The sequence below is a fragment of the Oncorhynchus mykiss genome, chromosome 7 (assembly GCF_013265735.2).
Source record: "Oncorhynchus mykiss isolate Arlee chromosome 7, USDA_OmykA_1.1, whole genome shotgun sequence".
Lineage (NCBI taxonomy): Eukaryota > Metazoa > Chordata > Actinopteri > Salmoniformes > Salmonidae > Oncorhynchus > Oncorhynchus mykiss.
In genome coordinates this window covers 24,837,067-24,909,155 of record NC_048571.1, presented here as the reverse complement: position 1 = coordinate 24,909,155, position 72,089 = coordinate 24,837,067, and the positions used below count along the sequence as shown (strand labels likewise).

Here is a 72,089-nt window from a genome sequence, read left to right as displayed (position 1 = left end):
GGGGATAAATCTAGCTAGCTAAGTCAGCCATTGGCTAGACCATCAGACACCTGATAGAAGGCATCTGCCATTCAACTGTATTATGGCAAAACACTCGGAGTGACAGTGGAATCAACCAATCACATTGACTTGTAATGGGTGGAACTTCTGCCTTCTCAAAGGCCATCAGGCCACTGTGCAATAGTGAACTGTAGTTACACTGCAAAACTACTGCAGTAAAAAAAAAACGGTGTTTGCAGAATACTCACTTATACTGCACTATAACTGCAGTTATACTGAACTCTGATTGCAATATTTTTTTGTAAGGGAACAGTGCATGATGACTGAATAGCACATTGCAAATAGCCTATATAAATAGCCTATATATAAATATAATATAGCCTATATATAAATATAATATAGCCTATATAAATATAATATATTTCACGTGCTTTGCGATTGTGTAGGCTACATTGTGCATGATTTCTCTATTGTACTACATAAGTAATACGTCGTATACCTCCACTATACTTTGATACGCAATAGTAGGGATTAAGGAGAGTATAGGCAATGCCCACTGAAAAGAAAACTGGGTATGGGTACAGTATACCAGGCAGAGCCCCACAAAAAAATATAAATAACTGGGCTTGCCTGTTTTGCAAGTTATTTTGGCATTAATACTTGTCACATATCAGTTTGCAAACAATGTAAAAAATAATATATATCATTGAGTTAATAAAGTTGCATACAATCATGGTCTCTTTTTTGATTTCTTGAGTAAGGCGGCTCCAAAATGCAGGTGTTTCAGCCTAGCTCAGTGTTTTATGTGGTGGTGGGGCAAGCCAGCAAAAAATACAGAGCATCTACTGGCAAGTCCTTTTTAATCCTTGTCATATGAAGAGAAATTATAGATAAAACGTATCGGTGCTCATCGGCCATAAACATTACACAACAAGTTGGAAATCGCAAATTCAACGAGTGGTTTGGAAGTAATCAGTGACAGTGGCTGTGTGGTCCCAAATCTGGGATTAAGGGGCTCTTTTCCAAATTTAAAATGATAAACAGTCAACATCGGCCATGCTGTCAATGGAACATGATTTGTGCTGCGCTCAAAACAACTGTTAACTACTGTTAACCTTCCTGTTCAAGTTTTTTTTTTTTTAAATTTTATTTCACCTTTATTTATGTGAGCCGAGCACAACAATGTGAGTCCAAAAATGTTCTGTTTTCTGCTTCATAAATGATGTAATATGCCAGGGAGATATGTATACTGTAGTTAAGAAAGTAATACTAAGTGTTTGTTGTGTAGTAAATTTGGTCTATTTACCCCTCTTAATTTCGCCTACTGTTCTGACTGTTTTACTGTAGCCTATAACCTGTTTTAGAGAAATGTAATCATTGAATATTGTAAGAGCTTTCATTGTCTGCGTATATGCCCCCTTTATTTATCCTACGGTTCTAACTTGGTGTACAGGGAGAGCACTGTAAGAACGGCCCATGTTCTGAATTCTGTCGCTGTACATTTCAAAAGTGCTAAACAAATAGTTATATTGACTAACGTTACGTCCGTCCTAGCTCGCTCATTGTCTTAAATTACAGATTGCCTCTTATCCTCTTGTCGTCCACTTATGCCATAGTTTGTACATCACAATTGTCATTAGAAACCACATTTGCTTAAGCAAGTCAGCCATACGGGGCGGCAGCGTAGCCTAGTGGTTAGAGCATTTGACTAGTAACCAAAAGATTGCATGATCAAATCCCTGAGCTGACAAGGTACAAATCTGTCATTCTGCCCCTAAACACAGCAGTTAACCCACTGGACCAGGACATTTACTGCTTTCTCAGTTAGGCAGGAGACTGCTTCCTGCTCTAGATGAGCAACCCAGAACTGTGTGTGTGTGTGTTTGCCTTAAAAAGTATCTGGCTTCAATCAGTTTATTCCAGTTCAGAATAAAAATGATGACCTGTATTTTAACAGCAACTGTTCCAACCTAGACTTGTTTTCTACAGTAAGATGTACAGTAGGCCTGATCATTTTTCATCTGTACTGTTACTTAGGGTTGCACTATCAGTAGCTAGCTAGCTTGCTTTGGCTACCGTTAGCTGTTAGCTGTGTACAAGGCCAGGGGATTGTTTGAAAGAGAAACTCACATATACTACTATGAGATAGTACTCCCTTAGTTCTGCTTATCATCTGTTACCTGTTATAAAATGACAACAATGCCTTGCTAGCTGACTTACGTTTCCACTGTCGAAGCACTGCTTCCTGAAGCATTCTACCCTGTTCTGAAAGAATTCCCTGGGTATACCGTCATGCTGTGGATGTTTGGTCAGGACGTGTCCGTTATAGGGATTTGTTCGTTTTGATTGACTCATAACTAAGTACTTCCCCACACAAAACACATTGAGGGAGCTCCTCGTTATTTCTCAAAGTTTGTATGAAAGAGAGCTAAACTCATATGTGCATAGGCTTTTCATGACTATTGAGCTCAGTCAGAACTGGTTTCTAGCATGAGTCCATTTAAAGACGTCAGTGGCAGACAGTGCTGCAGCGTGTGTTCAAGAAATCTACAGGAAAAAGATCAGATAAACCACGAAGCACACAGGCATCTCCCTCTCCCACAGCTGCCAAACTTGAGACTCTGCTAAGCAGAGAGAGCACTGAACAGAGACCGCTGCTAAGCAGAGAGAGCACTGAACAGAGACCGCTGCTAAGCAGAGAGAGCACTGAACAGAGACCGCTGCTAAGCAGAGAGCGCACTGAACAGAGACCGCTGCTAAGCAGAGAGCCCACTGAACAGAGACCGCTGCTAAGCAGAGAGCGCACTGAACAGAGACCGCTGCTAAGCAGAGCGCACTGAACAGAGACTGCTGCTAAGCAGAGAGCGCACTGAACAGAGACCGCTGCTAAGCAGAGAGAGCACTGAACAGAGACCGCTGCTAAGCAGAGAGCCCACTGAACAGAGACCGCTGCTAAGCAGAGAGCTCCCTTGAACATAGACCGCTGCTAAGCAGAGAGCCCACTGAACAGAGACCGCTGCTAAGCAGAGAGCCCACTGAACAGAGACCACTGCTAAGCAGAGAGCGCACTGAACAGAGACCGCTGCTAAGCAGAGCGCACTGAACAGAGACCACTGCTAAGCAGAGAGAGCACTGAACAGAGACCGCTGCTAAGCAGAGAGAGCACTGGAGACCACTGCTAAGCAGAGAGCGCACTGAACAGACCGCTGCTAAGCAGAGAGAGCACTGAACAGAGACCGCTGCTAAGCAGAGAGCAGTGAACAGACCGCTGCTAAGCAGAGAGCACTGAACAGACCGCTGCTAAGCAGAGAGCGCACTGAACAGACCGCAGTTGCACTTGGCCAAATCAATTCTAGTAATTCATTAAATAATTATACATTTACTCTGACACGTCGCGACCCACCATTAACAGGTACGCGACCCATACTTTAAGAAAGGCTGTTCTACAACATTCTATAGTAAGTACCACCACACATGATCGAGGGATGCTATTGTGTACTATAGTTTTGTAGAGGCACGTCCAATATTAATGGAGTACAGTAGAAAACTCACAATTCACAAACATACAGGCTAGTGGTTAATTTGCCTTTTAATCATTTGATTTACTTAGAGACCCTTGTCAAACATTACCCTCTGAAAACTAGAGGTAGGCAACAGTTTTTAGTGTTGTTAACACCATGCTCTCGTACTCTGAGCTAATCAGAACACACTGTTTAGACATTGCCCCAGGCTGTCAGAATTGGAAGAAGTGGTGAGAGGCCTTCGGAAGCAGCGTTGGCATGGAACCCATCTGCCATCTGGTGCCCGTGCCGAGCAAGTCCAACCTGGCACCAAACCTCTGTCGCCTGGTTCCCGGCTTATCCACGTAACACATGGAGCCCCTTTCCACCAACCACTCTGGCATGATGAACGGACCCAGAGGCAAATACAATTGCCCACCACCCAGAGTACCCATGTGGCTTCCCATGCCCAAGCCAGAGCCCAACTCCACCCTGGGCTTCTGTCTAGCCTCCTGTGGCTGATCATGGACCAGCAGCTCCATCGGTTGGATAGGTTGGTTCTTTTGACTCTGCTGAAGAACCAAGCAGCAGCAGCAGACGAAGCAGCAATAGCAGTAGGAGCAGCAGCAACAGCAGATGAAGCAGCAGTATCAGCAGCACCTGTGTGCTGCTAACAGCTCTGCTTCCTCCACTGTCCAACTGCCCCATACTGGGCTCATCAATACCTGCCTAACTAGCAAAAAGAGGATCTAGTCTGATCTAATCTGGACCAGTGGGGTATTAATGCAAATTGTTAACCCCATGTTTCAGCCATCTATATATAGCCACTATGCTTCATCAGTTTTATACACTGTAGGTGATCAGTCGTATTACTTAAATAACACCTATCTGATAATATGGGTCACGTAGGCCTACTTTTTAATAAATGTTATTGGGCTAATTTCAGGGGGTGGGAGAGGCATAGCATTTTAGAATGCCAATAACTGGCCATGCATTAAGTACTATGATTATTTTTCTTAAAAAATGCTGGAAAATCCAATTATGGATATGACAAATCCACTCCGCAAATGGCCTGTGGGCCACTTCACCTGCTCTTGGTAAAAGCATAAATCTATTCTGCTGGCATCCGAGTTGGATGGCAGGGACAGCCGGTGTAAGTGATGTCATCCTCAGACGAGTCCTCAGCTCTTGGTCACTGGACGAATCCTATACTAGCTTTGTGTCACCTTATATTGGGCCTAAAGGCATTCAAACTGTGGTTATGGAGTTTATATTGCATACACTAAGGGGTCAAATACAATGCCTTGTGAAAGTATTCGGCCCCCTTGAACTTTGCGACCTTTTGCCACTTTCAGGCTTCAAACATAAAGATATAAAACTGTATTTTTTTGTGAAGAATTAACAACAAGTGGGACACAATCATGAAGTGGAACGACATTTATTGGATATTTCAAACTTTTTTAACAAATCAAAAACTGAAAAATTGGGCGTGCAAAATTATTCAGCCCCCTTAAGTTAATACTTTGTAGCGCCACCTTTTGCTGCGATTACAGCTGTAAGTCGCTTGAGGTATGTCTCTATCAGTTTTGCACATCGAGAGACTGAAATTTTTTCCCATTCCTCCTTGCAAAACAGCTCAAGCTCAGTGAGGTTGGATGGAGAGCATTTGTGAACAGCAGTTTTCAGTTCTTTCCACAGATTCTCGATTGGATTCAGGTCTGGACTTTGACTTGGCCATTCTAACACCTGGATATGTTTATTTTTGAACCATTCCATTGTAGATTTTGCTTTATGTTTTGGATCATTGTCTTGTTGGAAGACAAATATCCGTCCCAGTCTCAGGTCTTTTGCAGACTCCATCAGGTTTTCTTCCAGAATGGTCCTGTATTTGGCTCCATCCATCTTCCCATCAATTTTAACCATCTTCCCTGTCCCTGCTGAAGAAAAGCAGGCCCAAACCATGATGCTGCCACCACCATGTTTGACAGTGGGGATGGTGTGTTCAGCTGTGTTGCTTTTACGCCAAACATAACGTTTTGCATTGTTGCCAAAAAGTTCAATTTTGGTTTCACCTGACCAGAGCACCTTCTTCCACATGTTTGGTGTGTCTCCCAGGTGGCTTGTGGCAAACTTTAAACAACACTTTTATGGATATCTTTAAGAAATGGCTTTCTTCTTGCCACTCTTCCATAAAGGCCAGATTTGTGCAATATACGACTGATTGTTGTCCTATGGACAGAGTCTCCCACCTCAGCTGTAGATCTCTGCAGTTCATCCAGAGTGATCATGGGCCTCTTGGCTGCATCTCTGATCAGTCTTCTCCTTGTATGAGCTGAAAGTTTAGAGGGACGGCCAGGTCTTGGTAGATTTGCAGTGGTCTGATACTCCTTCCATTTCAATATTATCGCTTGCACAGTGCTCCTTGGGATGTTTAAAGCTTGGGAAATCTTTTTGTATCCAAATCCGGCTTTAAACTTCTTCACAACAGTATCTCGGACCTGCCTGGTGTGTTCCTTGTTCTTCATGATGCTCTCTGCGCTTTTAACGGACCTCTGAGACTATCACAGTGCAGGTGCATTTATACGGAGACTTGATTACACACAGGTGGATTGTATTTATCATCATTAGTCATTTAGGTCAACATTGGATCATTCAGAGATCCTCACTGAACTTCTGGAGAGAGTTTGCTGCACTGAAAGTAAAGGGGCTGAATAATTTTGCACGCCCAATTTTTCAGTTTTTGATTTGTTAAAAAAGTTTGAAATATCCAATAAATGTCGTTCCACTTCATGATTGTGTCCCACTTGTTGTTGATTCTTCACAAAAAAATACAGTTTTATATCTTTATGTTTGAAGCCTGAAATGTGGCAAAAGGTCGCAAAGTTCAAGGGGGCCGAATACTTTCGCAAGGCACTGTAGATAGGGGACCAGGGTGTGGTGGGATGGTAGGCCTAACTATTTTACAGTTAATTTGTGTTAGATCAGATGTTGATCCACCATTGACAAAAAGCGCTCTTCAAAACCCTTTGAAGAATTCCCGCCAGAGTACTGTAGGGAAAGAAATGAAATCCCATCATTCAATCACTTTTGTCTATTCATTGGCAACCAAACGATAAATGTTTTATTGGTTTATAACAATCAGTATTTCTGGGATCTACAAGCAATTTGGAAATCAACTCAGGCCAAACCTGGCTTTATATTAACATTAAATACTGCATTTCATTGGTGCAAGGTTGGTCGTCACATCTGTGCTTTTCTGGGAAGGACGGGAGGAGTAGCAGCATGCTCAATCTCATTTGGGTCAGAATTCTGCACAAGTTTCATGAAGAGACGGACAAACAAATGCTCAGAGGCGTTAAGATTCCTTCACCTCCACACCCAACCTTCATGGGGGTAAGGGTGGGGAGCTAAAGCATGCTGGGTAATCTGTCTTCTCCAGACAGTAGAGCCCCTTGCTGAAACTACAGAGAGACATCTGACTGGTATTGGGCTGGCCCAGTCAGAGATACTGAAGCAGAAAATGAGGATATTTGATAGGTGGAGAAAACTTCTTTAGGGTGGGCTAATGTGGCAGGAAGTGGGGTGCATGTTGGAGGAAGTGGTACCGCTGAAACATGACAATTCTGCCGCATGTGGATGAGGTGAAACCACAAGGCTGTGCAGAGGAGACCGACACCGATGGGGGGGACCACGAGCTGCGGTGCAGGGAGCGTTGGGTGTTAAAGAGATACACCCCCTGGTATCTACCATTCAGTCCTGCTGTCTGTCACCCCCCTCTCACTGGAAGGATGCATTCACAGCGAGTCAACTGCAAGAATTCCATTTAAAAAAAATGCACAATCATAATCAATATTTTAACTTACGTCTAAAAAGTCTATTCAGTTATATCCCCCCCCCCCCCACCCACCCTGTGTTTTAACTTATTTTTGCAGGAGGGAGGCTGCACAGGGTGCATCTGTGCAGGGACCGCAACAACCGCTCAGACCGAGTGTAGACAGTAGAGGGACCGTAGCGTGACTGCCGTAAAGAGTTCTAGTTCTCCTTCTTGCCCTCCATTTTGCCGTAAGTAGAGCCGGTTTTGTTCACCTCAGACACACTGATCAGGCGGCGCACTGCTATGGAGGCTGTGGAGAGAGGAGACAGAGAGATATTTGTCAATAATTAGTAGAAAGAAAGCAGAAGACAAAAAAAAAAAAAAGAGGTATAATAGAGATGAACAAAGTGCAGATACAGGAGTCGGCAATCACATGTACCTACTATACAAGGCTCAACAAGGACCAAAACACTCACATTTCAGTCATCATGCCCTGTTGGAATTAACATTTCAAGTCTTTCCCAAAAAACTTCCCCGATTTAAATGTTGACTGCAAAGATAGAATCAGGAAAACGGAATTTACGAAAAGATAAAACAGACTTTATAGGGCACTACAACTGTAGAGTGACTGTTCAGAATCGCTAACAATAGTATCGGGTCAATTTCACACCATATGTATTGAATTCAAAAAATTAACAGTTGCACAACGTTTCGGAGGAGGTGTATGGCGAACCAGTTACCAACACCTGCGCCGAACGTTGTGCGACAGGTAATTCATATGCTTACCTAAGTAGTTAGATGGTTTTTCATTAAATATATTAGATAGAAATGCTTCTAATATCCGTACATTATTGACCCGTGACTGACAACGGTGAAGTACGTTAGCTAAAACCCTAAAACTAGGTGACGTCAGATGTCTACTTAAGTAAGCAATAGGCGGAAAAAAGCCTGTCTATCGTGTTCATTGATTGGGTTAAGACGAACCATCACTCCAAAACTAGCGGACCAATGGAGACTCATTGTTTACGCCTCCCTCTAAACCGCGCCCTTCATGGAAAAAATGACAAAACTCGCAATCTAAAAACCTGGCAGTAAAAGCAAAGAAAGACATCAAAAGCAAAGATACGAGGAGTGTAACCAAAAGGTAGTACATGCAGGCAAGAGCGTAGGCTAAATCTATCCCATAGGATTGGTTTCTGGGAAAGTTTAACCGAAAAACGATTTTTGCCTTCATTTTCAAATATTTGTTCAAATCATTTGTCATAGAGTTTTGCTCTCGCTTTAAGATTATTTGCTTACGAGTTTTGGGGTTTTGATGTCTTATTTTTGTTTACAATTCTATACATTTTGCTTTCAATTGTTGGGTTTTTGATTTCAGCATCCATTATTTCACCCGTCCTATTTTTCATGTTTTTCATTTTTAATTCAATACATGTGGCGTGAATTTGACCCCATACAATAGCACCCTTTTTTTTTAGATTGTTGAGGAAAAAAATCTAACCAAACAATCAATGTGAATATGATAGTCAAGTTAAAACCCCCTTAGGTCAAAGGGCCCAGGGCTGGGTTAGCTATTGGATTTAGAATTTTAGGACCTCTGTTAGTATAAAAATATAAATACATATTTTTGGATTAAACATTTAATTTAGTCTTACTGCTATTAGCCCTTATTAACGTATTGAATCACAACAGATAGTCCAAAAAGAAATCAAAAGGAGGTATGTTTTGAAGTGTCTGTCCTATATCTACGCTCATTTGATTTCCGCAGGGAAAAGATGGCTAGTCATCATCAGCCTGGTTCTGTATGGAATGCAAAACCACTGGTCAAGTCATTAATTAGCGCTCAGTGGTGAAAAAAATTGGTGCGACCAAATCTTGTGCTGGTGCCATCAACCGAAAAAGTTGTTAGCACCAGTCCCACCAGCAGAAAGGGGTAGTCTAGAGCCATGCTTTATTTACACTATACATTTAGAGCAGATAAATGTGTATTTATTTAACGAGGCAAGTCAGTTAACAACAAATTCTTATTTACAATGACAGCCTACCCCGGGCCAAACTCGGACGATGCTGCGCCAATTGAGCGCCGCCCTAATGGGACTCCCAATCATGGCCGGATGTGATACAGCCTGAATTCGAACCAGGGACTGTAGTGGCGCCTCTTGCACTGAGATGCAGTGCCTTAGACCACTGCGCCACTCGGGAGCCCAAGTCCTGGACTACAACACATGCTTAATGGAGAATCTCTATTGAAATAGCTTTTTAGTCTAGAACTAGGCTTATTCTGTGTTTGGGAAACCAGCCAATAATGAGTCAAAATGAGATTATATAGTACAGGAAGGACCTAACAACATAAGAACTTGGAAAAGGCAGTAGGCTTAACGCAGGCTAAATGGGTGGCATCCGCACCGATGATGCAGAAGATCAGGAAGCCGACGATGAGGAGGGGAGAGCCACTGACAAACACCCCACAGGCGAAGTTGAGGAGGGGGGTGAGAAGCAGGGTGGCCCAGAAGAGGAAGTTGACCAGCGTCCACAGCCGACGGGGGGGCTTGATGGTGGGACCGGGGAAACTGCCCTCCTTCTCGTAGTGCTCCTGCAGTGCATCCTACAGAAAGAGAAAGGAAGAAAGAGAGAATGTTGTCAATATTATATTAGTGGAGAGAGTCATTGACTTATGGCTAGAAAGGGTAAATACATGGGAGGGAAAGCCGAGTTCCCAGCACCTTCTGCTGGTAGAGCTTGTGAAGCCAGGTTGCACACTCCTTCTCGTCCTCTGGGATTTCCTCCACTGGGTAACGCCTATACAGGAAGGAGAGGAACTGTCAGTTCAGTACAACGCTTCTAAAGGGCAGCAAGTCACTGTACTGGTGATACAGTAAGTCAGCAGGTCAAAGGACCCATAGCTCACATTTAGGACCAGTGCCCTGCCTTTGTTTGTGGGAGAGGGACAGGCGCCACCTACTTGATATTCATATCGGCCATGTACTTCTTTCCACTGACGATGCCGTGCAACGTTGGGACCTTCTTGTCTCTGAAATTTAGTGTCACGTCGTACACAGCAGATACTGAGAAAGGAAAGAGTGCGACCATGAGTGTGATGCTGTAAATGTGTGTGTGCACGTGCCTGTGCGTCCCACCTGTGCCTTTGAGACAGCTCAGTGTTGTGGTGAAGCCTTTGGTTCTGGGCAGTAGATGGTATTTGAGTTTCGGCAGACCTTTACTCTCTGCTACCTCCATACTGATCTCATGCTTCTTCGGTGTGAAACGGGTACCTTCACAGTACAAGAGGAACTGAAGAAAGAGGGAGAGAAGTCAACACACACACGCACACTGTTGCAGTCTTTGGAGGGTAAACACTCAACACACTAAAGCTCATGACCTTGTAATCCCCGTTTGTCCCACTGGAAACTACAGAAGGTAGAAACGCCAACAGAGGTGAACTACCTCAGACACACCCTGCCTTTCTTGCTACACTGTCCACAGTAACAAGAACACATGCACAAACACACATACAGACAGAATCTCAGTTGTATTTCTTTGATTCCTCCCCTCAGACCCTCTCTCTCTCTTGCATTCCCCCCCCCCCATCAGAGTTTGTCAGATTACTGGCTTAGATTGTGTGCACGTACCCACCAACAATTCTGGGGCGTGTTTATTTGGGCACTCAGCGGAAAACATTATGCAACAGTAAACAGAAATATGCGTTTTTCATCTGTTTGATGCTTAATGAACATGCCCCAGGGTACAACTCCATACAGAGACGCGCGGACGGTCAGAGGGATAGGGGCAAACGCCATTGTGTTGTCGGTTTGTCGTCCTACTCACCCACATAAACTCAGGGTAATCCTTTAGCTGGGCCAGGCCTTTGAACACAGTGTCTCTGTCCTCCTCCCACTTCCTCTTACAGAAGACAATCTCCAGGAAGTACCAGGTCCAGCCAATCAGAGGCACCTTCAGCAGTTCGTACTTGGCCAAGACCTTTGAAGCCTGAGAAGACAAGACGACGTTATTCAGCCAACCTACCAAACATTTTATTTTCATAAACAGTAGATATAGGCGGCTAAACTCAATCCCTCTTTCTCACACACAAACACACACACACACACTCACTCCAAGCACGCCGTAGCGTTCACACATGGTCCAGCCACAGAGGAAGTCGATCTCGTAGTTGTGGTTGAGGATGATGATGACGTGCTCCTTGCCAAATTTGTCCACCGTGGCCTGGTCTGCGAATATGGTGCATTCTGTACCCGACCACCACTCCAGCAGCATTACCAGCTCTACAGGACAGAGAGGGCCAGTAGAGAGTTAAGACAACGAACCAGTGTAAACTCCGTCACAATGAACCACCCAGTCACATCAAACTGCTGTCAATTTTTCCCCCCACACAAGACGCAATCAGGACACGCAGGTTGAAATTGCAAAACCAACTATATTAATTTGGGGACAGGTCAATAAGCAAATACAGTGGGGCAAAAAAGTATTTAGTCAGCCATCAATTGTGAAAGTTCTCCCACTTAAAAAGATGAGAGGCCTGTAATTTTCATCATAGGTACACTTCAACTATGACAGACAAAATTAGAAAAAAAAAATCCAGAAAATCACATTGTAGGATTTTTTATGAATTTATTTGCAAATTATGGTGGAAAATAAGTATTTGGTCACCTACAAACAAGCAAGATTTCTGGCTCTCACAGACCTGTAACTTCTTCTTTAAGAGTCTCCTCTGTCCTCCACTCGTTACCTGTATTAATGGCACCTGTTTGAACTTGTTATCAGTATAAAAGACCTGTCCACAACCTCAAACAGTCACACTCCAAACTCCACTATGGCCAAGACCAAAGAGCTGTCAAAGGACACCAGAAACAAAATTGTAGACCTGCACCAGGCTGGGAAGACTGAATCTGCAATAGGTAAGCAGTTTGGTTTGAAGAAATCAACTGTGGGAGCAATTATAAGGAAATGGAAGACATACAATACCACTGATAATCTCCCTCGATCTGGTGCAAGATCTCACCCCGGGGGGTCAAAATGATCACAAGAGCGGTGAGCAAAAATCCCAGAACCACACGGGGGGACCTAGTGAATAACCTGCAGAGAGCTGGGACCAAAGTAACAAAGCCTACCATCAGTAACACACTACGCCGCCAGGGACTCAAATCCTGCAGTGCCAGACGTGTCCCCCTGCTTAAGCCAGTACATGTCCAGGCCTGTCTGAAGTTTGCTAGAGAGCATTTGGATGATCCAGAAGAAGATTGGGAGAATGTCATATGGTCAGATGAAACCAAAATAGAACTTTTTGGTAAAAACTCAACTCATCGTGTTTGGAGGACAAAGAATGCTGAGTTGCATCCAAAGAACACCATACCTACTGTGAAGCATGGGGGTGGAAACATCATGCTTTGGGGCTGTTTTTCTGCAAAGGGACCAGGACCATCCGTGTAAAGGAAAGAATGAATGGATGTATCGTGAGATTTTGAGTGAAAACCTCCTTCCATCAGCAAAGGCATTGAAGATGAAACATGGCTGGGTCTTTCAGCATGACAATGATCCCAAACACACTGCCCGGGCAACGAAGGAGTGGCTTCGTAAGAAGTATTTCAAGGTCCTGGAGTGGCCTAGCCAGTCTCCAGATCTCAACCCCATAGAAAATCTTTGGAGGGAGTTGAAAGTCTGTGTTGCCCAGCAACAGCCCCAAAACATCACTGCTCTAGAGGAGATCTGCATGGAGGAATGGGCCAAAATACCAGCAACAGTGTGTGAAAACCTTGTGAAGACTTACAAAAAAGTCCCACTGTATTTATGACAACTTAGCTAGCTAGCTTGCTGTTAGCTAATTTGTCCTGGGATATAAACATTGGGTTGTTATTTTACCTGAAATGCACAAGGTCCTCTACTCTGACAAATAATCCACAGATAAAACGGTAAACCGAGTGTGTTTCTAGTAATATCTCCTCCTTCAGGCTGCTTCTTCTTCTCTGGACTTTATATGGAGGTTGGCAACCAACTTTAACGTGCATTACCACCACCAACTGCTCTGGATTGTGGACCTCAGTTCGTCTTTCATTCACCCACGTGGGTATATGCTCCTAAAAACCAATGAGGAGATGGGAGAGGCGGGACTTGCAGCGCATCAAGCATCACAAATAGAACCAAGTTCTATTTTGGCACCTGGCTACGCAGACGTGGGTGCAATGACTGAATAACATGTGTACATTTATTTTGCCCCGTTCGCACACGCGATGGGAGCGGTGTGGTCAGAATGTAACCAGTCGCAACGAATTACATTACACTAGTCTCAATTCCGACAAAACATTGAACCTATAAAAATCACATCAGTGTAAACTCAGTGTATGTTTATGCTAGGAAACAAGCTATGTTCTTCCTAATGAAAATAACACCCTGTGGGCGTAAACAATAAGTAGGCTGAAGTGAACCAGATTTTTTTCTCTCACACACACACACACACACACACACACACACACACACAGGTTAGAGCATTGGACTAGTAACCGAGAGGTTGCAAGATCAAATCCCCGAGCTGACAAGTTTTTAAAAATCTGTCATTCTGCCCCTGAACAAGGCAGTTAACCCACTGTACTATCTGTGCATCAACCATTCAATCCTTAGTCTGTTCATAATTATTAAACACACCATCAACGATTAACCAAATTATTTTTATGTTTGATTATTAAACAACAAATTGACTGAAGTTGGTTCAATTACTTGAATTCCATTTAGATATATTTTTTTGTGTGAGCACAATGCCCGTTTCTCTAGAGAGAAATCCTATCAAGCACAAGAGACATCAAATCAAGAACGAACTGTGGGATGCTGTAGGAAGTTGTAGTTTTCAACAGACAAAATATTCAACCTAGTTCAGTGCAGAAAATGTAGTAATGAACTACAATGACCAAAATCCATTGCGCCCATTGTTCACCGGCAGCCCCACACACAGACCGCATGAGAGAGGAATGCACACAACACAGCAACGAGAGGGCTAGAGGGGAATGCCAAAACCAGTACACTATGTGGGTGGAGTTTGCACTGCATATAAGACTGGTTTGTTTTGGGACAACAGACAGAATGTGCTGCTCTGAGCCGAGCCCCCCCACACACACACACAAACAAACAAACACACACACACGACCCAAGACTATGAGTGTGACTCACGGCTCCAGAGGGAGTAGGAGAGGCGGGTGTTGATCTTTCTGTAGAGCTGCCTGTCAATGGGCCATAGGACGCAGGTGCAGAGCTGAATGAAGTTGATGATGAGGCCGCTGACCACAAACACAAATCCAACGAGCAGCTGCACGATGAACAGGCTCTTGATGTACGCTATCAGCCCCATGACCAGGGCTGTCTGGAGGATAGCAGGGCTGCCAACGCACTACGGCCGACCTGGTGGAGAAAACCATGAAAGAAACTATGCAATACCACCAGGTAGCACCGGTTCTCCATATGACGTTGAGAAATAGTGCATTGTGGGTAGTTCCGAAGATATCCAAAATAAGTTAATAAATATGTACAAAAAATAACATAACTATGATCATGACTACAATTCAGTTACTAAGTATTTGACCACACTGTTGTTACTTCGGTGTGTAAAAACTCATGCTTCCTACCCTTCAAAAAAGGATGTTTATGAATATGAGTCGGGAAAAGAGTTTCCCCTGACCAACTGATCTGACCAGGAATAGGTCTGAGCCTTATTGGCTATGACGAGGACCCAGAGTTCTCTTAGTCTGGTCCCATGGTCAGGGAAAACTCCTGACCCCTTTGATGAGGCTGGGTTAATAGTGGAAGGGTGATAATGTTCAGAAATTCCAGTGCAACTAACCACGGTGGGTTCCCTTCACAAGCCCCGTTTGCACGGCCCGTCAGCTAATACTACAGACCTGTGGGACAGAGAAGAACATCATTACAAACTAGTCACAATCAGTTTAACAGTTAGCCATGCTCAAGGTCCTAAACGGTATCCTAACAGCCATCGATAAGAGACATTACTGTGCAGCCGTATTAATCGACCTGGCCAAGGCTTTCGACTCAATCACCACATTCTTATCGGCAGACACAACAGCATTGGTTTCTCAAATGATTGCCTCGCCTGGTTCACCAACTACTTCTCTGATAGAGTTCAGTGTGTCAAATCGGAGGGCCTGTTGTCCGGACCTCTGGCAGTCTCTATGGGGGTGCCACAGGGTTCAATTGTCGGGCCGACTTTTCTCTGTAACTATCAATGATATCGCTCTTGCAGCGGGTGATTCTTTGATCCACCTCTACGCAGACGACACCATTCTGTATACATCTGACCTTTCTTTGGACACTGTGTTAACAAACCTCCAAACGAGCTTCAATGCCATACAACACTCCTTCCGTGGCCTCCAACTGCTCTTAAATGCAAGTAAAACAAAATGCATGCTCTTCAACCAATCGCTGCCCGCACCTGCCCGCCCGTCCCGCATCACTACTCTGGACGGTTCTGACTTAGAATATGTGGACAACTACAAATACCTAGGTGTCTGGTTAGACTGTAAACTCTCCTTCCAGACTCACATTTTAAGAATCTCCAATACAAAATTACATCTAGAATCTGCTTCCTATTTCGCAACAAAGCATCCTTCACTCATGCTGCCAAACATACCCTCGTAAAACTGACCATCCTACCGATCCTCGACTTCGGCGATGTCATTTACAAAATAGCCTCCAACACTCTACTCAACAAATTGGATGCAGTCTATCACAGTGCCATCCATTTTGTCACCAAAGCCCCATATACTACCCACCACTGCGACCTGCACGCTCTTTGTTGGCTGGCCCTCGCTACATATTCGTCGCCAAACCCACTGGCTCCAGGTCATCTACAAGTCTCTGCTAGGTAAAGCTCCGCCTTATCTCAGCTCACTGGTCACCATAGCAGCACCCACCCGCAGCACACGCTGCAGCAGAAATATCTCACTGGTCACCCCCAAAGCCAATTCTTCCTTTGGCTGCCTTTCCTTCCAGTTCTCTGCTGCCAATGACTGGAACGAACTGCAAAAATCACTGAAGCTGGAGACTCCTATCTACCTCACTAGCTTTAAGCACCAGCTGTCAGAGCAGCTCACAGATCACTGCACATAGCCCATCCAACTACCTCACCCCCATACTGTATTTATTTATCTTGTTCCTTTACACCCCAGTATCTCTACTTGCACATTCATCTTCTACACATCTACAATTCCAGTGTTTAATTGCTATATTGTAATTACTTCACCACCATGGCCTATTTATTGCCACTAGACTGTTTGTTTATTCCATGTGTAACTCTGCGTTGTTGTATGTGTCGAACTGCTTTGCTTTATATTGGCCAAGTCACCCTTGCAAATGAGAACTTGTTCTCAACTAGCCTACCTAATTAAATAAAGGTTAAATAAAAAATAAATAAAAGACAGGAAGATCTGAACAATCTTAACTCTTTCCCAAAACAGAATCTAACTTGCACCAAATGGCCGCAAACAATTTTTTTTAAAGACTGTAAACATCATACAACTGAATAATTCAGAGAACTGTGACAAAAAAAAAATAATAGAGCAGGTTAATTCTGAGGAGATCAGCAGACAACCAGTCAGTTTCTGTGACTTATTTCCATTTCCATTTCCCCAATATTAAATAGGAAACTATCAGGTTAAAAACACAGCTTGCCCTCAAAAATAAATTCCCTTCCACCCAAATGGCGTTGCACATAACCTCCCTCCCACTGATATGTACATGTCCGCATACCCACACACACATATACGCTCACACACCCTTTCACCTAGTTGGAAAAAGGCCAGCAACTCCTTACTCACTCCCTTTCTCTCACACACACACACACACACACACACACACACACACACACACACACACACACAATTCAGTGTTTTGCCAACTTTATTTTCAAAGTCACAGCACAGACTTGCCTTGCTGCAACACAGCTGCGGTCCCCAAAGTAGCGTTTTCGCCCCCTCTCCTGCCGCACACCCTCTCCCCTTGCTTCTATGCCTGTCAATCAAATACATTTTATATAGCCCTTTTTACATCAGCAGTTGTCACAAAGTGTTAACTGTTCGTGTGATGTTGCTGTGACTTCTGTTGCAGATAGATAATCCTAGAATTGAGTGGGAAAAGTCGCCAAATGCTATTAAAACCCCTTGGTGGCAAAACTCTCCAAGGCAGCCTGATAAGTAGCTGCATTTGTTGCTAGGCTCTTAACAATAACAGTCTCTGGAGCGGTTTCAAAACTCGCTAAATAAATATAGAGACAAAGTCTCTAAATTGGCAACACTTGCCCCATTCAACCTCTCTGGGATTCTGGTGTGTCCTCTTTGCTAAATCTAGACCACACACACACCCTCAAACAGCAGCCCTGCATCACTCCACTCCCTTCCACATATTACTATCATTAGTAATACTACAGAATTAGTCATACTTTATCCACTAAAGAAATTTCACCTACTGTGCCCCAATTCCTATGTCCAATCTCAATAATAAAATAGGCTACTTTCCAAAGCTATACCGAACCCATCCTAAAACAGTGATAACTACAGTGGCCTAATAACGGAATGAGCATTAAGTCAAAGTTACACTGTTTTTGTCAAATCACATCCTAGAAACAAAATCAATGGCTGTGTGTGTGTGTGTGTGTGTACTACAGGCCAGCTGTACCAACTCCACAGGAGGTCTTACCTACAGAGCGTGGACTTGAGTAACCTCAGTACCCACTGAACCAATTTGAATCAATGTTGGCACCAATGCTTACTGTTGGAACCCACTGAATTGTTTAATCACTATGACCTTGACCTTTTGTCAATATTCCAGCAGCCCAAAAGGCATTTTCTGAGAAAAAAACAACATGTATCTGACCAGCATCTACTCAAATCATTTGAACATATAGGGCTGAGGGAACATAGGGCTGTGGGAACTGAGGTAACGTAGGGCTGTGGGAACTGAGGTAACGTAGGGCTGTGGGAACTGAGGTAACGTAGGGCTAAGGGAACATAGGGCTGAGAGAACAGACTTGGTCCCTCTGAACACACTAACTCTCACCCTCCTGTGTGTGTGTGTGTGTAACGGAGTTGGATTCATAACCTCACTACTTAGCGTGGGTGGAGACATTTCAAGCTATGAAACTGCTAGCTTTTCTATAGTTGGCTAAGACACTGTCGAGCGGGCAGTAGTGGTGCCGTGACCCGGATCTACAGCTGCACTCTGCTCAACGACTGGGGTCACTGGAGTGAGTTTAGGAGGTGCGAGTGTAACAGAGTTGGATTCATAACCTCATTCCACAGCTTGAAACGTCTCCACCTGTGCTTTCGAACTGCTATCTTTTCAAGATCAAGGGTCAGTAAGGACTTGTGAGGAAGGAAGCTATACTGTTAAGCAAGCAGTGACACGTGTGCATATTTCTCCGTGGGCTGACTAGGATTTCCCAATCCACTTTCTCAATACTTCAAGGTTCTGTTCTAACTTCACTGCCCCGAAGAGTTGTGATAGATGCCATAAAGCCAAGGCATAACAGGGTGTGTGGTGTAGGTCTGTAGGAACCATGTTTTAAATGGCCCATTAAACGAAGGCCGTTTCCTGCACCGAAGGCCAGAAAACATCCTTATCCGACACTCAAGAATCAAGCAGACATCCACAAAGGCGGGTGACATTCTCTACGGATACTGATCTTTGGTATAGGCTATCAAACTTCAGGTTTGTCCCACATTGACATCAGGTTGCAATGCAGTGAACTGCTTCCTTCACCAAACAACCACGGCAGTCAAACGTAAAAACGATAGCCGGCAATATCAACTCTGCAACCAAGTCTAATTATAATACAAACAGTTGCTATGGTGCGTCTGGCATCTGCAAGGAGATAATAGCAGGCATGCTTAAAAGGCCCTTCCTATTTCTATTCCTTCTATTTCTCTACAATAGGAGCATCAGTTCACAGTCAAACAGGTGATTGAGGTTTAACACGGAGACATTTTTTCTTTGACTAGTAATTCCATCGTCCAACGATGTCAATATTCATAAAATAACATTGCATTCACACCAATAACCCCTGGGAAATGAGCATAAATACCACTAACCTTGTTCTGGAAGAGAGAGCAAGTCGTTTTGTCAAAGTGTGAAGCCCTAGCTTTGCCCACAGACAGGAACAGAGTGAGAATTACTAATAGTGGGAAAGAGAGCTTGAGAACCACCAGCGCTCCTCGGTAAACATGAGTGAACTTTGGAGTCTTGCCTAAGAGACTAATGACATCTCACAAGCCCGTCCATTACCAGAGTGGGAAACTTGTCCCCACACAGAACAAAAAGGAGAGGGATACACTCCCTCAGCCTGCCTGCCAAAGCGCTGCCTAGTGAGGGGGGATGGGGAGAGGGCGGAGAGGGGATGGGGAGGAGGGGATGTCTGCCATCACCTGATCCCCTCAGACGAATGGCTGGCCGTCAATACTGGGCCAACGAACTGAGTGACACACACACACACACAAAGAGGTTAAAAAAGTTCAGCCATTTTTCACCAGGTATAAGGGGGGTGGGGGAGACTGCGTCCTGCTTTCGTTCCCCCCCGACACAAACTCTATTCTAATCACTGAATGAAATTGAGTGAAAGAAATAGAACACGTGTTAAAACTTTTTATTTTTTAAGTCTATACACAGGCCAAGACATTTTGGGGATGTTCAGTTGTCTCTCAACTCATCTCTTGCTTTCTATGGGCATGGTGCTTGTATAGGCTGCTTGTCTATTAGTTTGAGACCAAATGGTCTCATCGTGTTATTTCATGATCATTTGATGATTTACCCAATTATTTCCTAAGAAGTCCACTGTTTGCCAACTAGGGGGCCTCAGGCAGATTTCAGTAGATAAAACTACAAACATCTCACATATAGTATGTATGTAGGCATTAACACATTGTGAAATGTCATTTTGTCTTAATGTGATTTCTGATGTAGGGGGTCCCCATATATTTGTTTAAGCGTTTCAGTGAGTCTTGAAACAGAAACGATTTACAACCCCTGGCCTAGCCTACATGGCAGGCAAAGGATGTAAATTGCCATTGATTATGTACCAGGTTAATTCCATTTAGCAGGCTACCAAGTATGCAAGGGTACACACACACACACACACACACACAAGGCCTGATTGGATGTGGGTTGTGGCAGAGATTAGCAATAGCCACTCAGGGCTAAACTGATTAACAGGGAGAAACAGCCTGGCCAACATTGGCCTTCCGAGGGCCAAAACAGGCTAAACTTGGCCAAGATATTCAGCAGCAGAAGGTCCCGAGCCACGTCTGAACAAATAAGACAAACCCACAGAAGTCAACAACCAACCAAGCCCAGTCTACACTCTCCCGAAACCAGTGTCAGGCAGTAGAATAGATTTTAATTTATAGTTTGTGGTTGCCCACAGCCTCAAGCAGTTGGAGTCAACAAACGTACCCGTCATGTCTATAAAGTTCTTATAAATTCTGGCGCGATCCTCGACTGCTCCCTCAACAGGACATAGTATGCGATCGCCAGCACCACCAGTGCCCCACACAGCCCTGTAAAGAGCATCACGGCCCCCTGGTTCAGCATCTTCACCCCCCTCGTTGATTACCTCACCCACCCCCCCCACCCCCCCAAGGAAAGAAAAAAGGATCACGGAAAAGAAAGAGATGAAAATCTCCAAAGCGTTTTAAGAGGAGGACGAGGGGGAGTCAGTGTCCACGGTGCCCGAGACTCATGCTAATACGCATAGGAGACCAACTATGATGACAGCATGAACACTAAATCCCAAGGAAAAGAGGAGGATGAGGAGGGAGCGTCCATCTGCGCAACAAGAAAGCAACTCAGGTGAGAAACGAAAGAGCTAGTCGGCGACGGCTTCGCACCAGATCCCCACAAGACGAGAACAATAATCAAGACACGCTGGTTTAAAAGTGTTAAAACAGACGGAACACAGAAGGAGCCTCTCCTCTGTACAGAGAGGAAAATGAGAGATGTTGGATAACAAAGCTCTAATCTGGCCTAGAACAGATTAGCACTGCTTAGTGCTCTTGCAGAAGCACCCTGGATAAATCACCATCCATTTGTACGGGGGGGGGGGGGGGGGGGGGGTTGGGTGGAGAAGCTCAGCTGCTGTGATGGGTCGTGTTCAATAGTCACCAAAATGGAAGAAAGCAGATGGACACTGGGAGTGCCTGGATTGGTCTGATAAAATGCACATTTTTACTTTCCGTTGCTCAATTTTTTAAAACGCTTTGTTACAGTCCTTTCATGGAGGTGATCAGGCCCCACACCACTGTCCTATCTAAACGACCACCCCTCATCACTGTCAAACGCTCCCTAAAACACTTCAGCGAACAGGCCTTTCTAATCGACCTGGCCGGGGTATCCTGGAACGACATTGACCTCATCCCGTCAGTAGAGGATGCCTGGTTATTCTTTAAAAGTGCCTTCCTCACCATCTTCAATAAGCATGCCCCATTCAAAAAATGTTGAACTAGGAATAGATATAGCCCTTGGTTCACTCCAGACCTGTCTGTCCTCAACCAGCACAAAACTTCCTGTAGTGGACTGCAATAGCATCGAATAGTCCCCGCGATATGCAACTGTTCAGGGAAGTTAGGAACCAATATACACAGGCAGTTAGGAAAGCTAAGGCTAGCTCTTTCAAACAGAAATTTGTATCCTGAAATTTGCATCCTGTAACTCCCAAAAGTTTTGGGACACTGTAAAGTCCATGGAGAACAAGAGCACCTCCTCCCAGCTGCCAACTGCACTGAGGCTAGGTAACACTGTCACCACCGATAAATCCAAGATAATCGAGAATTTCAATAAGCAGCTCTCTACGGCTGGCAATGCTTTCCTCCTGGCTACCCCAACCCAAGTCAACAGCTCCAAGCCTCCCCAGCTTCTCCGTCACACAAATCCAGATAGCAGATGTTCTGAAAGAGCTGCAAAACCTGGACCCGTGCAAATCAAATTATCTGCCGAAATTATTGCAACCCCTATTACCAGTCTGTTCAACCTCTCTTTCATAACGTCTGAGATCCCTAAAGATTGGAAAGCTGCCGCGGTCATCTCCCTCTTCAAAGGGGGTGACACTCTAGACCCAAACTGTTATACACCTATATCCATCCTGCCCTGCCTTTGTAAAGTTTTCGAAAACCAAGTTAATAAACAGATCACTGACCATTTCGAATCCCACCGTACCTTCTGCGCTGTGCAATCTGTTTTCCGAGCTGGTCACGGGCGCACCTCAGCCACGCTCAAGGTACTAAATGATATCATAACCGCCATCGATAAAATATTGTACTGTGAAGCTGTCTTCATCGACCTGGCCAAGGCTTTCGACTCTGTCAATCACCATATTATTATCAGCAGACTCAACAGCCTTGGTTTCTCAAATGGCTGCCTCGCCTGGTTCACCAACTACTTCTCAGGCAGAGTTCAGTGTGTCAAATCAGAGGGCCTGTTGTCCGGACCTCTGGCTGTCTCTATGGGGGTACCACAGGGTTCAATTCTCGGGCCGACTCTTTTCTCTGTATATATCAAATATGTCGCTCTTGCTGCGGGTGATTCCCTGATCCACCTCTACGCAGACGACACCATTCTGTATACATCTGGCCCTTTGGACACTGTGTTAACAAACCTCCAAACGAGCTTCAATGCCATACAACACTCCTTCCATGGCCTCCAACTGCTCTTAAAACGCTAGAAAAACTAGCTTCAACCGATCGCTGCCCGCACCCGCCCACCCGACTAACATCACTACTCTGGACGGTTCTGACATAGAATATGTGGACACTACAAATACCTAGGTGTCTGGCTAGACTGTAAACTCTCCTTCCAGACTCATATTAAACATCTCCAATCCAAAATTAAATCTAGAATCGGCTTTCTATTCCGCAACAAAGCCTCCTTCACTCATGCCGCCAAACATACCCTGGTAAAACTGACCATCCTACCGATCCTCGACTTCGGTGATGTCATTTACAAAAGCCTCCAACACTCTACTCAGCAAACTGGATGCAGTCTATCACAGCGCCATCCATTTTGTGACCAAAGCCCCATATACCACCCACCACTGCGACCTGTATGCTCTAAATCGGCTGGCCCTCGCTACATATTCGTCGCCAGACTCACTGGCTCCAGGTCATCTATAAGTCTTTGCTAGGTAAAGCTCTGCCTTAACTCAGGTTCACTGGTCACAATAACAACACCCACCCGTAGCACGCGCTCCAGCAGGTATATCTCACTGGTCATTCCCAAAGCCAACACCTAATTTGGCCGTCTTTCCTTCCAGTTCTCTGCTGCCAATGACTGGAACGAATTGCAAAAATCGCTGAAGCTGGAGACTTATATTTCCCTCAACTTTAAAACATCAGCTATCCGAGCATCTAACCGATCGCTGCAGCTGTACATAACCCATCTGAAATAACCCATCCAATCTACCTACCTCATCCCCATATTGTTTTGATTTACTTTTCTGCTCTTTTGCATACCAGTATTTCTACTTGCACATCATCATCTGCACATCTATCACTCCAGTGCTAAATTGTAATTACTTGCTACTATGGTCTATTTATTGCCTTACCTCCTCACGCCATTTGCACACACTGTATATAGACTTTATTTTGTTTTAAATCTATTGTGTTATTGACTGTACACTTGTTTATTCCATGTGTAACTCTGTTGTTGTTTGTGTCGCACTGCTTTACTTTATCTTGGCCAGGTCGCAGTTGTAAATGAGAACTTATTCTCAATTACCTGGTTAAATAAAGGTGAAATAAATAAATAACACCATCCAACCCCACCTACTGGTGGACAAGCTGGAGAATTTGGGTGTCAACTCTCTACTGATCAAGTGAATTAATAGTTTCCTTGTGAACCGTACTCAACAAGTGAAGTTTAAATCTGTCATCTCTACACCTAGAATGGTAAATACGGCAGCCCCTCAAGTTTGCGTACTTTCACCGATACTGTACACAAACGATTGTCAAACCTCTGACGCAGCCCACACATTTTTTTAATATGCAGATGACATCGCTGTTGTGGGTTTCCTCCACTCAGACCAAGCCTCTATTCAAGGTTTTGACAGAGAAACAGCTCAATTCATCCAGTGGTGTGCAGATAACTTTCTTGAAATTAACGTTAAGAAAACAAAGAGATGGAAATTGATTTCCGAAGGAACAAAACTCCACTACCTCCTACGAAGATCAATGGGAAATCAGTCGATAGAGTGACCACATAAGTACCGAGGAATCGAAATAGACAAGCTGAAATCCAATGACTGTGCCTTTGCAAAGATTGTTTTTTTTTTTTATGCAAACTGAACCATTTTAAAATGTTGACCACCATATCGTACAAATGTTCTATAAATCTGTCCTGCAGAGTGTGCTGTCCTTTGGTCTGATATGCGTGTTTGGAAACATGTAATTGGTATAGATCAAGAATCAACCACCAACCTGTACACAAAACTCATCCTCATAAAACAGCATTTTACAGGACAGTACTAATCCCATTCACTCAAAATTCAGTCACAGCAGCAGCCGGACAAGGGGAAAGAGACTTCTTCAAAAGAAAATCAAAACAGAAAGATATGGGGAATCTTTTATTCCAACAGCCAATAGTCTGTTGATCCCTTGAGTACACAACATATTGCAATTTTATTGAAATGTGTAGCTAGTGCACTTTAAATGAATTATATTGTTTTATGTACGTCTTTTTAGGCACCTGACCAAATTAATTTCCCCCTGGTGGGATAATAAAGTTGATCTGAATAGGTAAATGCCACAGGCAGTGACTAAGTCCAATTCATATTCTAGACAACATAATTTCACAGTTTCACATTACATTTCTTCCTCTATAAGTGACGTTTCACCCTTCTCTCCCCATATATATATAACCCACTGGCAGTAATTACAAGGTTAACCAAATTTACAATGTTATCTGAATTTATTATGGCAACATGCAAATCTGCAAACTCCTGAAAACATCTATGCAACCAGACAATGTGAAAGATTAGGTATAAAGGCTTCAAATTGGAAGTACACAGAGACATTTCATGAGATTAGTATGGAATGACGTTTCGGGCTTTGCGTGTCATAAAAGATACGTCAAATAACACTATTTGACACACCAAATAAACTTGTTGACCAATCAGGACCTAAATATGACTGCACGTCACATAATAATTTAACGCGTTTATAATTGTTTTATGTCGTTATTACACATTGATTACAACATCACTCGTATTTCATATGTCACAGCGATTCACCGACACGTGCTATGATGCTGGTAAAGTTGTCTCTTGCACCTGCCGCATGAGACAGACACACTTCCCCAAACTCTGGGACAGTACTGGTATAAAAAAAAAAAAAAAGCTAACTAGCTGATGGATGCAAACAATGTTCTCCCCCCCCCCCAAAACATTGCAATTCTACATCAGTTTAAGTAGCTATAGTTAGCTAGCTAACCATCTAGATACAGTGCCTTGCGAAAGTATTCGGCCCCCTTGAACTTTGAGACCTTTTGCCACATTTCAGGCTTCAAACATAAAGATATAAAACTGTATTTTTTTGTGAAGAATCAACTACAAGTGGGACACAATCATGAAGTGTAACCACATTTTTTAACAAATCAAAAACTGAAAAATTTGGCGTGCAAAATTATTCAGCCCCTTTACTTTCAGTGCAGCAAACTCTCTCCAGAAGTTCAGTGAGGATCTCTGAATGATCCAATGTTGACCTAAATGACTAATGATGATAAATACAATCCACCTGTGTGTAATCAAGTCTCCGTATAAATGCACCTGCACTGTGATAGTCTCAGAGGTCCGTTAAAAGCGCAGAGAGCATCATGAAGAACAAGGAACACACCAGGCAGGTCCGAGATACTGTTGTGAAGAAGTTTAAAGCCGGATTTGGATACAAAAAGATTTCCCAAGCTTTAAACATCCCAAGGAGCACTGTGCAAGCGATAATATTGAAATGGAAGGAGTATCAGACCACTGCAAATCTACCAAGACCTGGCCGTCCCTCTAAACTTTCAGCTCATACAAGGAGAAGACTGATCAGAGATGCAGCCAAGAGGCCCATGATCACTCTGGATGAACTGCAGAGTTCTACAGCTGAGGTGGGAGACTGTCCATAGGACAACAATCAGTCGTATATTGCACAAATCTGGCCTTTATGGAAGAGTGGCAAGAAGAAAGCCATTTCTTTAAGATATCCATAAAAAGTGTTGTTTAAAGTTTGCCACAAGCCACCTGGGAGACACACCAAACATGTGGAAGAAGGTGCTCTGGTCAGATGAAACCAAAATTGAACTTTTTGGCAACAATGCAAAACGTTATGTTTGGCGTAAAAGCAACACAGCTCATCACCCTGAACACACCATCCCCACTGTCAAACATGGTGGTGGCAGCATCATGGTTTGGGCCTGCTTTTCTTCAGCAGGGACAGGGAAGATGGTTAAAATTGATGGGAAGATGGATGGAGCCAAATACAGGACCATTCTGGAAGAAAACCTGATGGAGTCTGCAAAAGACCTGAGACTGGGACGGAGATTTGTCTTCCAACAAGACAATGATCCAAAACATAAAGCAACATCTACAATGGAATGGTTCAAAAATAAACATATCCAGGTGTTAGAATGGCCAAGTCAAAGTCCAGACCTGAATCCAATCGAGAATCTGTGGAAAGAACTGAAAACTGCTGTTCACAAATGCTCTCCATCCAACCTCACTGAGCTCGAGCTGTTTTGCAAGGAGGAATGGGAAAAAAATTCAGTCTCTCGATGTGCAAAACTGATAGACATACCCCAAGCGACTTACAGCTGTAATCGCAGCAAAAGGTGGCGCTACAAAGTATTAACTTAAGGGGGCTGAATAATTTTGCACGCCCAATTTTTCATTTTTTGATTTGTTAAAAAAGTTTGAAATATCCAATAAATGTCGTTCCACTTCATGATTGTGTCCCACTTGTTGTTGATTCTTCACAAAAAAATACAGTTTTATATCTTTATGTTTGAAGCCTGAAATGTGGCAAAAGGTCGCAAAGTTCAAGGGGGCCGAATACTTTCGCAAGGCACTGTAAGTGTCATCTTAAAATACCCCTAATTTATAAGACAGTTTTTGTATTTGGTTGATGATGGTTGGACCCGGTCAATCCACAATAGCGAGATTAAGCTAGCTCGCTGCTTATAACTAGTTTGGGGCAACAGTGCAAGGTAGCTGACTAGCTTGTTTAGTTTGTTAGCTAGCTAGTTTTTTTCATGAACTGAAGTTTGATTTCAATAGAACAACAAGTGGCTGGCTAACTAATACGTAGTCACATATATTCCTTAATCATTGCTAAGAATGTTGAAAATGATTGCAGTTTCTGATCATTTTTCCTGGCTGGTCGTATTGGTTCTAGATAAGTACCCAAGCTAAAGCTACTTAGCTAGCTACCCCAGAAGTTGCTAATAACACCTGTATCAAAGACATTTGTGATTGACTTTGTCATACTGCAAACCGAAGTCAACGCAGTAGGGAGACAGCCTACCTCCAGTTTCCAAACTGTTATCAACGGTGACAAAATGCTTGATTATTATTCTGTATTTCGACTAGCTAGGATTAATCAGGTGAAACTGCTTGGGATGTGGTTGGCAGGCAGACAGAACCAGCAAGATCACCATTGTTTCTCCCCTGCTTCTGGGATAGTTGCATGTCGGGGAGAATGTTGGACAACCTAGCGAACATTTGTGATTTTGCTTGTTATTTTAAATGCTCACACATATGTTTTCCCATTCGGTCTAACACATAATGGCTTATTACCAACGCAGTATTGTAAACACATTGTGGCTGGTGTGTGCTTCTTTGTAGCCCAATTGTTTTTGTTTTTACAGTGCTCCTGACCTTAGTGGTGGCACTTGGCTTAGTTGCGCATGCAAATTCAGCACGCACAACATTGTTGTAATAGAAGTTGGCTATTTGGCACATCAAATTAAAAGCTTATTTGATGTTTCGTCTTTTTTGACACGCAAAGACCCAAACGGCATTCCATAAATACGTGTTGAAGGTTAAGGAGTTTGGGGCAGTGTTGCCAACTCCTCAGTAAGGAAAGTAGCTATAGGCTGTCCTAAAAGTTGCTACATGACATCATCACCTAATTTGCATAATTGGCCATGTGCAAGTAATTGTGATGGACGCCGTAGGAGGGAGGAATAACGTTGTGGGAGAGACAAAAAGTGAGTAAAAAAACACCCTAAATATGTTTAGAACTACAAATGAACTTTCTTCTGTCAATTCTTGTTTTTTTTATGTCACAATTCCAACCCTCCTCCTTTATCCGGGCTTGGGACCGGCAAAAGTGACCCAAAAGAGACACTCCGGCGGAGTTACTTAGTTTTTTTAATGTAAGCCAGGGCGGGATCAGCCAGCGGTGGCTTCCCGCATGCGCAAACCATTTGGACCAGTCTGGACCCGGAGGGCTCCAATTTAAGGTTATGGTTAGGCATAATGTTAGCAGTGTGGTTAGGGTTAGTTTTAAAATCAGATTTTAAGAAATTGTAGAAATAGGCGGGGTTTTTGACTTTGTGGCTGTGGTAACAAGTGACGACCACGTCGTGTTCAACAACACAAAGGAGCTGATTGGTTGACACTGCCATTCCAAAATTTATGCGGTGGCTACTACAAGCTAGCATGAGGACGAAAAAGGCTGTTTTCGTGGAAAAATAGCAGTATTTTAATATTTTCGATGGAGCAGTGTTGATAAAAGTAAAACCTGGAGTACAGAGTCATATCCCATCCCTGCATTACGGTATGTTTTCCGACCCATATCTCGTGCCGGCTCCACTGTGTCTTAATGTAACCAGGATCGCATTCTGACCCCAGTGCAGCTCAGTGTAAACAAGCGTAACGGTCGGTATCTTCCGGCAAGCTACTGTGCATGAGAAATGGTGGTGCAGCGGTCTAAGGCACTGCATCTCAGAGCAAGAGGCGTCACTACAGTCCCTGGTTCGATTCCAGTCTGTGTCACATCCGGCCGTGATTGGGAGTCCCATAGGGCGGCGCACAATTGGCCCAGTGTCTTCCAGGTTTGGCCCGGGATAGACCGTCATTGTAAATAAGACTTTGCCCAATTTGCTCAAAAAAATAAAAGGGAACACTAAAATGACACATCCTAGATCTGAATGAATGAAATACTCTTATTAAATACTTTTTTTACATAGTTGAATGTGCTGACAACAAAATCACACAAAAATGATCAATGGAAATCAAATGTATCAACCCATGGAGGTCTGGATTTGGAGTGACACTCAAAATTAAAGTGGAAAACCACACTACAGGCTGATCCAACTTTGATGTAATGTCCTTAAAATGTCTAGTAATGTCCTCAAAATGAGGCTCCGTAGTGTGTGTGGCCTCCACGTGCCTGTATGATCTCCCCACAATGCCTGGGCATGCTCCTGATGAGGTGGCAGATGGTCTCCTGAGGGATCTAAAGCATCCGCCAACTCCTGGACAGTCTGTGGTGCAACGTGGCGTTGGTGGATGGAGCGAGACATGATGTCCCAGATGTGCTCAATTGGATTCAGGTCTGGGGAACGGGCGGGCCAGTCCATAGCATCAATGCCTTTCTCTTGCAGGAACTGCTGACACACTCCAGCCACATGAGGTCTAGCATTGTCTTGCATTAGGAGGAACCCAGGGCCAACCGCACCAGCATATGGTCTCACAAGGGGTCTGAGGATCTCATCTCGGTTACCTCTGGCGAGCACATGGAGGGCTGTGCGGCCCCCCAAAGAAATGCCACCCCACACCATGACTGACCCACCGCCAAACCGGTCATGCTGGAGGATGTTGCAGGCAGCAGAACGTTCTCCACGGCGTCTCCAGACTCTGTCACGTCTGTCACGTGCTCAGTGTGAACCTGCTTTCAGCTGTGAAGAGCACAAGGCGCCAGTGGCGAATTTGCCAATCTTGGTGTTCTCTGGCAAATGCCAAACGTCCTGCACGGTGTTGGGCTGTAAGCACAACCCCCACCTGTGGACGTCGGGCCCTCATACCACCCTCATGGAGTCTGTTTCTGACCGTTTGAGCAGACACATGCACATTTGTGGCCTGCTGGAGGTCATTTTGTAGGGTTCTGGCAGTGCTCCTCCTGCTCCTCCTTGCACAAAGGCGGAGGTAGCGGTCCTGCTGCTGGGTTGTTGCCCTCCTACGGCCTCCTCCATGTCTCCTGATGTACTGGCCTGTCTCCTGGTATCGCCTCCATGCTCTGGACACTACGCTGACAGACACAGCAAACCTTCTTGCCACAGCTCGCATTGATGTGCCATCCTGGATGAGCTGCACTACCTGAGCCACTTGTGTGGGTTGTAGACTCCGTCTCATGCTACCACTAGAGTGAAAGCACCGCCAGCATTCAAAAGTGATCAAAACATCAGCCAGGAAGCATTGGAACTGAGAAGTGGTCTGTGGTTATCACCTGCAGAACCACTCCTTTATTGGGGGTGTCTTGCTAATTGCCTATAATTTCCACCTGTTGTCTATTCCATTTGCACAAAAGCATGTGAAATTTATTGTCAATCAGTGTTGCTTCCTAAGTGGACAGTTTGATTTCACAGAAGTGTGATTGACTTGGAGTTACATTGTGTTGTTTAAGTGTTCCCTTTATTTTTTTGAGCAGTGTACATGGCCCTTATCTTTCATCAGTGAGAAGGAATACTTCAAATAAAAGATACACTTACTGTAGCAGTTTTGCACAGATCCATACCATCTTAGAGTGCCTCCATCCGAGGAAACTACACTTTCGCTACACTTCCTGAGTTACGCTTACACACAGTTGTTCAGAGCATGCTAGATAGCTTAACACAGGCGGTCGCCTCGTCTTCCATATGTTTTCCATAAACAAGCGCTGTAACATGGAGATATGACCATGTGGAAACACTAATCCTATCAAAGTTTGTATGATTTTAACCTTGTTTTTTAAAAATAATTTCTCGCTGATATGAAAGATAAGGTCATTATGGTTCCGAAAACATACCACAAGCGCCACGTGTTAATGTTCAGGTCCCCCTACAGAAAATGCCTTGACTCTTATGTGACTTATGTATAATGTAATGGAACTGAGTCATGATCAAGGGCTAGTGGTTGACTGACATTAGCTGATCTAATTCATTCACACGTGGGAGTGTATTATGAACATAAATAGTTGCTGGTTAATTCCGCATGCATATTTATACTGACTTTAGTTAGCTAACACACTCCAATTTTCATGTGAATGCCAGCATTAACTGAGAGTCACAGCTAGCTAGCTAGGCTAACTTCTCCTAGCTATCTAGTTTCTCTCTAACGTTAACTCGAACTTGGTTGTAACCCTAATATGTGACTGGAGTTGAGCCTATTATTTCAAGTCTGTATCCTACAAATAAATCAATTGTGAAGCATTTGCGAGTGCGACACACTAGGTTGGCTGGAACATTAAGCGCTCAGCATTTAAACAACATTTTGTTGTATTAAATAATTAGTCTATAAATTGTGCATTTAGACTGTGAAATACTTACAATTAAATTAAATTAAAAATGCCTTACTAGGCTCAGTCTACAGAGTCTGTTGCTTCAGGCCCATGAGATGGTGCAGGCCAGCAGCGGAGAACACCCTCTCGGCGCAGTGTGGTGGCAGGACAACAACCTCTCCCTCAATGTGAGCAAGACAAAGGAGCTGATTGTGGACTACAGGAAAAGGCCGGCCGAACAGGCCCCCATTAACATCGACGGGGCTGTAATGTAGCGGGTCATGAGTTTCAAGTTCCTTGGTGTCCACATCACCAACGAACTATCATGGTCAAAACACACCAAGACAGTCGTAAAGAGGGCACGACAGCACCTTTTCCCCCTCAGGAGACTGAAAAGATTTGGCATGGGTCCCCAGATCCTCAAAAAGTCGAGAGCATCCTGGTTGCATCTCCGCCTGGTATGGAAACTGCTCGGCATCTGACAGTAAGGTGCTACAGAGCGTAGTGTGTATGGCCCAGTACATTACTGGGGCCAAGTTTCCTGCCACCCAGGGGCTATATAATAGGCGGTGTCAGAGGAAAGCCCAAAAAATTGTCAGAGACGCCAGTCACCCAAGTCATAGACTTTTTCCTCTAATTGATTTTATTTATGTATTATATTAAGTTAAAATAAAAAAGTGTTCATTCAGTATGGTTGTAATTGTCATTATTACAATTCAACAACCTTTTTCAGGATCATGTCTTTCAAAGATAATTCGTAAAATTCCAAATAACTTAACAGATCTTCATTGTAAAGGGTTTAAACACTGTTTCCCATGCTTGTTCAATGAACCATAAAAAATTAATGAACATCCACCTGTGGAACGGTCGTTAAGACACTAACAGCTTACCGATGGTAGGCAATTAAGGTCACAGTTATGAAAACTTAGGACACTAAAGAGGCCTTTCTATGGACTCTGAAAAACACCCAAAGAAAGATGCCCAGGGTCCCTGCTTATCTGCGTGAACATGCCTTAGGCATGCTGCAAGGAGGCATGAGGATCCCCCCCCCCCCCCCCTTTGTTCAGGGACACATTATTATATTTCTGTTAGTCACATGTCTGTGGATCTTGTTCAGTTTATGTCTCAGTTGTTAAATCTTGTTATGTTCATACAAATATTTACACAAAACCTCTTGGAACTACCCATCCCGGATCTGGGAGAATTGTCATCAACTACACTAATTAGCATAGCGCAACGGTCAAATAATATTACTAGAAAATATTCATATTCATGAAATCACAAGTGAAATATAGTGAAACACAGCTTAGCCTTTTGTTAATCACCCTGTCGTCTCAGATTTTGAAATTATGCTTTACAGCCAAAGCAAGACAACCGTTTGTGTAAGTTTATCAATAGCCTAGCATAGCATTATGTCCAGCTAGCAGCAAGAAGCTTGGTCACGAAAATCAGAAAAGCAATCAAATTAATTGTTTACCTTTGAGGATCTTCGGATGTTTTCACTCACGAGACTCCCAGTTAGACAGCAAATGTTCCTTTTGTTCCATAAAGATTATTTTTATACCCAAAATACCTCCGTTTGCTGGTCACGTTATGTTGAAAAATCCACCTGAAATAGCGGTCATGACAACGCTGAAAAAAAATCTAAATTATATCCACAATATCGACAGAAACATGGCAAATGTTTTTTATAATCAATCCTCAAGGTGTTTTTCAAATATCTATTCGATAATATATCAACCGGGACAATTGGCTTTTCAGTAGGAGCGAGAGGAAAAATGACTACCTCTGTCTTTTACGCAAGAATCACTCAGAGCCCTCAGCTGGCCACTTACGCAATATTGTCGTTTACACTCATTCTTCAACATTAAGGCGTGAAACTACGTCAAAATGCTGTAGACACCTTAGGGAATACGTAAAAATAGGAATCTGGTTGATATCCCTTTCAATGGTCAATAGGGGTACATAGGAACACAACGGTTTCAAAATAAGAGGCACTTCCTGATTGGATTTTCCTCTGGGTTTCGCCTGCAATATCAGTTGTTATACTCACAGACAATATTTTGACAGTTTTGGAAACTTTAGTGTGTTTTCTATCCTAAGCTGTCAATTATATGCATATTCTAGCATCTGGTCCTGAGAAATAGGCAGTTTACTTTGGGAACGATATTTTTCCAAAAATAAAAATAGTGCCCCCTAGTTTCAAGAGGTTCAGTTTGCTGAAAATAAACACAGTTGACAGTGAGAGAACGTTTCTTTTTTTGCTGAGTTATTATTATATATATATATATAAAAATAATTAATCGGGATCGGCTTTTTTTGGTCTTCCAATAAATCGGTATCGGCGTTGAAAAATCTGAATCGGTTGACCTCTACAAGACATGTCTGATTCGTGCCTGTCTGAGTGGACTAATCCATTGTGGATGCCGTGGGGGTGGTGCAATCCATCACTAAGACATGTGCTACTGAAATTGTATATGATTAGAGAAAGGGGGATACCTAGTCAGTTGTACAACTGAAATGTGTCTTCCGGATTTAACCCAACCCCTCTGAATCAGAGAGGTGCGGGGGGCTGCCATAATCGACGTCCACGTCTTTGGATTAACTGCTTTGCTAAGGGGGCAGAACGACAGATATGTACCGTGTCAGCTCAGGGATTCTATCCAGCAACCTTTCAGTTACTGGCCCAATGCTCTAACCACTAGGCTACCTTATATTATGTAAGAACAATGGTGCAACACTAATAAAAATAATATTATTTTATAACAAATGCACATTCTCCTGTGTTGGATAACAATCGCTGTCTGTGGTTCTGAAACATCAGTGTGCTGTTGAATAGGTGCCTTTTCCTAGACAATGTTGCTATGTGCCTAATAGCAAAGTTAACCAGCATATTGGTGTTGAGAACAATGCGACTGAAATAGCAGCGGAGTTAGGGGACGAGAACTGTTTTGTGCAAAACGCAAGGTAAGCCTACACAAAACACAGCCTTTATTTTAAGTGCTACTAAAATCCCTTATGGGAAAAATGAATGGTGGAAAAACAATTGCAACCATTTCTTGTTTGACCTGGTACTCTATAGCAGCACACAAGTAGTTTACAAAAAAATGTTATAACAAAATAATATTTTAAAAATAATACAAAAAACAAATACTAAAAATAAAAATGACAAAAAAGTAGCCTACAAATGCATGATGGGCAGGCACACCGACAGTGTTATTGCACAAAATGGTATGCACTATCATCTGAAGAGGTATGTGGCAGGGTCTACAGTCAATCACGGATTACAAAAAGAAAACCAGCCCCGTCACGGACCAGGATGTCTTGCTCCCAGGCAGACTAAATAACTTTTTTGCCCGCTTTGAGGACAATACAGTGCCACTGACACGGCCCGCAACCAAAACGTGCAGACTCTCCTTCACTGCAGTAGACGTGAGGAAAACATTTAAACGTGTCAACCCTCGCAAGGCTGCAGGCCCAGACGGCATCCCCAGCCGCGCCCTCAGAGCATGCGCAGACCAGCTGGCTGGTGTGTTTACGGACAAATACTTAGTTTCCACCATAATTGGCAAATTAATTAATTAAAAATCCTACAATGTGATTTTCTGGATTTTCTTTTCTCATTTTGTCTGTCATAGTTGAAGTGTACCTGTGATGAAAATTACAGGCCTCTCATCTTTTTAAGTGGGAGAACTTGCACAATTGGTGGCTGACTAAATACTTTTTTGCCTCACTGTACCCTACATTATTCATCTCGTATATACATGTATCACTAGCCACTTTAACTATGCCACTTTGTTTACATACTCATCTCATATGTATATACTGTACTCAATACCATCTACTGTATCTTGCCTATGCCACTCTGTACCATCACTCATTCATATATCTTTATGTACATATTCTTTATCCCCTTACACTTGTGTCTATAAGGTAGTAGTTTTGGAATTGTTAGCTAGATTACTTGTTGGTTATTACTGCATTGTCGGAACTAGAAGCACAAGCATTTCGCTACACTTGCATTAACATCTGCTAACCATGTGTATGTGACAAATAAAATTTGATTTGAATGTGTACATCAAAGGTTCAACATTCAGCTTCTACTACCATTTCTGTCAAGCCGTCTACGCGTACAGTTTGATGCATATGTTCAATAAATCCAATGTATGCGCCACACAGAACGTACTACAACAACTGCCTCTGCAACGCAATGCTGTAAGGCAAACGCAGCGTGCCATTGGAAATGAATGTACTTCTGGTACCAAAATGCAAAAACACCCAGTGTGATAGAGGCGTGAGCTCACGAAGTGAGCGCTACTGGAGAAGGCCGAAGCTCCAGCCTTGGAAAACTCGTTCAGCGCTCCAGTCAAATTGGGCACGCTCTGCTCACATACTGTGGTCATACCTACCAAACCTGAGTCCAGACTGCTATGCAGTGATATGTTAAATTAGGTGGCATGTTAGCTAGCTACTGCAGTGGTTTTACCTATCTAGTTAACCAGGGGTGTATTCATCACGGAAACCGTTTACCGTTTAACAACCAAACGGAAATGAGGCGGGACCTACCTGCATTTGTCCAATAGAAACTCTGGTTTAGGTTGTCCGTCTGAGTAAACGTTTTGCAACAGAATCGACGTAAATATTATTTACACCTCTGCTAACTTGGATAGCATTTTAGCTAGCTAACGTTACCTGATTTCTGGATCCCGACGACGTGGAATGCTACCAAACAGGTCCAACGCGTTGCTTTTCAACTCAAGACATAAATAACATTGGTGTCTTTGCACCACAGAGTCATAGACGCATTTATTTTTCAATATAAAGGTTTATCTTTTAGCTAGCTAGCTACATCCTTCTGTGAAACATGCAACTTCCTGTCTATCCAACCACAAACTCTGTCCCCCTGGAAACAATGCATAACAATAAAGAGTATCTATTATATTTCCAAGATAATCGAGTGACCACTCTAACGATGGTAATACGTGTCCTCAAAGATGGAAGGCAGGTGGGAGGTGGCGAGATCAGGTGGGACCATTCTAGCCAATGAGAGGCCAGATACGCGTGTGCACAACAGTCACAACACCATAGACACAACTCGGATATAAAGTTGATGTTTTTTCTGCCGATATGCTACGTGCATCCAATTATATCAGTGCACCCGTAACAACCTAACCATTACCGAACTTATATTGGATCAAATAAGCCTCACGTAGCAAATTCATTGTTTTTTTGTTGACCAAATTTGACTCTCTCATCGACCTCTTTGGCAGAGAGTAAACACTCTCGCTTTGCCTCTTCCTCTCTGATAACAAGCCAGCGTTTCCATTATGTCCCCTCTCTCACCCAACACCTGTGACGGAATTGTAATGCAGGTAGATATCCCTGTGACTCGTTTCATTCTGAATATGTTAGGGGTTTTTCCTACATTGAACTTGTGAATTCCATCAGATCATGAATTATTTTTGCCAGTTTGGTCAAGGGTGACCACAGAGTTATGTCATCTTGGTTTCCATGGCAAAATGCTCTGATTTTAAATGTTCTCCACAAGCTGTTTATGCGTGTTGTGTCTTATAATAACTGAGGTATACCCACATGAAACATTTATGATCATTAATTGACAAACCCATACAGTGAGAGGGAATGCAGTTTTCAACAGACAGTACTGAAGACCCTCCAGAAAGTAGGTGTAAAGGCAGTACTTGACTTGGGCAGGACCTCACACTGCCAAAGGAGCTAAGAACCGGCACCTCAAATGTTCTACTGCTTGAGCTCTTGTTCCTCTTATATAATATTATCTCAAAAGTATTGTGGAGCTCTTGCACCTAAATATAAACAGTACCGGCACCCAAAATGAGTACCGGCACCTATTTAAGTCCAAGTCAAGCACTGCCTATAGGTATCATCTTAGGTATTCTAACTCTGTGCAAACTGGTATACCGGTGTTCAGTTGAGTATAGGTAGACAGCATATGTGATTATGATCTTTCATTGACCATGCAATACAGATATACAGAATACCGTTTTTGACAAGCACCCTACCAGTGTCATGTTCATGAATTCAATGAAATAGTCAACCTTTGTTTGTCTGTCGTATTGGAGGAAACTAATATTCATATTAGTTGCTTGTAGTAAAGTGTCCCCTGATAGGCATGCATTGGCTTACGTACATGACAAGCATCGTATGGGATATGTTACCAGGAAAGTTAGTTACCCGACATTGCAGGTAGATATTGAATGTACAAAATGCAAACACCTGTCTATTTCAAATATACATTTTCTTTTGCATGTAATTTGTATCTGTTACATTTTTTTATGTTTTATTTTTTACATACTTTCAGTTTCAGCCAACTATGGACTTCCTTGACCGGCCCCTTCCTTTGGCAGTGTGTTGATACTCATTACTTACAGAAAAAAGCAGATGGATATAATATAATCATTACTTTATTTTTATTGCATCATAACATACATATCATATATTATAAATGTGGATTTGTACACTACAATCTTCATTGTAACATGTTATAAAATATTCAGGCTCAAAAAACGAAGCACTAAAAACTTTACCAAACAGTTAACACATTTCATTGTTTGCCCATTGAGAAAAGAAAATGTAAAAAGAACATCTTCAACATAAGAACAAAACAAAAGAAGAGCCAAGCATAGACTGGTCACTGTTAAAACCACTAAGGGACAGATACAGTTACAAAGGCAGGGGGTAGTAGGGGGCACTCAGTTGCGCTTAATGCTGCATTCGTAACCAAGTGAGAAGTGGGAATTTACCACATACAACTGGGAAAAATCCACTTGAACGGCCCTCCAACTGGTAATTACTTGTGGGAAACTTGTCCACCATCCTGAGCTCCCCATTCTCCTACATGCTGACATCATCTACTAAGGATATAACCTCGATAATAGCATTTCCGGCAGTTAAATGCAACAAAACATTATTTATAAAAAATCTATTAATATGGTTTTTGAACACTATAATTTGTTTACAAGCGTGACAGCTGTATTTTTAGTTTATGTTTTTTGCAGCTTGTTGGCCATTAGTCAATCAGCGTTTCGACGACTTCAAAGCAGGATATTGCAACCAACTCGTTTTTTACGACTTCACAACTTGTAAATTCCCAACTCCCACTTGGTCACGAATGCTGCATTAGTCAAAAGATCTCCCTTTCTGTACTGACATCATGGTTAATATTCTAGTGTTGCCTACTGTTTCTTGTATACACATGGCAAGAGTATATGTTATGATACTTTGCCAAAGGGACTATTTTAGGAGAGAGCCAACACTACAGCAAACACAGTGGTCCAAACAAAGAAACATATTTTATTTATTTTTTATATATATTCATTACTTTTATATATTTAACCTTTATTTAACTAGGCACTACCTTGAATCAGATGGGACATTCCAAAATCTCTTCTTCCCTAATATTCAGCCAATAGCACGTGGCTCAATTGCAGTAGTGGTGAAACCCCAAAAATGGGTTAAGGATGATTGTTGACATGTAATGCCCTACATTGGCATTTTTTCTCATTTTTTCTAGACCAAAACACAAAATGTTGCACACCGTTACATGTCAACAATCATCCTTAACCCATTTTGTTTTTGTTTCACCACTACTGCACGTGCTATTGGCTGAATATTAAGGAAGAAGATACTTCGGAATGTCCTATCTGATTCAAGGCCGCGCCCTCAAATATATGTTTCAGAAATTGGCCATATCTTTAGTACAGATTCATGATCCACAGTACATGACATATTTATACATATACTTTATATATGTATAAATAACATACATTTTGTAATCCACCGTGAACGATCCCTCTACGTTTCCCCCAGGGAATGTGTTAAAACATTGCTGCAACAACAGTCAATATGTTGTTTCCATGGTTTCCCACAGAATACTGGGGGAGCTGAAGATTTAGTTATGTGACCAGACTCCATTTTGCAAGGCAACCCACTTCAGACCAACATATATATATCGTCCGAAGACACAGACAGCCTCGACAGCCTCGACTTTCGAACTCCCCCAAGCTCCTACTCAAAGTACACACTCGGACCACTCAATGGCAGTTTTAGGTGCTTCCGTTTTGGAGTTCAATGCCCACATACAGTATTTGGGTTCAAAAGCTGGCACAGCCAACAAACCTCACCACCACCGACTTAGTCAGCAGCTGGGCTATTTCTACAAGAGCACCGGAAAGGCTAGTTTCTGGATGATAAGACTTTGCTTCTCTTCTTTTTTTATTAATTTTTTAAAACTAGTTTCCCCCCACCCCAACCCCTCCCCTAAAACCCCCAAACCCCATTACAGAGGAAATATACACTTACATACATGTACATACTCTCACATACACACACACACACACACACACACGCAAACACACACATGTACAGTAACGCACAATTGGAACATAGATTAAACAGTTCACTGATTTCATGAAAAGCTGAGGAGTAAGTACATGTCAGTCAGAGCAGAACTAACCACTGATTGGTCCTGCACACGGACACTCCCCCGCCTGAGGAGAAATGGTTGTAACATAGCATCACCAGAAAGATCAAATCAGCTTTCTCCACATTGTTCATTCTTCAGAACAGAGCGTAAAATATGGAGAATTCCCCACAAAGCAGGGGAAGACAGAAAACTTACAGCAAGTTGGCTAAATAACAGGAATCATATTAACTTTATTGCAATTTCATGTCTGTTTCAGGAAACAGCCAGTTTGGCACTCTCTAACATAATTTGATTTCACAAGTTTGGTACAGACAGAGAAACCATATCAATATTATATCTGCCCAAGATATGTAAATATACAAACACATAAAAAAGTATATGAATGTTTTGCTTAATTTGTATGTATAAAATGAACAGTGTAGATTATCCTTGCTAGTCCTTGCAACCAATTAAGAACAAAATAAAAGACATACGCATGGTAATTCCAATAACATTGAAATTTGAACACACACGGATCATACATCAACAAATGTTGAAATGATAGATCTCCAGCATTTCACACATTGTAAATAACAAACAACACACAAAAACGTACAACCACAAAGTTAGTGACGTGCTTACAATGATCATACGCTGATCATGATCTAAGCACCGAACATGGACAATTGATTTAAGAATCAACATACCCAAAACCATTGTCCTGTTGTGACATATGAGGTAAAACGTTTATAAACCACCACTCCTCCACTCAAATAAGTGCCTCAGAGTCTATCCTATCCCTGATCAGTATTCTGCCCTCAGCTGTGCATATATTTCACAAGGCTTGATTGATTGACAGATTGTTGATTGGTTGATTTTTGTAGGCCAGATATAACCTCGGCCTAGGCTTTAGCTAGCCTGAGCCACCACATTGCCACCGTAGTTAGCTAGTGCTGCAACTCCAATAGGCCTAAGCCCTGTGATGCCTGGCCTTGGAATAGTCTAGGCCTGGGCTGGCCTGTGCTGTGAAGATGTGTGTGCAGGACAAACCAAGAGGTTAGGCAAGCTCAAAGAGGGAGTGGGAGAGATAAAGAGAGACCGAGAGAGACCAGGTTGTCGAAAAGAGGTGTCTGAGTGCAGTAGCCCCCACCCCGGCCCACTCAGGTCTTCCCCTCCTCTGCTCACCCCCCCATCTGTCCATCCATACCCTGCTAAGTCTCCTCATATGGAAATGTTGTGCTCTGTAAGAGATTTCTAAGGCAATGTCACATTACAGATCAAAATGTACAACACCTATACATTGTGCGGTTGTGGCGCGGGGGGGGGGGGGGGGGGGGGGGGGGGGGATTGGGGCTCTATAGGTTTAGGACAGTAGCCTCCATCACGATGGCAGGGTCCTCAATGTCTGCTTTACTCTGAACCATCCTCAGCTCCAGTTGAGGCGGGCTGGGTTTTCGGCCAGGCCCTGCTAAATCTGACAGGGAGAAGGAGATGGGGGAGGTGAATCACCCAGGGAAAGAGAAAAACAAAGACAGAAGGAGCAAATGAACGCTCAAGCATCTTAAACACGAAGCACATATACAGTGGGGCAAAAAAGTATTTAGTCAGCCACCAATTGTGCAAGTTCTCCCACTTAAAAAGATGAGAGAGGACTGTAATTTTCATCATAGGTACACTTCAACTATGACAGACAAAATGAGAAAAAAAATCCAGAAAATCACATTGTAGGATTTTTTATTAATTTATTTGCAAATTATGGTGGAAAATAAGTATTTGGTCAATAACAAAAGTTTATCTCAATACTTTGTTATATACCCTTTGTTGGCAATGACAGAGGTCAAACATTTTCTGTAAGTCTTCACAAGGTTTTCACACACTGTTGCTGGTATTTTGGCCCGTTCCTCCATGCAGATCTCCTCTAGAGCAGTGATGTTTTGGGGCTGTTGCTGGGCAACACAGACTTTCAACTCCCTCCAAAGAATTTCTATGGGGTTGAGATCTGGAGACTGGCTAGGCCACTCCAGGACCTTACGAAGCCACTCCTTCCACATTCTCCCAATCTTCTTCTTGATCAACCAAATGCTCTCTAGCAAACTTCAGACGGGCCTGGACATGTACTGGCTTAAGCAGGGGGACACGTCTGACACTGCAGGATTTGAGTCCCTGGCGGCATAGTGTGTTACTGATGGTAGGCTTTGTTACTCAGGTCCCAGCTTTCTGCAGGTCATTCACTAGGTCCCCCCGTGTGGTTCTGGGATTTTTGCTCACCATTCTTGTGATCATTTTGACCCCACGGGTGAGATCTTGCATGGAGCCCCAGATCGAGGGAGATTATCAGTGGTCTTGTATGTCTTCCATTTCCTAATAATTGCTCCCACAGTTGATTTCTTCAAACCAAGCTGCTTACCTATTGCAGATTCAGTCTTCCCAGCCTGGTGCAGGTCTACAATTTTGTTTCTGGTGTCCTTTGACAGCTCTTTGGTCTTCGCCATAGTGGAGTTTGGAGTGTGACTGTTTGAGGTTGTGGACTTTTATACTGATAACAAGTTCAAACAGGTGCCATTAATACAGGTAACGAGTGGAGGACAGAGGAGCCTCTTAAAGAAGAAGCTACAGGTCTGTGAGAGCCAGAAATCTTGCTTGTTTGTAGGTGACCAAATACTTATTTTCCACCATAATTTGCAAATAAATTCATAAAAAATCCTACAATGTGATTTTCTGGATTTTATTTCTCATTTTGTCTGTCATAGTTGAAGTGTACCTATGATGAAAATTACAGGCCTCTCATCTTTTTAAGTGGGAGAACTTGCACAATTGGTGGCTGACTAAATACTTTTTTGCCCCACTGTACACACAAACACTTCTTACAGTGAGTAAAATGATGCTTGCTTTTGTCTTACCGTGAGCATAGGAGATGGTCCTCTTGATAACGTGATGCATGACTGAGAAAGTCTTCTCACATGCAGTCTAACAGAGAGAGAGAGAGAGAGAGAGAGAGAGAGAGACAGAGAGAGACTTGTTTATCAAAGCAATGTTGAAACTTTCAAAAGAAATTAAGCTGCCATCCCGGTCTTTCTTTTACAATTGCGGTTTTAAAATCCTAGGACTGAGCACCCCTTCAGTGGTTCAGACAATTTTTTAAATATTGGTAAGAGCTCCAGCATATCACACCTATGAAGTTTGACCTTACCTTAAATATGGGGGAAGTTTGAATGGTGGGAACGTAGCTGACTGATTGAGATCACTATTATTCTAAGTATGATGCTGACAGTATCAGTGGTGAGCTTCAGCTATACAAGAGAGAGCTATAAAACCTAGAGGGTGCACCTCCAATCTATTCTATTGATTGCTTCTATGACAGCATGGGCAGCGCCATGGAAGGCCATTACTATCACACTCCGGGGTGAAGTTTCCCCTAGATCTAGGATGATCTTCCCCTTCCCCAATCTTAACCATTAGTGGGGGAAATGCGAAACTGACTCAAGATCAGCATGTAGGGTAGTGGTCACCAACCGGTCGATCGCGATTGGTCCATCTCCAAGCCATTCCTAGTCGATCACCAAACATTTCTGTAAAAAAACCCATGATAAAGCCTTGCGTTCCTCTTTAAAAAAAATAGTTTTTATGCTGTTGGCGGTAGGTGCACTTGATTCAGCAGCCCTAGCGCCGGTAAGGCAAAGTGTTACCATTTTGAACAATTTCACGTGTCTGAAGGTAGAACTCCGCCTACCCGGCAGGCCCAGAGAGCAAATCAAGTGCACCCATATGTCTACCGCTAGCCAATCACATAGCTCAAATCTCCGTGTCTACAGTTTCCTTGCGCCATAGACTGTAAAAAGAAGCCTCGAACGCACAGCAAAGTTGCTAATGTGAGATTCCAAAACGTTTAAAACCACGACTAGAGAGAGACTCAACGAATACAGCAAAGTGCTGATGTTTTTATAAGTATGTTCCTGTTTAAGTTGATATTCAGCACTGTCAACACTTTGTTCAACAGTTTTAAAAGTCATTAAATGTGTGTTCTCCCTACTTCCACTCACACTACAACCAGCACTGCAGCTGCAATAAATGAGTATCGCAAAGTGTTTCGATAAGCTTGCGTTGTTATTATTAGCGGCTTAGCAGTCTTTTTCTCTGTGGTCATAGGAGTAACATGAATTGGTGCATGAGGCAGAAATAATGCAGTGCGACTTGAGTTTCACCATCAGCTGGAAGACAGTGTCCCCTTTTCCGAGCGGAGGGAGGGAGAGAGGAGGGACGGTGAGTCGGGAAAGAGGCAACCTCAACGCTGCTCCCTCCCTCCCCTCAGATTGACCATCAGATGCAGGCCATCAGTCTAGTAAACAAACAAAAAAAGACCAAATTATTATGCTCACTCAGCTGTGCCTCACAAGGAATACAACAAATGATCTCTTACCAGTGTGATCATATACCTACATTTAAAAATGTAGATAATTAAAAAATGGCCTTAGAAGAACAACATTGGCAGGGCAATTGAAGTGTAGCCAATATGCAGTGATAATGTATTGGGCCTATAGCCTACTGCACAAACCTCATTACTACAGAACTGTTTTTAATTGGTTAATATTGCATAGGCGTACGTTTTTTAAGTCATGTTTTTAAAAGAATCTGAGTGGTAGATCTCGGCTTGCATTTTGATTGGTGACCAAAAGTCTAGGGGCAACTTCACCCTACACCTTACAATCACAGTCTTTTGTGCCAAATGAGCCCTCTAGGTTTTATAACTGGCTTTAGTACACACTGCAGACCTTGAGGTCGTTGGGGTAGTGGTGAGTCCAGGCCAGCAGCATCGCAGCAAACAGGTCCCCTGTCCCCACAAACACAGCGTCCACCTTGGGGATTTCCATACGAACCCTCTGGGTGGACTTGGTACCATCAGGCATCACTGGAGATGCAAGAAGAGGAAATGTTACACCAATGACCAATGATTCACAGATGGGACATATAACCATGACAGTTACATCAATTACTCATTGTCATTGTTAGTTTGCCCACCCTTGACCACACACACACACTTACACGTCCTCTGGCTGCCCAGGGACACAAGGAAGCGGTCACCCAGACGCGAGGGCAGGTCAGAGCTGGTGATGACCACCGTGTCAGGACCCATCTTATGGAGCAGGTCCATCACCTGGGGAAGGAGGCAGCAGCCAGGGGAAAAAGGTCAACTTCCTGCTACATTTAATGGAGCCACCTCCCTATTCAAAATCACATACTTAAAAAATGCACCCTTCTGTGCAGAGCCATGGTTGAGTTGTTAACACCCAGCACATATTCATGCCTCCCCAGCAGAGACAGGGCTTCAATCCCCGTCTCCACTCTTCTTGGGAACACAGATTTGGTCACAGATACCTTAAAATAAAAGGTAGGGGCGTGGATCAGAAAACCGGTCAGTATCTGGTGACCACCATGTCCCTTATGCAACGCAACACATCTACTTCGCATAGAGTTGATCAGGGCTGTTTATTGTGGCCTGTGGAATGTTGTCCCACTAATCATCAATGGCTGTGTGAAGATGCTAGATATTGGCGGGAACTGGAACACTCTGTCGTACATATCGATCCAGAGCATACCAAACATGCTCAATGGGTGACATGTCTGGTATGAGTATGCAGGCCTTGGAAGAACTGCAAAATGTTCAGCTTCCAGGAATTGTGTACAGATACTTGCGACATGGCGCCGTGCATTATCATGCTGAAACTTGAGGTGATGGCGACGGAGGAATGGCACGACAATGGACCTTAGGATCTCATCATTGTATCTCTGTGCATTGAAATTGCCATCGATAAAATGCAATTGTTTTCTGTGTCCGTAGCTTATGCCTGCCCATACCATAACCCCACCATGGGGCACTCTGTTCACAATGTTGACATCAGCAAACCGCTCACCCACACAACGCCATATACGCTGTCTGCCATCTGCCCGGTACAGATGTGAAACCGGGATTCATCCATGAAGAGCACACTTCTCCAACTTGCCAGTGACTATCGAAGGTGAGCATTTGCCCACTGAAGTCGGTTACAACGCCAAACTGCAGTGAGGTCAAGACACTGGTGAGGATGACGAGCACACAGATGAGCTTCCCTGAGACGGTTTTGACAGTTTCTATTCGGTTGTGCAAACACAGTTTGATCAGCTGTCCAGGGGGCTGGTCTCAGACGATCCCGCAGGTGAAGAAGCTGGATGTGGAGGTCCTGGACTGGCGTGATTACACGTGGTCTGCGGTTGTGAGGCCCGACGGACGAACTGCCAAATTCTCTAAAACGATGTTGGAGGCGGCTTATAGTAGAGAAATTAACATTCAATTATCTAGCAACATCTCTGGTCGACATTCCTGCAGTCAGCATGCTAATAGCACACTCCCTCAAATTTGAGACATTTGTGTCATTGTGTTGTGTGACAAAACTTCACATTTTAGAGTGGCCTTTTATTGTCCCCAGCACAAGGTGTACCTGTGTAATGATCATGCTATTTTATCAGCTTCTTGATATGCCACACCTGTCAGTTGGATGGATTATCTTGGCAAAGGAGAAATGCTCAGAAACAGGGATGTAAACATATTTGTGCGTATGGAACATTTCTGGGATATTTTATTTCAGCTCATGAAAAATGGGACCAACACTTTACATGTTGTGTTTATTTTAGTTCAGTGTAATAAAGCATAAAACATATGGTAAAAGTTCCACTCTCCTTATATTTTTTAAACAATGGGGGGGATGCCATCTGCTTACTTACATATCAGTGAATACCTCAAGGAAGGAAGAATCCATTTTATTGGTATTCAAACATGGCCCATGGATTATGGACAAAGTTCGACATGACTTGAGGACAACTTTGCAACATAATATATATGTTGCATGGTCTATGGTAAGACTCACCTCCACTGCATCTTTCTCTGTGCTAATGTTCTTCCCTGTCAGGAGCCTGGAGGACAAATACGGGCACATTAATAAGGTCACACACAAACATGCCCATGCTAATTTAACCTTGAAACCAGAGGAGGCTGGTGGGAGGAGGAGCTATAGGAGGATGGGCTCATTGTAATGGCTGGAATGGAATAAATGGAACGGTATCAAACACATCCGTTCCATTGAATCCATTCCAGCCATTACAATGAGCCCGTCCTCCTATAGCTTCCCCCCACCAGCCTCCTCTGCTTGACACTAACACCACATTCATTGTAAACAGCAACCGACAAACAGTCTAAGGAAGAGACTGTTTAGTGTTCTACTATAGTGTTCTAGTGGCCATAGTGAGAGACAGTGAGCAACATTTACGCCATCATCTCCAGGCTAAACGACTGAGACTATCATTAGGCTGTGGAAACACCTCAAGACACAACGTACAGTATATTATTATTCATCTGTATCCACCAGAGGGACCCTGTGCACCGGTAGACCTGGGATTGCAGTGATGAGCAGAGGAGGTGGTTTAGAAGTAGGGTTGAAAGGAGCGAGGGGAGAAGCAGTGGCGCACACATAAACCAACACAGAGCCCACACAAACCAGCACAGAACACACAAACCAACACAGCCCACACAAACCAACACAGCCCACACGAACCAACACAGCCCACTCGAACCAACACAGCCCACACGAACCAACACAGCCCACACAAACCAACACAGCCCACACAAACCAACACAGCCCACACAAACCAACACAGCCCACACAAACCAACACAGCCCACACAAACCAACACAGCCCACACAAACCAACACAGCCCACACAAACCAGCACAGCCCACACAAACCAACACAGCCCACACAAACCAACACAGCCCACACAAACCAACACAGCCCACACAAACCAACATAGCCCGCACAAACCAACACAGCCCGCACAAACCAACACAGCCCGCACAAACCAACACAGCCCAAACAAACCAACACAGCACACACAAACCAACACAGCACACACAAACCAACACAGCACACACAAACCAACACAGCACACACAAACCAACACAGGAAAAATTATGGAGGAATGCAGACAAACACAGAGAGGAGTGACTGGGTATCACTCAGCTTAGCAGCCATCTTACTGACATGCTACACGCCATACATAGCACTTTGGTGTATCTGCCATTCAGTTGATAGGATATTGAGTAAAATTACATCAATGTAGCTGATTAGGATGTGGATGAGGCTTAGTGACAGTGATAGTAACAGATACGATACAGTCCCTGTGGTGATTTAACTCTCCGTCTCGCTCTCTCACACACACACACACAGCAGCTGTATACAGTGCCTTGCGAAAGTATTCGGCCCCCTTGAACTTTGCGACCTTTTTCCACATTTCAGGCTTCAAACATAAAGATATAAAACTGTATTTTTTTGTGAAGAATCAACAACAAGTGAGACACAATCATGAAGTGGAACGACATTTATTGGATATTTCAAACTTTTTTAACAAATCAAAAACTGAAAAATTGGGCGTGCAAAATTATTCAGCCCCTTTACTTTCAGTGCAGCAAACTCTCTCCAGAAGTTCAGTGAGGATCTCTGAATGATCCAATGTTGACCTAAATGACTAATGATGAGAAATACAATCAAGTCTCCGTATAAATGCACCTGCACTGTGATAGTCTCAGAGGTTCGTTAAAAGCGCAGAAAGCATCATGAAGAACAAGGAACACACCAGGCAGGTCCGAGATACTGTTGTGAAGACGTTTAAAGCCGGATTTGGATACAAAAATATTTCCCAAGCTTTAAACATCCCAAGGAGCACTGTGCAAGCGATAATATTGAAATGGAAGGAGTATCAGACCACTGCAAATCTACCAAGACCTGGCCGTCCCTCTAAACTTTCAGCTCATACAAGGAGAAGACTGATCAGAGATGCAGCCAAGAGGCCCATGATCACTCTGGATGAACTGCAGAGATCTACAGCTGAGGTGGGAGACTCTGTCCATAGGACAACAATCAGTCGTATATTGCACAAATCTGGCCTTTATGGAAGAGTGGCAAGAAGAAAGCCATTTCGTAAAGATATCCATAAAAAGTGTTGTTTAAAGTTTGCCACAAGCCACCTGGGAGACACACCAAACATGTGGAAGAAGGTGCTCTGGTCAGATGAAACCAAAATTGAACTTTTTGGCAACAATGCAAAATGTTATGTTTGGCGTAAAAGCAACACAGCTGAACACACCATCCCCACTGTCAAACATGGTGGTGGCAGCATCATGGTTTGGGCCTGCTTTTCTTCAGCAGGGACAGGGAAGATGGTTAAAATTGATGGGAAGGTGGATGGAGCCAAATACAGGACCATTCTGGAGGAAAACCTGATGGAGTCTGCAAAAGACCTGAGACTGGGAAGGAGATTTGTCTTCCAACAAGACAATGATCCAAAACATAAAGCAAAATCTACAATGGAATGGTTCAAAAATAAACATATCCAGGTGTTAGAATGGCCAAGTCAAAGTCCAGACCTGAATCCAATCGAGAATCTGTGGAAAGAACTGAAAACTGCTGTTCACAAATGCTCTCCATCCAACCTCACTGAGCTCGAGCTGTTTTGCAAGGAGGAATGGGGAAAAAAATCTCTCGATGTGCAAAACTGATAGAGACATACCCCAAGAGACTTACAGCTGTAATCGCAGCAAAAGGTGGCGCTACAAAGTATTAACTTAAGGGGGCTGAATAATTTTGCACGCCCAATTTTTCAGTTTTTGATTTGTTAAAAAAGTTTGAAATATCCAATAAATGTCGTTCCACTTCATGATTGTGTCCCACTTGTTGTTGATTCTTCACAAAAAAATACAGTTTTATATCTTTATGTTTGAAGCCTGAAATGTGGCAAAAGGTCGCAAAGTTCAAGGGGGCCGAATACTTTCGCAAGGCACTGTAGATTCACTACTACTCACTCTGCTTCAAACTGATTGGGTGTGATGATGTCGGCCACTGGCACCACCTTGTTCTTGTAGACTGGGTGCAGGTTCTCTGGAACGTACTGGAGACAGAAAGAAACACATCAGTACCGGTGAGCAGCCACGCACTTACGTACGCGCGCGCGCACACACACACACACACACACACACACACAAACACACACACACACACACACACACACACACACACACACACACACACACACACACACACACACACACACACACACACACACACACACACACACACACACACACACACACACACACACACACACACACACACACACACACACACACCACACACACACACACACACACACACACACAGGGTGCATCTCAATCACCTGAAGTGACTGCCTCTCCTCATCAGCCCTTATTTATCTACACCGAGCTGAAATTTCTGCATAGCTCAGATCAGAGCAGACGAAAAAAAGGGGACGAGGAAAGGAAGCAACTTTAGACTACTGAGATGCATAACAAGGAAAGGATGGATGTTTTGAGTCAATCAGAATGATGAGCACAACAAGTATACACACCATTTCTCAATGTCACTATATACAAACATTATGCATGTATGCCCTTCTGCTCTCTCTACCTATCAAACACACACACACAAATACTAGTGTACGCACACACACGCACACTGTAACGCGTACGCACGCACGCACAGTGAGTCACAATCGAGCAAATTATTCCGCATAATTCTCTCTGTACAGACAGCGAGGGCAGCTCCGCTCATGCTAATTTCTTCTGTCACTGTGAAATGAGATGCGGTCTATCCTTCCCCAATCCACAACACACACAGCATACGCACGTCACACACACACACACACACACACACCATGATGCAACAATGACATCATGTCGACTGATCCCTGATGCTCAGCCCATAAAGGTAAAGAAGAGATTCCAGTAAGAGATGGGGGAGCGCGATAGAGGTGAGAGAGACGGGGACAGGAAGTGACACAGGGAGAGACAGACAGAGAAAGGACAAGGGATAACAGAAAGTGAAAGTGGGGTTCTAAGTCCGCAGTCACATTGCGGATTTTGTGTCTGAAAAATTTGCCAGTGGTTTTCCAACGGACAACGGAGATAGTTATCCATCAAAAAGGGCTCAATATGCCTTTTTACATCCGAAAATAGTTGACTTGAATTGAACTTTTGCCTGACAGACAAAAACAGGCAATCGATGAATGCATATAGGATTTCCGTTTATGTGTTCTCAGTGTGGCTGCGGGGTCTTAGGTTTGACTCATTGGTTCAGGTAAAGCTGAAGGTCAGCGTTGCCCCATTTAATGAGATTGAGCAGGAGTAGTGACATCACTTACTAGTACCATCTGATCACCCATTAAAGGCACAGTACTCTCTGGTGGCCTGGATTGTGTAGGATACATACCTACCAATGTCAGTGTGGGTTCAAATCCGACCCACTGTCTATGATGAACTCTTCCAATCTTACCCACTATTATATTTTCATAGTCTTTTCTGCTCTGTTCAATAAAACATATGAAATACAGGCAGCGTAACACAAAAACACAAAGTACTCACCATGGAGCCATGGTCCCCCAGCACCGGGTCACACACTGAAAAGGCAAACGAGAACACGCTCAACCTCTTAACACAGATCTCTCAGGTTTCACACAGACATTACAGATGTTTTGCATCGAAGTGAAGCTGACCCAAGATGTCTTCCGATTATGTTCATCGTCAGCTAATTACGTCAAAACACCTGGGTTGTATTCACTAGACGCCAAAACGGAGGATAACGGGACGAAATGGGGATGGACGTCATGGACAAAGAAATTCTTGTTTTCATTTTCCGTTGCAAAACGTGTTGCTATGTTGTGCACTAATGCATACGACACTGCCCTCGGAACAGACTGTAAACACGCCCTACAGCAGTTTCATTCATCCCGCTCCTACATGCTGTTCAACTAATTTCCACGGAAATGCATGGGCGTTATTAAATGATGTCAACTTTAATCTTAATTAGCAGCTTAATGAAGAATGATTTACTTTGGACTCGCTGAAACAGACACAACTGTCCTGTCAGCGCTTTTTCTAAACGCAGCAAGGGCTTAAGGCGTCCGCATACTTAATGTTCAGTTTGCTTCTTGGAGAACTCAGTTAGGAGAAACAAACGTCTGAGCTCGCATACTCCCCTTAAGACCTTTACTTGAAAAAAGGGGGAAAAAGCAGCAATATCACTGTTGTTTGTCCCTATTGAGCAACCATAGCAACAACATACCCAGTAACCCTTCCTCAAAATAAAAATAGTACAAAAAAAAAAAAAATAGTACATTACAACCTTATTCGAAAATGGATTAAATAAACATTTTCCTCATCAATCTACACACAATACCCCATAATGATAAATTATCAACAGTATTCAGACCCTTTGCTATGAGACTCGAAATTGAGCTCAGCTGCATCCTGTTTCATCTTTGAGATGTTTCTACAACTTGATTGGAGTTCAACTGTGATAAATTCAATTGATTGGACATGATTTGGAAAGGCACACACCTGTCTATATAAGGTCCCACAGTTGACAGTGCATGTCAGAGAAAAAACCAAGCCATGAGGTTGAAGGATTTGTCCGGAGAGCTTCGAGACAGAATTGTGTCGAGGCACAAATCTGGGGAAGGGTACCAACAAATGTATGCAGCATTGAAGGTCCACAAGAACACAGTGGTCTCCATCATTCTTAAATGGAAGAAGTTTGGAACCACCAAGACTCTTCCTAGAGCTGGCCGCCCGGCCAAACTGAGCAATCGGGGGAGAAGGGCCTTGGTCAGGGAGGTGACCAATAACCCAATGGTTCCTCTTTGGAGAGGAACCACCTTCCAGAAGGACAACCATCTCTGCAGCACTCCACCAATCAGGCCTTCATGGTAGTGGCCAGACGGAAGCCACTCCTCAGTAAAAGGCACATGACAGCCCGCTTGGAGTTTACCAATAGGCACATAATGACTCTCAGACCATGAGAAACAAGATTCTCTGGTCTGATGAAACCAAGATTAAACTCTTTTTGGCCTGAAGGTCAAGCGTTACGTTTGGAGGAAACCTGGTACCATCCCTACGGTGAAGCATGGTGGTGGCAGCATCATCCTCTGGGGATGTTTTTCAGCGGCAGGGAATGGGAGACTAGTCAGGAACAAAGAAATGGCGCAAAGTACAGAGAGATCCTTGATGAGGATCTGCAGAGAAGAATGGGAGACACTCCCCAAGTGCCAGGTTTATAGCATCATACCCAAGAAAACTCAAGGCTGTAATCGCTGCAAAAGGTGCTTCAACAAAGTATTGAGTAAAGGGCCTGAATACTTATGTAAATGTCATAATTCAGGTTTTATTTTTAATACATTTGCAAACATTTCTAAAATAAAATGGGTTTTGCTTTGCGATGATGGATTATTGTGTGTAGATTGATGAGGGGGAAAACGATTTAATCCATTTGAGAATAAGGCTATAACGTAACAAAATGTGGAAAAAGTCAAAGGGTCTGAATACATTCCAAATGCACCGTGAATCAAGGTAAGTCATTAATTTGGCAGTTTTTGCAGAAGAAGTCTTACTCACACAATGTTACATCTGACTAAGATGTTTGGTGCAGTATTTCTCATGTGAACAGATTTTTATGAAAACTAGTCGTCTCTTGTTGAATGACAACACTTCCTGTTCCCACTCCTTCTAGGAGTAGTACTGTTGACCAATCACAGACAAAGGGGGCTAGACTTCAGCTACCGAACTTCGGCTTGCCTCAGGAAAAAATGTTGTGTGCACGAACAGCCCAAAAAGAACCTGCCGAAGACCAAAACAAACAAAATATTGTCATAATATAGGCATGAACTGTTTCGACTGGGAAACATATGGTAAGCGTTATTCCACATCAAGTTTGTCATTACCCTGGAACCCGGATGAAGGCAGCTTAGCTGTCGAATAACAGGTTATATCAAATGTATTGCTTCGGAGCCATGAGTATCTTTTCTTTGCTACATGTCCTTACGCTTCTACCAACTCAAACCTGAAGACGATGATACAACAGCTAGGGCCTGGAGTGTTCCAGACCAGTTCAACCTGGTCAGGTCAGGTGGTCAGGAAAAACTCTTGGCCCTAACAATAATCCATACTGGCATCTTGAACTTGTGATTAGCAGTGGTCGAACCCCACCCTGTTGATTTGAACAGATGTGTGAGACACACACACACACATAGGGTTGACATAGCGAGGGATACACACCATACACAAGGTTAGGATTGGCCCTCTTCAGCTCTTGTACGATGTCCACAACCATCTCCAGAAAGGAAGTGTCTCGAGTGTACCCTGAGGGGCGAAGAGGATTCTGGGTCAAAGCAAACTCCTCAATGTCTCAATAAAGTTTTATACAGTTCACTGCAGACAAAACCAACCTCTCACCCAGGGCTCTAATGAAAGGATCGGGGATCATGGTGTGACAGTGTGTGTGTGTGTGTCAAATCAAATCAAATTTTATTTATCACATAAACATGGTTAGCAGATGTTAATGCGAGTGTAGCGAAATGTTTGTGCTTCTAGTTCTGACAATGCAGTAATAACCAACGCGTAATCTAACCTAACAATTCCACAACTACTACCTTGTAAGTGTAAAGGGATAAATAATATGTACATAAAGATATATGAATGAGTGATTGTACAGAACGGCATAGGCAAGATTCAGTAGATGGTATAGAGTACAGTATATACATATGAGATGAGTAATGTAGGGTATGTAAACATTATATTAAGTGGCATTGTTTAAAGTGGCTAATGATACATTTTTTACATCAATTTCCATTATTAAAGTGGCTGGAGTTGAGTCGGTATGTTGGCAGCAGCCACTCGATGTTAGTAGTGGCTGTTTAACAGTCTGATGGCATAGGGATAGAAGCTGTTTTTCAGTCTCTCGGTCCCTGCTTTGATGCACCTGTACTGACCTCGTCTTCTGGATGATAGCGGGGTGAACAGGCAGTGGCTTGGGTGGTTGTTGTCCTCGATGATCTTTATGGCCTTCCTGTGACATCGGGTGGTGTAGGTATCCTGGAGGGCAGGTAGTTTGCCCCCGGTGATGCGTTGTGCAGACCTCACTACCCTCTAGAGAGCCTTACAGTTGTGGGCGGAGCAGTTGCCGAACCAGGCAGTGATACAGCCCGACAGGATGCTCTCGATTGTGTATCTGTAAAAGTTTGTGAGTGCTTTTGGTGACAAGCCAAATTCCTTCAGCCTCCTGAGGTTGAAGAGGCGCTGCTGCGCCTTCTTCACGACGCTGTCTGTGTGGGTGGACCAATTCAGTTTGTCCGTGATGTGTACGCCGAGGAACTTAAAACTTATACCCTCTCCACTACTGTCCCGTCGATGTGGATAGGGGGGTGCTCCCTCTGCTGTTTCCTGAAGTCCAAGATCATCTCCTTTGTTTTGTTGACGTTGAGTGTGAGGTTATTTTCCTGACACCACACTCCGAGGGCCCTCACCTCCTCCCTGTAGGCCGTCTCGTCGTTGTTGGTAATCAAGCCTACCACTGTAGTGTCGTCCGCAAACTTGATGATTGAGTTGGAGGTGTGCATGGCCACGCACTAGTGGGTGAACAGGGAGTACAGGAGAGGGGTCAGAACGCACCCTTTTAGGGCCCCAGTGTTGAGGATCAGCGGGGTGGAGATGTTGTTCCCTACCCTCACCACCTGGGGGCAGCCCGTCAGGAAGTCCAATACCCAGTTGCACAGGGCGGGGTCGAGACCCAGGGTCTCGAGCTTGATGACGAGTTTGGAGGGTACTGTGGTATTAAATGCTGAGCTGTAGTCGATGAACAGCATTCTCACATCGGTATTCCTCTTGTCCAGATGGGTTAGGGCAGTGTGCAGTGTGGTTGCGATTGCGTCGTCTGTGGACCTATTGGGGCGGTAAGCAAATTGGAGTGGGTCTAGGGTGTCAGGTAGGCTGGAGGTGATATGGTCCTTGACTAGTCTCTCAAAGCACTTCATGATGATGGTAGTCGTTTGGCTCAGTTACCTTAGCTCTCTTGGGAACAGGAACAATGGTGGCCCTCTTGAAGCATGTGGGGACAGCAGACTGGGATAAGGATTGATTGAATATGTCCCTAAACACACCAGCCAGCTGGTCTGCGCATGCTCTGAGGGTGCGGCTGGGGATGCCGTCTGGGCCTTCAGCCTTGCGAGGGTTAACACGTTTAAATGTTTTACTCACGTCGGCTCCAGTGAAGGAGAGTCCGCATGTTTTGGTAGCGGGCCGTGTCAGTGGCACTGTATTTTCCGCAAAGCGAGCAAAAAAGTTGTTAAGTCTGTCTGGGAGCAGGACATCCTGGTCCGCGACGGGACTGTTTTTTTTTTTGTAATCCGTGATTGACTGTAGACCCTGCCACGAACCTCTTGTGTCTGAGCCGTTGAATTGCAACTCTACTTTGTCTCTATACTGACGCTTAGCTTGTATGATTGCCTTGCCGAGGGAATAGTTACACTGTTTATATTCGGTCATGTTTCCGGTCTCCTTGCCCTGGTTAAAAGCAGTGGATCACGCTTGTGTGTGTGTGTGTGTGTGTGTGTGTGTGTGTGTGTGTGTGTGTGTGTGTGTGTGTGTGTGTGCGTGAGCAGGACCTGCTGACACTGCAGTGCTGGCTGTACATACAGTACGTGGGAGATAAGGGCCAGAAGAGAGGAAGATGATTCAATGGGAATGCTGATGTAAGGCTTGTTTGCGTGTGTGCCTCACTTTTGTGCTCGGCCACAAGGCTCTCAGTGAGGGAAAGCCCATGTCCTTATGGCTGATTTAAACACACAGGGACTAACTGTCTCAACACCTATTCCCTTTCTAGCCCCTAACCCGAGTTTTCGCCAATCTGAAGGGTCTGGATAGGTATGAGTATAAATAACGACACACTGCTTGCTTAGCGACTACCGCTTCCTCCTAATTTTGGCTCATACCGAAGGCCCGAACCCAGGACCTCTGCCTTGCAAACATACCTCCCTCCTGAAGCTAGCTATTAGACAGCGCAAGTGGGGACACTTCAGGCTAAGGAGTGAGTTTCACACATCTCCATGCACAATACGAGCAGTGTATTAGTTGAGCTTCCCCCATATTTCTAACTTTTGACCGATCTGTAAATGACGAAGATTTAGGGCCATGGGAAGAGTTGGGAAAAGGGAGCAAATTGGCACGGCTAGATTTTAACTCAAACTCCACTTATTCAGGTTATCCACCTATTGGATGATAAACACAGAGTACTTCATGCCATGTATCTGACCGCAGAGACATCTGTAAGTCCCATTTGTAGGCTATGTTTCTTACAGACAAAGTTTCAACTGACAAACCTAAGAGTCTACTAAAGGTGAACCTTTTCATTGTTGGTATTATACAGTATGTAACCTAACTGATGTGATTTTTAGCCGCACTTAAGTCTCAACTACTGTATCCATGATATCTACTCTAGTGTGTCCGTAACGATTACTTCCAAATGTCTAGCAGTCTGTCTTAATAAAAGAGCTGACCAACCAATAGTCTGCTTACTAGAATGTAGCTGTTCCAACACATTCCTGTTTGGCAACATTTCACACCTCGACAGATTCACAAGGACTCGGAGAGAATAAAACCATGACCTTCACTCTCTCCTCTCCTCTTCTCTTCTCTTCTCTCCCTTATTGTCTGCTCCCTCTTTCTCTTTCTCTCTCCCTCTCTCTTCTTTTCTCCTCTCCCTCTCAAGGTGATAGGAGAGGAGACGTAATCCATCAGGGAGTGCGAGCGTTTCTGTTCCGTTTCTCTCTCTCTGGGCCAGGGCTAGCAGAGCACGACGGCTACCACAGAACAGTGGCTGGGAGCGAACATCTGACAGCCTGACTGACATTAGGTTCTGTAAACCCTGCAGCCTGACACCATCTCTGTCTGGGTGACCTCATGAGGCTCATGTCCATCAACTGCTTCCTGTGTTCTCCCTGGAAAGCTGCAGAGGGAGCCGAGGACTGATGAGAACAACATCTGTCTGAAGAGAATTTAGGCCTTGACCAGAAGCAGGCACTCTCTGAAGCTATTGACTTAGCTAGCCGCTCTCTATGAAAAATGTCTTCAGCTAGCTAACTGTTATCTCCTTTTTTTATTGTTTATTTTTTGTCTGTATACTGCAATTCAGCTTTTAGCAGTGAATGTGTCCCAAGACAGTCTAAACAACATAAATAAATACTTGATATAAACTAACAACCATCCCCAGTCTGCTAGCACTGCTAGCGCTAGCCTTCACTTCTTTCTGTGTGTGAGTCTCACCTGTGAGAACATAGTCGTAGTGGTGGACGTTGTTGAGCTTGATCCCCTCGTAGAGGACGTGCAGCTCGTCCGCGGTCAGCACCTGGCCTTTCCAGTGAGAGTAGCCTTGGGACAGAGGTCAGGGGTTAGAGGTCAGGGAGACAACTCCACAAAAGAGTGACAACACTTCCCCTGTAATGGATTTAACAATGGTGAAAACTCCCTCCACCAATGCTTTTAAATCTATGACGGGGATTGAACCAGTGCAACTTTGAGGAAAGTGTGGAGAATCGGGACGCAATCAGAACAACTGACAGTTGACAACATAGGCTAGTATCTTCATTCATTTCTATGGTTTAAATGATGAAAACAACAGTTAACAGTGCTGATGTCTTTTCTACACAGAGGGGGCCTAGAGAAGCCCCCACCCACAGTGAGACAGCTTCTCAGGAAGGGGGATGGGACAGGGGGCATGTTTGTTGCGTCAGCTCCCTCAAATGCCCAAAAAAATGTGTGGGGCTGTGGGGGCAACCAGCATTTTGTCAGAGACCATTGTCGCTGCCGCAGGAATTGTGATGTCACACTTCAGGGGAGTCACCCAGCAGATCACATGGTGTGGTGCTGGTTGCCTAGTAACAGGCCAGATGAAAGCCTGAGGGACTGAGAGCAATAAAGAGTTGCTGCTGCTCTTCTCTGTGTGTGTGTGTGTGTGTGTGTGTGTGTGTGTGTGTGTGTGTGTGTGTGTGTGTGTGTGTGTGTGTGTGTGTGTGTGTGTGTGTGTGTGTGTGTGATAGAGGGGGAGGGAGCCAAGGAAGGAGAGAAATCTTTGTAATAAAGGCTGGCTCTGTCGTCATAATTTTCTGCTGTCGCAATTGCATGATTCGCTGCTGGCATTTTCAGCTCGTCACAATCCAAGACACACACACATACACAAACACACATACACACGTTTTCTTCAGCACGTGCAGAGTGAAGAAGAGATAGACGCTGCGTATCCTTCCCCACTGGGAAGATAACCACCACTGTGTTTTGAGCTGAATCTACCCATCAGGCCCTGCTTCTCTTTGCCCCCCTAAAGCTAACACAGAGAGACACTTACACACAGCAAAAACATTGTTCTTTAAAACCTTGAAAAAATACTATTGGGCATGGGAAAAGACAAATGTTACATCCCAAAAAAGTACTCATTCCCAATATAGTGCACTACTTTTGGCCAGAGCCCTATTGCCACTATACGGAATAGGGTGCCATTTGGTACACAACCAGAGATGAAACTGCAGTAGCTAGCCTAAGTCACTGACATAATTAAAGTCTGAATCTTCCTCATTGCAGTAATGTTTGATGTGTGATGAGCGGAGTGACCCGTACGACAGGAGCAGGTAGGAGCGAGGAGAGGGACGGAAGCTATACTGTTACACTGGCAATACTAAAGTGCCTATAAGAACATCCAATAGTCAAAGGTAAATTAAATACAAATGGTATAGAGAGAAATAGTCCTATAATTCCTATAATAACTACAACCTAAAACTTCTTACCTGGGAATATTGAAGACTCCAGCTTTCTTATGTTCTCATGTTCTGAGCAAGGAACTTAAACGTTAGCTTTCTTACATAGCACATATTGCACTTTTACTTTCTTTTTACTTTCTTCTCAAACACTTTGTTTTTGCATTATTTAAACCAAATTGAACACGTTTCATTATTTATTTGAGGCTAAATTGATTTTATTGATGTATTATATTAAGTTAAAATAAGTGTTCATTCAGTATTGTTGTAATTGTCATTATTACAAATAAAAAACTTTTTTTTTTTTTTTAATTGTCCGATTAAATCGGTATCGGCTTTTTTGGTCCTCCAATAATCGGTATCGGTATCGGCGTTGAAAAATCATAGTCGGTCGACCTCTAATCCACACATCTTCAGAAACTCAATGAACTGTGTGTGATTGTGTGCTCATGAGAAAACTACCACTGGGTTAGTAGATACAGTAATGGTCCAATGGATATTGCATGTTCCTGTCTCGAAAGAAACGACAGTAAAAACCCTTAAGAAGTAGTCAAGATGTGGCATTCTCTCATCCTTAGCCAAACTGGAACTACTTACAAAGGATAAGTCTGAGCCAAGCCTTTTCAAAAAGAAAAGTTTCCATTAACCCAGTGCAGGGACATAAAGAATGGCAGCTAACAACAAAACAACCGGAGGAATGAGTCTGATTTAGGTGGCAACAAATGTTAAGACATTCCAAGATGGATCATTCATGAGCGATGTGCATGGTGTCTTATAATCGCTATGCACGTTTTGGGCATCATGATGTCCCAATAAATCGGTATTTTATTTGTATCTTTATTTTGACAGAGTCATGCTGAGACCAAGGTATCTTCTGCAGGTGAGCCTTGTATCAAACACACATCTATGCGCATCGATATAAACCAATACACAAAAAGCAAAAGCAATCATTGAAAACAAACGCATTCTTCAGTAAAAATATATATATATATCCTTAATTAGCCGTCTGAATTGCCCTCGAGGCACCAACTCTTTTTTGTTGTTGGTTCATTCAAAATAACTTAAACCTAAACGTAACAACAAACGGAAGCTTAAATAACTCAGAGCACGTGTCAAACCCATTCCACAGAGGGCCCGAGTGTCTGCGGGTTTTCGCTATTCTCTTGTACTTGATTGATGAATTAAGGTCACTGATTAGTAAGGAAACCCCATCACCTGGTTGTCTAAGTCTTCCCCTGACTCAGAGGAATCACGTAAACTTCTGGACTTAAAGCGGATTTAAACACGCTCGATTTGTACTGCTGGACTGTATGCATTCGGGTTAGGTGTGAACGCTGTATCAAAGCAAAACGGGGGACGTTTACCCAATTACCCAGAAGCTGTTGGAGCGTGGGGAGGCTGAGAGGACACAGGGAGTTGTGTGACAAGTGGACAGAGAGGGCTACGGGACTAGCATAAAGCATGGTGAGGACTGAGGGGCCAGGGATTAGCTTGGGCCCCAAGCCCAGAGAGGAGAGCTCTAATAGGGGTGACGATAGCAAGGACAGTGCCTCCCCTCGTTGAACAGTACAGAACCTTCTAGATAAATGTTTACCGTTATTTAACCAGGCAAGGCATCTTTGAGGTTAAAAACCTATTTTGCAAGAGCGGCCTGGCACATTCAAGTGGATGAGGTCAGCACAGCCAAGCTGGCTCTTTGACACGGTTGTGCTCTCCAGGACATCTGCCCATGAATGAACACTTAGCAAGAACACCAGCGGGCACACGAGGCTGGCTAATTCATACATTGACAGACGCAGTGCAATCGATAGGGTCATTCCTCAAACCTACGTCAGAGACACACAGTGTACTTATCCCTCTGCTCTCTTTTAATCTCCCTCACAATCACTCGCTTTCTCTCTGTCTTGCCCACGCTGCTCATCGGGCTCAGGCAGGCATCCGTGGTTTTCCCAGACGGAGCGACAGATGAAGTGAGAGACGGAAACCGAGAGGAGCCTGACAGTGGTGCGATCTCAATTAGCACTCATTCACGTTTCTTTCACAGACACACACGGACGTGCGCACACACAAACACACTGGTGTCTACCATGTCATTCACCTTCAGCTCGAAGACCAACAGCCCCCTCCCATCCTCCCTTAGGTGACCCTGTACAACTACTGTATTAGGCTATAACAGTGTCCACAACCCCAAAACATTTGGCACAAATGTTACATTATTGCCCTAGCGGCATCCAGTGCATTCTGCTGTCACTATTGACATCGCAATAGAGCTGGAGTCACTCTGAAGATTTCCTCTGTGGTGAATGTGACGGGCTCATGGGGCCGCCGGCAGGTGACTCGTGCGGCAGTGAGCCGTGAACAGGCAGCGGAGTGATTGGGCTGTGATTGCCGTTGCCTGGAGGTTGCATCCAAAATGACGCCCTATTCCCTACATAGTACACTACTTTTGACCAGAGCTCTATAAGCCCTGGTCAAAAGTAGCACACAATTGTATATAGGGAATAGTGGTCCATGGTTTGGGACATAGAATCCTTGGATATCTGAGAGAGATTACTGTGAGACTGACTGCTAATCTCTGCCCCATAGCTATGGGACTCAGTGTCAGGGTGTCCGTTGCAAATGGGGCTCCTGTAACAAGGGTGGTTCAGAGAACCTTGCTCGCATGTTGAGTAACCTTCCCTGAGACTAAATCAAATAAAAATGTATTTGTCACACGCGCCCGAATACAACAGGTGTAGTAGACCTTACAGTGAAATGCTTTCTTTACAAGCCCTTAACCAACAATGTTTTAAAAATAAAAAAAAATAAAAAAGTGTTAAGTAAAAAATTGAAAATAAAAGTATCAAATAATTCAGTAGCAGCAGTAAAATAACAAGCGAGGCTATATACAGGGGGTACCAGTACAGAATCAATGTGCGGGGACACATGTTTGGACCATGATAGTTTGTTGGTGATGTGGACACCAAGGAACTTGAAACTCTCAACCTGTTCCACTACAGCCCCGTCGATGAGAATGGGGGCGTGCTCGGTCCTCCTTTTGCTGTAGTCCACAATCATCTCCTTTGTCTTGATCACGTTGAGGGAGAGGTTGTTATCCTGGCACCACACAGCCAGGTCTCTGACCTCCTCCCTATAGGCTGTCTCATCGTTGTCGGTGATCAAGCCTACCACTGTTGTGTCATCGGCAAACTTAAATGACGGTGTTGGAGTCATGCCTGGCCGTGCAGTCATAAGTGAACAGGGAGTACAGGAGGAGACTAAGCACGCACCCCTGAGGGGCCCCCGTGTTGAGGATCAGCGTGGTGGATGTGTTGTTACCTACCCTTACCACCTGGGGGAGGCCCGTCAGGAAGTCCAGGAGCCAGTTGCAGAGGGAGGTGTTTAGTCCCAGGGTCTTTAGCTTAGTGATGAGCTTTGTAGGGCACTATGGTGTTGAACCCTGAGCTGTAATCAATGAATGACTAGAGCGGGCTAACACAGTCTTGTGGCATACAAGAGACCCAGGTTCAAACCACAGTTGATCACATAGGTGCTGTAACCTGGATGGGTTTATGTGAGGCGCAGGAGGAGGTCAAAGGGGAGGAAAGTGTAAAGGTGGTTCATGTAAGCTTGCGTCATGAGTAACCTTGTCTGAGACCTGATTATTTGTGTAGGCTTAGTGGGCTAACACAGTTTAGTAAGGCACAGAAGACCCAGGTAAATAATCCAAGACACACCAGTGGCACTGAAGAAGGCCACAAATGTGTTACTATTAAGTAACTCAAAGGCCTATTAAGCAGGGCAGGTGTGTGTAAGAGAGAGAGAGTCAACAAGTGCAGTAGCCTACACTGTAGTATAGTGGCCTCTTGTTATGCCATCGTTTCCGTTTCTCTCAGACCACCTGCACTGTCAGCGTGTAGGCTATCCCCCAGTCAGATCCCATGTAGAGAAAAATACAATCCTGAGACTGTGTCCTGAACTGGCCCTGATAGACAATTCATCTTCTCCACTTAAGAGAGGACAAATTGTACATGTGGCGTCACTTTAACCATTACAACCAGTGACACTTTGTTCCACCCAAGAACTTGTCTGATAACTTGACACAATGAGGAATGTGACACAAAACCCATATCTTTTCATCACACTTTTCCTGATGTGAGCCTGATCAACAGTTCCACTTTCAAGATGGAAGAGATTTTGTTTCATGTGATAAAGGTTGATTGCAGTCATAGTGGAAATATAATGTGAGGTTAGGGTGCAGTCATAGTGGAAATATAATGGTAGGTTAGGGGGAGGCAGGTAGCTTTAACTTCTTATAGCTGCAGGGGCAGTATTGAGTAGCTTGGATGAAAGGTGCACAGAGTAAACGGCCTGCTTCTCAGTCCCAGTTGCTAATATATGCATATTATTAGTAGTATTGGGTAGAAAACACTCTTGACGTTTCTAAAACTGTTTGAATGATGTCTGTGAGTATAACAGAACTCATATGGCAGGCAAAAACCTGAGAAGAAATCCAAACAGGAAGTGAGAACTCTGAGGTTGGTCAATTTTCAACCTAGCCCCTATTGAATTCACAGTGGGATATGGATGAAGTTGCACTTCCTAGGGATTCCACTAGATGTCAACCATCTTTAGAAACTTGAATGAGGCTTCTACTGTGGTGTGTGGCTGAATGGGAGCTGAATGAGCAAGGTGTCTGGCAAAGAGCCAAGGGCTGGTCACGCGCAATTCACATGATAGCGACCTGCGTTCCAGGGCTTCTCTACACACAAAGGAATTCTCCAGTTGGAACTTTATTGAAGATGTATGATAACAACACCCTAAGGATTGATTCTATACTTAGTTTGACAAGTTTCTTCGACCTGTAATATAACTTCTTAAAGTTTTTGTCTGACATTCGGATGGACCTGCACGAGCGTTTGGATTTGTATACCTAAGCCCTAACAAAAGTAGCTACTTGGATATAAATAATGGACATTATCGAACAAATCAAGCATTTATTGTGGAACTAGGATTCCTGGGAGTGCATTCTGATGAAGATCATCAAAGGTAAGGGAATATTTATAATGTGATTTCTGATGACTCTGCTGCTACTGCTTTCTCCGTAAAGTGTTTTTTAAATCTGACACAGCGGTTGCATTAAGGAGAGGTAAAGCTATAATTCCATGTGTATAACTTGTATTTTCATCTACATTTATGATGAGTAATTTCTGTTGAATTAATGTGGCTATGCAAAATCACTGGATGTTTTTGGAAATAGTGAACGTAACGTGCCAATGTAAACTCCGATTTTTTTACATAAATATGAACTTTATCAAACAAAACATACATGTATTGTGTAACATGAAGTCCTATGAGTGTCATCTGATGAAGATCATCAAAGGTTAGTGATACATTTTATCTCTATTTGTGCTTTTTGTGACTCCTCTCTTTGGCTGGAAAAACAGCTGGATTTTTCTGTGAGTTGGTGGTTACCTAACATAATCGTTTGTGGTGCTTTCGCTGTAAAGCCTCTTTGAAATCGGACACTGTGGTGGGATTAACAACAAGATTACCTTTAAAAGGGTATAAGATACATGTATGTTTGAGGAATTTGAATTATGAGATTTCTGTTGTTTTGAGTTTGGCGCCCTGCACTTTCACTGGCTGTTGTCATATCATCCCGTTAATGGGATTGCAGCCCTAAGAAGTTTTTAAGGGTATATAAAAATTATTAGCCTACCCAAAATATGTCAAGATCTTTCAGCAATGATAGTAATGGTACCAAAGATGCTGTTCTTCTCTCAAAAATTTGAAATAATTTCCTTTCAGGAAGGGTTAAAAATATACAAGACAGCAACACATGGTACTTTTATACTTTTACTTTTATAAATTCCAGGCAATTCATAAAGTTCACCAAATTCCAATTCCACATTTTCTTAAATTAAGATAATTGAAATTTCAGTGCCTGAATTGACTAAAATGTCAATAGAAATGACGACAACCCTTCTCTACATTATATGTACCTGTGTGATTGGAGAACTGTACCGAGTTGATTGAATCCACCTCAAACCCCAGCACCTGTGGAAGAGACAGACAGAGCATTAATCAAAGTATTGGGCAGAAGACGAACAATATGGGTAGCACAGGAGGTTGGTGGCACCTTAATTGGGGAGGACCGGCTCGTGGTAATGGCTGGAGCGGAATTGGTGGAATGGTATCGGATGCCATTCCATTTTCTCCATTCCAGCCATTATTATGAGCTGTCCTCCACTCAACACCCTCCACTGGTGGGTAGGTTAATCACCTAGGCCCCTCAAACTCAACTCTGGACCTCGAAGGCAGTTCCACTGCTTTTTTTCCATTGTTCCCCTCTAATCAGGGACTGATTTAGAACAGAAAACCAGCAGGCGCCGTAGCTCGTATGGTAAGAGTTTAATATCCCTGATTTAGGCTATACAAAAGGCCAGATTTAGAGATGTGGTGGTCCGTTTAAAAATGCCATTGAACCAGCCCCCAAAAGGGCCACCCCCCCCCCCCATACATTTGTATTATTCCACATCTAAAAACACATTTTTCATAATGTTTAATGCATGCAATTCTGAAATGTATTGGACCAATAAAGCTGTTGAGTCAGTGACTAACAGTGAGGGTCTCCTGGGCTATTGGGGCCCATTTAACTTGAAATTAAACATAGCTAAGTCCACCTGATATGGTGGGAATAGTCCACAAAGCAAGAACAGCCCTACACGTTTCAAATTACCAGCCATTTTACTTACATTTCGACTAGCAGTTTCAGATACCTGCACAATAGGGTTCCTGGTAGTCTTCAACTAAAATGACAGAATGTACCTGGTGAAAAGCCTCATGTTGACACTGACTCATGCACTGTATTGAGCAGGCTACCCCAAGGGGATTTTTTTTAACATGACTTGACCTTTCTATAAATAGAAGGCAATGGTTTTGACTTAGGGTACCCACACTAATAGATTTCACTTACATGACTTCACATGCAACAGATTGATATAACCATGGGCGTCCCGTCATTTTGAGCCCCACATGTAGCCTCTAACCTGTTTCAGAGAAATGTCATCATCAAATATTTTAAGAGCTTTCATTGTCTGCTTATATGCCCCCTTTATTTATCCAATGGTTCTGACTTGGTGTCAGAAAGCAAAAAAAGAGACCATGTTTGTATGCGGCTTTATTAACACATTTTTTACATTGTTTGCAAACTGATATGTGACACGTATTAATGCCAAAATAACATGCAACATGCCTGTTTGGCATTAATACGTGTCACATATCAGTTTGCAAACAATGTAATAAAAATTAATATGTTGTTAATAAAGCCACATACAAACATGGTCTCTTTTTTGCTTTCTTGAGTAAGGTAGCTCCAAAATGCCTAGCTCAGTGCTTTCTGTGGTGGTGGGGCAGCCAGCGCAATATACGGAGCGTAGGGGTTGGTAATGTTCTCTAGTTGCACCGTGATTGGCTCAGTATCCAGTCACTAATGGGGACCCTACGTCACCGCAAAATCTAAAGGGAGAGCTTGAAATTTCACGCCCATTGGGTGCTGCTATAGATTTACAATAGAAGTGCCCATCCAAGAAGGCTCAACGTCATTGGCCACAGATAAAATTATGTCAAATCACGTTATACAGTACCAGTCAAAAGTCTGGACACACCTACTCATTCAAGGGGTTTTATTCTACATTGTAGAATAATAGTGAAGATATCAAAACTATGAAATAACACATATGGAATCATGTAGTAACCAAATCAAAATATATTTTATATTTGAGATTCTTCAAAGTAGCCACCCTTTGCCTTGATGACAACTTTGCACAAGCTTTGCATTCTCTCAACCAGCTTCATGAGGTAGCCACCTGGAATGCATTTCAATTAAAAGGTGTGCCTTGTTAAAAGTTAATTTGTGGAATTTCTTTCCTTCTTAATGTGTTTGAGCCAATCAGTTGTGTTGTGACAAGGTAGGGGTGGTATACTGAAGATAGCCCTATTTGGTAAAACACCAAGTCCATTATGGCAAGAACAGCTCAAATAAGCAAAGAGAAATGACAGTCCATCATTACTTTAAGACATAAAGGTCAGTCAATCCGGAACATTTCAAGAGGTTTCTTCAAGTGCAGTAGCAAAAATCATCAAGAGCTATGATGAAACTGGCTCTCATGAGGACCGCAACAGGAAAGGAATATCAAAATTCATTAGAGTTAAATGCACCTCAGATTGCAGCCCAAAGAAATACTTCACAGAGTTCAAGTAACACACATCTCAACCTCAACTGTTCAGAGGAGACCGCGTGAATCAGGCCTTCATGGTCAAATTGCTACAAGGAAACCACTACTAAAGGACAGCAATAATAAGAAGAGACTTGCTTGTGCCAAGAAACACAATCAATGGACATTATACCAGTGGAAATCTGTCTTTGGTCTGATGAGTCCAAATTTGAGATTTTTGGTTCCAACTGCCGTGTCTTTGTGAGAAGCAGAGTAGGTGAACGAATGATCTCCACACATGTGGTTCCCACCATGAAGCATGGAGAAAGAGGTGTGATTGTGTGGGGGTGCATTGCTGGTGACACTGTCAGTGATTTATTTAGAATTCAAGGCACACTTAACCAGCATGGCTACCACAGCATTCTGCAGCGATATGCCATACCATCGGGTTTGCACTTAGTGGGACTATCACTTGTTTTTCAACAGGACAATGACCCAAAACACACCTCCAGGCTGTGTAAGGGCTATTTTACCAAGAAGGAGAGTGATGGAGTGCTGCATCAGATGACCTGACCCCCACAATCACCCAACCTCAACCCAATTGAGATAGTTTGGGATGAGTCAGACCACAGAGTGAAGGAAGAGCAGCCAACAAGTGCTCAGCATATGCGGGAACTTCTTCAAGACTGATGGAAAAGCATTCCAGGTGAAGCTGGTTGAGAGAATGTCAAGAGTGTGCAAAGCTGTGATCAAAGCAAAGGGTGGCTACTTTGAAGAATCTAAAATCTAAAATATATTTATATTTGTTTAACACTTTTTGGATTGCTACATGATTCCATATGTGTTATTTCATAGTTTTGATGTCTTCACTATTAATCTACAATGTAGAACATAGTCAAAATACCTTGAATGAGTAGGTGTGTCCAAACTTTTGACTGGTACTTCATCTACCGTAGTTTTGATTGGACTGATAATTTCAACCTTTCAAAATCTTAGCTAGCAAGCTAGACAAGCGGTCATCATCATGAATCAAGTGGACAATCTACTGGCAAATCCTTTTCAATCCTTGTCATATGAAGATAAATTATAGATAAAACGTATTTGTGCTCCTCGACCATTGGACATAAACATTATACAACAAGTTGGAAATCGCAAATTCAACAATGAGTGGTTTGGAAGGAATCGGTGGCTAACTGCAAGTGTTGCAAAGCCATCACTAGCCTACTATTCAGTTGAGAGGGTGTGTGGTACAAGTTTGGGTTTTAGGGTCTCTTTTCCTAGCTTAAAAGGATAAACACTCACATGCAACACCATGGGCCAGGTTGAACACATTGGCCATGCTGTCAGCCCAGCATGCCACGTTCAAAACAACTGGAAACTCGGAACAGGAAAATCTCAGACTTCAGTGAGTTCAAGACAACTGGGAACTCGGTAAAAAACAAGCTCCAACTGGGAGAATTCGTTTTGAACAGTCATCCAACTCAGAATTCCAAGTTGGGAACTCTGGCCTCTTTCTTTTTGACCTGAAGATCACTGACGTCATGAATCAACCTTGTTTTTGTTTTTTTTTTAATTCCCAGTTGTCTTGAAAGCACCATAAATCCAGAGAATGGAAGACTTTGATGACAAAGTTTGATTTGTCCACAAGAAGGTCCGCTGCACCACACCTTCCTGTTCAAATGATTGCATCACAACAACGTGAGTCCAAAAATGTATTGTATGCTGCTGAATAAATCATGTCATATGCCAGGAACATATGTATACTGTAGTTAAGCAAGTAATAATAAGTGTATGTTGTGTAGTAAGCTGTTAGTAGCCATTGTGCCTCACCCTAATAATTTTGTCCCTTTCCCCTCATAACTTAGCCTACTGTTCTGATTTGCTGATGCACATGTAGCCTTAAGCCTGTTTTAGAGAAATGCCATCATTGGATATTGTAAGAGCTTTCATTGTCTGCTTAAATGCCCCCTTTATTTATCCTATAGTTCTGATTTTGTGTACAGGGATAATACTGTAAGAATGGCCCATATTCTGAATTCTGTCGCTGTGCATTTCATAAGTGCTGAACAAATAGTTATATTGAATATGTCCGTCGAGGCTCGCTCATTAATGTCTTAATCGCAATGACGGATTGCCTCTTTGCCACTTGTCGCCCCCTTATGCCATAGTTTGTACATCTCAATTGTCAGTAAAATCCACATTCATTTAAGCAAGTCAGCCATATCAGCTGTTTTTACAAAGACAGTAAATGAGGCTAAATTAACTGTTTTGCTGCCAGACAAGGCTCCACTGATAGCCAGGTGTAGCAGTTGAAAAGAAAGCTCTGCTGTTGGGACCGCTTTGTGTAGGCCCTACCAGTTTGTGGGCCCCATTTGTCACCGTCATAGTGCAATTCATGTATTGTTTAGTGTTGTGTAGTGTAGTGGCTTTGCTGGCATGCATCCCAAAAAATTTGGGGAGTTTGCCCCACCAAGATGTACATGTTAAAATTGCCAGTGAATATAAACAGTTAGTGAATTGCTTTTGGCCTCAGGGTTTAATCAAGATAATTATATTACAAGCTCCTGTCTCCTCCTTAGTGACGTCAGTCAGAGGAATATATGCTAAATACGTCAGTTATCCATGCAGAATCTCTCTGCTGTCTTTCTTAACTGATAGAACAGCAGAAACAGAGGATTTCCAGCTAACTGAGGACAGCAGAAACAGAGGATTTCCCAGCTAATTGAGGACAGCAGAAACTGAGGATTCCCAGCTAATTGAAATGCCTTTACGGTCATCATCTATGACAGACCTGTACATTTGGATGACAATCAACTGTCCATGGAAATAATGACCACCATGGTACCCAAATCACAGCAGTGTCTAATGTGATGAGGAGGATGAGAAAAAAGGGGATGTCATGATGGTATTGATTATGAGGAGGACGAGGGTGAACGGATGACACGCGGACCCTATTGATGAGATTGCATTGCTGCAAGAGTCAAATCCGAATGTTCTTCACGAATGTCAAATACGTCCTTTCTTCAGTGCTGTGCCTAATCTGACAGGCATGATCATGGAACGAATATTCTCGCCATAACAATATGTCTGATGATTGTTACATGTAAATTATACTATCATCTCTATTTCCTTTGAGTGTTCAGGGATTGTCAGCGCCAAACGGGTATTTGCCATGTGACCTTTTGCTACCTGCAAGCATGCACAATTGTCTCTACTCAATAAATAGAATGAAATACCGTTACATTAGCTCATCAAAACAATGAATCAGAATATAATAGATTCCTACCTGTAACGGAAATGATGCCGATTTATTGCCAACATATCCCCTGACAACATGACTCTGAATTGACAATACTCTGCATTCCATTTCGTGCACAAAGTTATAATAAAACACGCTACACAATCCGCGCAAAACAAACGCAGGTTTTGTGTTCAGGGCTGCACGTAAAGCAGCGATCCCGAGTCCACAATCCAAGGTGTTTTCAGTGAGGGTAAAATCAGAATCCAGCCACTAAACTGAAGGACATAGAACCCACACAGATACGCTCATTGAAGAGACACATCGTTATTCTTCAGGCATTCGTGACGGGCACCTAAATCCACTGACATCACAAGCGCACTAATGGAACGGACGTGACAGCAATATTGTGAAATAGAAAAAAGCGTGTTGCTTCTATATGCAAACCACCCGTAGTCCTTTCCGATGTTATCTGTGGATTTCAAGGGCAGGTGTTGTGCGCACCCAGGAAGCAGTGGGCTAATTCGAATGAAATCACTACAAATGTTATAGGTAGAGCCCTACACTCATTTGTAGCCAGTGATTTTGTAACTATATAAGTATTAATGGGAGCAAAGAATCCTGTCTAACAGGACTGTAATGGGCGCAAGCAGAGCGAGGATACCAGGCATTTCTTTGGAGCAAGAGGCAGTGTGTGAAACGGGTTGGGGGGTCCTTCAT

At 43.4% G+C, this 72,089-nt stretch overlaps 2 protein-coding genes across 6 annotated transcripts; both read right to left on the bottom strand.

Moving 5' to 3' along the window:
• Positions 1 to 6,585: 6,585 nt before the first annotated feature.
• On the bottom strand, positions 6,586 to 36,735 carry LOC110527559 (1-acyl-sn-glycerol-3-phosphate acyltransferase gamma). 3 transcript variants are annotated; one of them, XM_036983047.1, is made up of 11 exons: positions 19,413 to 19,687; positions 17,256 to 17,337; positions 15,155 to 15,212; positions 14,488 to 14,715; positions 11,425 to 11,594; positions 11,140 to 11,301; positions 10,452 to 10,605; positions 10,277 to 10,379; positions 10,038 to 10,113; positions 9,721 to 9,919; positions 6,586 to 7,624 (listed from the first exon to the last, which is right to left on the bottom strand). In XM_036983047.1, exons 4-11 carry the CDS (start codon positions 14,663 to 14,665, stop codon positions 7,533 to 7,535), a joined length of 1,134 nt encoding a protein of 377 aa, XP_036838942.1. In that variant the 5' UTR covers positions 14,666 to 14,715; positions 15,155 to 15,212; positions 17,256 to 17,337; positions 19,413 to 19,687; the 3' UTR covers positions 6,586 to 7,532. The 3 variants fall into 3 exon arrangements, with proteins under 3 accessions (XP_036838942.1, XP_036838941.1, XP_036838940.1); XM_036983046.1 differs by lacking the exons at positions 17,256 to 17,337; positions 19,413 to 19,687 and adding an exon at positions 36,513 to 36,735; XM_036983045.1 differs by lacking the exon at positions 17,256 to 17,337 and having other exon boundaries at positions 19,413 to 19,686.
• Positions 36,736 to 38,244: 1,509 nt separating this feature from the next.
• On the bottom strand, positions 38,245 to 71,872 carry pdxkb (pyridoxal (pyridoxine, vitamin B6) kinase b). Of its 3 annotated transcripts, none has more exons than XM_036983043.1 (11): positions 71,418 to 71,865; positions 65,918 to 65,972; positions 58,450 to 58,554; positions 54,409 to 54,492; positions 51,721 to 51,755; positions 50,146 to 50,231; positions 47,160 to 47,205; positions 45,301 to 45,412; positions 45,030 to 45,166; positions 43,161 to 43,227; positions 38,245 to 41,734 (listed from the first exon to the last, which is right to left on the bottom strand). In XM_036983043.1, the coding sequence occupies exons 1-11, from the start codon at positions 71,496 to 71,498 to the stop codon at positions 41,616 to 41,618; spliced, it is 927 nt and encodes a 308-aa protein (XP_036838938.1). In that variant the 5' UTR covers positions 71,499 to 71,865; the 3' UTR covers positions 38,245 to 41,615. The 3 variants fall into 3 exon arrangements, 2 of the variants coding, with proteins under 2 accessions (XP_036838938.1, XP_036838939.1); XR_005052556.1 differs by having other exon boundaries at positions 41,653 to 41,734; positions 43,161 to 44,596; positions 71,418 to 71,863; XM_036983044.1 differs by lacking the exon at positions 54,409 to 54,492 and having other exon boundaries at positions 71,418 to 71,872.
• Between the last annotated feature and the right edge of the window lie 217 nt (positions 71,873 to 72,089).

What these genes read in the sequence shown, in the direction of transcription:
- LOC110527559 (XM_036983046.1), bottom strand. Translation starts at nt 14,665, where the DNA reads ATGGGGCTGATAGCGTACATCAAGAGCCTGTTCATCGTGCAGCTGCTC. An exon ending in ATGGCCGATATGAATATCAA is followed by an intron (nt 10,114 to 10,276) that starts GTAGGTGGCGCC and finishes CTTCCTGTATAG; the next exon opens with GCGTTACCCAGTGGAGGAAA. An exon ending in ACAAGCTCTACCAGCAGAAG is followed by an intron (nt 9,920 to 10,037) that starts GTGCTGGGAACT and finishes CTCTTTCTGTAG; the next exon opens with GATGCACTGCAGGAGCACTA.
- pdxkb (XM_036983043.1), bottom strand. Translation starts at nt 71,498, where the DNA reads ATGGAATGCAGAGTATTGTCAATTCAGAGTCATGTTGTCAGGGGATAT. An exon ending in TGGGGGACCATGGCTCCATG is followed by an intron (nt 50,232 to 51,720) that starts GTGAGTACTTTG and finishes TTCTGTCTCCAG; the next exon opens with TACGTTCCAGAGAACCTGCA. An exon ending in CCCAATCAGTTTGAAGCAGA is followed by an intron (nt 47,206 to 50,145) that starts GTGAGTAGTAGT and finishes TTTGTCCTCCAG; the next exon opens with GCTCCTGACAGGGAAGAACA.